This window comes from Piliocolobus tephrosceles, chromosome 16 (genome assembly GCF_002776525.5).
Source record: "Piliocolobus tephrosceles isolate RC106 chromosome 16, ASM277652v3, whole genome shotgun sequence".
NCBI lineage: Eukaryota > Metazoa > Chordata > Mammalia > Primates > Cercopithecidae > Piliocolobus > Piliocolobus tephrosceles.
Genome location: NC_045449.1, coordinates 29,544,936 through 29,617,024, shown reverse-complemented (window position 1 = coordinate 29,617,024; position 72,089 = coordinate 29,544,936). Strand labels below are relative to the sequence as shown.

The following is a 72,089-nucleotide window of genomic DNA, read 5'->3' as shown; positions in this document are numbered from 1 at the left end:
GGCCTCCAGGCCTATGATGGGAGGGGCTGCTGTGAAGGTCTCTGACATGGCCTGAAGACATTTTCCCCATGGTCTTGGGGATTAACATTAGGCTTCTCACTGCTTATGCAAATTTCTGCAGCTGGCTTGAATTTCTTCCCAGAAAATGGGTTTTTCTTTTCTATTGCATAATCAGGTTGCAAATTTTCCAAACTTTTATGCTCTGCTTCCCTTATAAAACTGAATGCTTTTAACAGAGCGCAATTCACCTCTTGAATGCTTTGCTGCTTAGAAATTTCTTCCACTAGATATCCTAAATCATCTTTCTCAAGTTCAAAGTTTTACAAATCTCTAGGGCAGGGGCAAAATGCCACCAGCCTCTTTGCTAAAACATAACAAGAGCCACCTTTACCCCAATTCCCAACAAGCTCCTCATGCCCATCTGAGACCACCTCAGCCTAGATCTTATTGTCCATATCACTGTCAGCATTTTGGTCAAAGTCATTCAACAAGTCTCTAGGAAGTTCCAAACTTTCCCACATTTTCCTGTCTTCCTCTGAGCCTTCCAAAGTGTTCCAACCTCTGCCTGTTACCCAACTCCAAAGTCACTTTCACATTTTCTGGTATCTTTTCAGTGATGCCCCTCTACTGGTAACAATTTACAATATTAGTCTGTTTTCATGCTGCTGATAAAGACATACCCAAGACTGGGAAGAAGAAGAGGTTTACTTGGACAGTTCCACATGGCTGGGGAAACCTCAGAATCATGGCGGGAGGTGAAAGGCACTTCTTACATGGTGAAGGCAAGAGAAAGTGAGGAAGAAGCAAATGAGGAAACCCCTGATGATCCCATCAGATCTCATGAGACTTATTCACTATCATGAGAACAGCATGGGAAACACCGGCCCCCATGATTAAACTACCTCTCCCTGGGTCCCTCCCACAACACACGGGAATTCTGGGAGATACAATTCAAGTTGAGATTTAGATGGGGACACAGCCAAATCATACCAATGACTGTACTAATTTACATTTCATCCAACAGTGTACAAGGGTTTTCTTTTTTCCTCATCCTCTCCAACACTTGTTATCTTTCACCTTTTTTGTAATAGTCAATCTAAAAGTATGAGGTAACATATTATTGTGGTTTTATTTACATTTCCCTGTTTAGTGATGTTGAGCATTTTTCTAAATATCTATTGGCCATTTGTGTGTATTTTGAGAAATGTGTATTCAAATTATTTGCCCAATTTTTAATCAAGTTATTTGTTTCTTTCTATTGAGTAGTTTGAATTCCTTGTATATTTTGGATATTAGCCTATTTTATGCTGTATAATTTGCAAATATGTTCTCCCAATCCGTGGACTGTATCTTCACTCTGTTAACGATTTCCTTTGCTGTGCAGTAGTTTTTTTGCTTCATGCAATACCATTTGTCTATTATTGTTTTCATTGCCTGTACATTCGGGATCTATCAAAGAAATCACTGCCCAGAACAAGCTCACGTTTCTTATGGTGAGAAGGAAAAGTCTATATTCTGAAAAGATGGCAGATGTTTTATTTAACCAAAAATTAACTCCCTTCAAGGACCCTTTTTTAGATTCTTCCTGAGGATCCTCGAAGGGGAGTTAATTTCTGGGAAATTAACTCAGGAAATGGAAGTTTCAAGGACTGTGATTCTTTAGGCATGAGTATAGTCTAGAGGAAGATGTGACAAATCACATAATTGGGCTTCAAGCAGTGATGGCCCAGGAAGGCCTAACTGGACTCCTAAGGACTCAGCAGAACTGAAGGCATTTGAGAGCACTCACTCCTTCTGTCAGACTCTTTCCAAAATTAAATCAAGGAGAAATATTGTTTTCCCCATGATGCTGATGAAGTCTGGCTACTGTGAGGAAGGTGGGACTTTACAAGGATGGTGTTAAAAGTAGAGATAAACAGGCAAAGGAAAGGAAAGAAAATGGCGCTATAAAAATATATTAACTAACCAGCCAAGGTAAGTGAAAGGGGAGAAAAATAAGAAAATTCAGTGTTGCAAAAGTGATAATTTGCAACTGACAATGTTTGCTCTGATTCTATTTTTCTACCTTGCCCCTGCCTCTGCCTCTCTTGGCCTCTCCAAGATGTTACACAATGCCCGCCACCACCACCCCCAACCCCATCCTTCATATCCACGCTCCATCACAGTGCGAATGTCAACACTGAGAAGCACCTTCCCTAGGGTTTCACATGGCAGCTTTTTGCTTACTGAGGCCTCCCTCACTTCTCAGTCTAATGTGAGAACTTGGTTCTCAGTCCAACCCCTCTTACCAGACAGACAAACCAGACAGACACATATTTGCAGATATCAAGAGCCTTTCTATTGTACTGCCTTGCTTTACAACCCTATTATCCCTTTACAGGCTCTGCCATTCTGTGTACTCCTGTTTGTTCACATATTTCAGAACTTTCCTGTCATGTCTGCCTCTGGACTCCCAGCACCTAGATCACACACAGGCTGGAGTAGGAGCTACTTCTCTCTTCTTAGATGGAAAGCCTTCCAATCAGTTATCACCCTTTAGAATATACAGTTGTGTCTCACCCTGGAGGCTGGAAAGAGTGGAAGATTTTGTACAACAATTGCTTCAGCTGCCCTTGGAGGAGTTTGAAATGTGACCTGCATCTTTGCCAATATCTGTTAGGATTTTTGACTTTTTAATAATAACCATTCTGATTCAGGTAAGATGATATCTCACTGTGGTTTTAATTTGCATTTCTCTGATAATTAGTGATGTTGAGATTTTTTATATGCTTGTTGGTCATTTGTATGTCTTCTTTAAAAAAAAGTCTATTCAAATCCTTTGCCCACTTTTGTTGTTGTTGTTGTTGAATAGTTTGAGTTTCTCATAAATGCTGGATGCCAGTACCCTGTTGAATGGTTGAATGGATAGTTTGCAAATATTTTCTCCCATTCCGCAGGTTGTCTGTTCACTCTGAATGATTTTTTTTTCCTGCGCAGAAGCTTTTTGGTTTCATTAAGTCCCATTTGTCTATTTTTGTTTTTGTTGCTTGTGCTTTTGAGGCCTTAGTCATAAATTCTTGGCCTAGATCAATGTCCACAGGGTTTTCTTCTAGAATTTTTATAGTTTCAGGTCTTATAATTGAGTCTTTAATCCATCTTGTATATTGTGAGAGATAGGAGTCCAGTTGCATTCTTCTGGTTGTGGCAATCCAATTTCCCTACCACCATTTATTTAAAAGGGTGTCCTTTCCCCAGTGTATGTTTTTGTCAACTTTGCCAAAGATCAATTGGCTGTACATGTGTGGCTTTATTTCTGAGTTCTCTGTTCCATTAATCCGATGTCTATTTTTATACCAGTACCATGGTGTTTTGCTTACCATAGTCTTGTAGTATAGTTTGAGGTCAGGTAATGTGTGCTTCCGAATTTGTTCTTTTTGCTTAGGATTGCTTTAGCCATTGGGGCTCTTTTTTGGTTCCATGTGAATTTTAAGATTTTTTTTTTTCCAAGTCCATGAAAAACAACATTGGTATTTTGATAGATATTGCATTAAATCTGTAGATGGCTTTGTGCAGTATGGTCGTGTTAATGATATTAATTCTTCAGATCCACGAGAATAAGATGTTTTTCTATTTGTTTGTGTCATCTACAACTTTTTTCATCAGTGTTTGGTAATTTTCCTTGTAAAGATCTTTTATCTCCTTGGTTAAATATATTCCTGGGCATTTTATTCTATTTTACTTATTTTTTGTAGCTATTGTAAATGGGATTGTTTTCTTGATTTTTGTTCTCTGCTTGATCATTATTAATGCATAGAAATGCTAATGACTTTTGTACATTGATTTTGTATTGTGAAACTTTACTGAATTCATTTATCAGATCTAGACGTTTTAGAAGAAGTCTTTGGCAATTTCTAGATATAAGGTTATATTGTCAGGGAAGAGAGATAACTTGACTTCCTCTTTTCCAACTTGGATACCTTTTATTTCTTTCTCTTGCCTGATCGCCCTATGAGTTCAGTACTATGTTGAATAGGAGTGGTGAGAATGGACATCCTTGTCTTGTTCCAGTTCTTAGAGGGAATGCTTGCAACTTTTTCCTGTTCAGTATGATGCTGGCTGTGGGTTTTTTGTATATTTACTATTTTAAGGTAGTTCTTGTTAAGTTTGTTGAGGATTTTTATCATGAAAGGATGCTGACTTTTATCAAATGCTTTTTCTGCATCTATTGAGATGATTCATGAAGGATTTTTGTATCACTGCCAGACAGATGTTTTTCATTCTGTTAAAATTTTTAGAAACCAAGTCATGTTTTCCCAGTTAACAAAGAAGCAAAGTTAAATACTAAACTGCAATGTATTGAGAATATGTAACATTACTTTTACCAATGAAACCAGAAAGAATCCTTCTCTAAGTTATTTAGGAAAATGAAATGGATAGCAAATAAGTACTAAGATTTATTTGTTATCATTGCAGTCAAATTGCTTACCTAACAAATTTGCTCGAAAGCAAATTTCCACAAATGCTGAGAATGTTGCCACAGTAAAGCACATTCTTAATCTTTTCTATGATCTTCATAGTCAAAACTACTTCAAGTAAGCCACAAATTCTTCATTTGTCTTGAAGCAAGTCTTTAAAGGCAATTCATGCTGTTTATTTATGAGTAAACTTATACCTCAGATCCAAACTGGCCACATAAGTATTTGCTAAACCCAAGCAAGACTGTCAGAAGGAACATTAGCATAGCTTCATGTTTTAGGTGGCTGTAAGCTGATAAGACTCAAGATAAATTATTTGCAAGCCTGAACCACTTAGGAGCTGTGTGTTTCTCTCAGATCCCAGAGTGAAAACCATAATCAAGACACATACACTTCCATGTTTCATTCATATTCACTAGCTTCACTAGCCTGCATAGGATGACCCTTCCACCCTGGATCATTCCATACTCTAGACCCAGGTCTACAGCCTCACTGCTTAAAAAAAATAAATGCTTTTTGAAAAACAAAGCACATTTCCATATTTATTTATTTATAGTAACAGCTGTATTGAGATACAATTTACATACTATTAAGCTCATTCTTTTAAAGTATACAATTCTGGGATTTTTAGTATTTTCATAGAGTCGTGCATCCATCTTCACTATCTAATTCCAGAACATGTTCATCACCCCAACAAGAAACCCCCATACCCAGAGCAGTCACTCCTCAATCTCCCCTTCCCTACCTTCAGTCCCCGGCAACCACTAATCTACCTTCCGTTGATTTGCCTTTTATGGATATTTTATATAAAGAAATACATACAATATGTGTCTGTACTCTTTCACTTACTCAGCATAATGTTTTCACAGTTCATCTGTTGTAGCATGTATCAGTACTTCATCCTTTTTGTGGGTGAATTTCATTGTGTACCACATTTTGCTCATCCATTCATCAGTTGATTGATGTTTGGACTGTTTCCACTTCAGACTATTACGAATAATGCTGCTATGAACTTTTGTGTACAAATTCTTCCAAGGACATGTGGTTTTGCTTTCCTTGCTGAGTCATATAACTTTTTGAAGCACTGCCAGACTGGTTATTTGTTTTGTTTTGTTTTCTTAGAGACAGGGTCTCTATCACCCAAGCTGGAGTGCAATGGTGCAATCATATCTCACTGCAGCCTCCAACTCCTCAAGATCTTCCTACCTCAGCCTCCTGAGTAGCTAGGACTTCAGGTGCACCGCCACATCCAGATAATTTTTTATTTTTATTTGTTATGGAGACAAGGTCTTTCTATGTTGCCTACGCTGGTCTTAAATTCCTGTCCTCAAGCAATCTTTCCACCTCAGCTTTCCAAAGTGTTGGGATCACAGGCATGAACCGCTGCACCTGGCTATCTTTTCACTTTATTAATGATGTCCCTTGAAGCACACATAATAATTTAATTTTAATGCAGTACAGTCATCTTTTTTCCCCTCTTGTGCTTTTCCTGTCACATCTAATAAATCATTGCCTCATCCAAGCTAACAAAGATTTGCTCCTATGTTTTATTCTAACAGCTTTCTAGTTTTAGCTCTTACAAGTAAGCCTATGAATCATTTTGAGTTATTTTCTTGTATACAATATGAGGTATAGGTCTAACTTGATTCTTTTGCATGTGGATATCCAGTTGTCTCAGCACTATTTGTTGATAAGACTAGTCTTTCTCCCATGGAATTAACTCGACACTCTTGTTAACAATCAGTGAATCATAAATGAATTTATTTCTGGACTTTCAATTCTATTCCATTGATTTATATGTCTACCTTCATGCAATACCACACCACCTTAAATTTTTGGATCAAGAAAATTGAATCGTCTAAATTTGTTCTCTTTCAAGATTACTTTGACTATCATGGATCCTTTGATTTCCATACAAATTTTAGGATCATGTTATCAATTTCTGCAAAAAGAGAAGCTGGAATTTTGATAGAGATTACATTGAATCTATAGATCCATTTGGAGAGTATTGCCATCATAACAAAATTAAGCCTTCCAATTCATGAACATGGAATATTTTTCCATTTGCTTAATTCCTTTAAATTATATCTCATAGTTTTCAATGGACAATTTTTTTTGAGGCAGGGTCTCACTCTCTTGCCCAGACTGGAGTGTAGTGATGTGATCATGGCTCACTGCAGCCTCAACCTCCAAGGCTCGAGTGATCCCCCAATCTTAGCCTCCCAAGTAGCTGGTACTACAGGCATGTACCACCATGCCTGGCTAGTTTTTTTGCATTTTCTGCAGAGATGGAATTTTGTAATATTGCCCAAGCTGATTTCAAACTCCTGGGCTCAAATGATCCACCCACCTTGGCCTCCCAAAGTTCTGGGAACACAGGGATGAGTCACCACGCTTGGCCGATGGACAAATCTTACATTATTCTTATTCTTAAGTATTTTATAATCTTTGATGCTTTCACAAATTGAATTGTTTTCTAAATTTTATTTTCAAATTTTGTATTGCTATTACACAGAAATACAACCGATTTTTGTAACTAGATCTTGCCTCTTGCACCTTACTTAACTCATTTATTCGTTGTAATAGTTTCCAACTGGATACCTTAGTTTTTTATCATATCATATGCCAATAGAGATACTTTTAGTAATTTCAGTGTCATCTCTTTTCTTGGTCAGTCTAGCTAAAAGATTGTCAATTTCCTTGATCTTTTCAAAGAAAAAACTTTCAGTTTCATTAATTCTCTCTATTCCTGTTCTCAGTTTCACTTATTTCTGCACTGATCTGTTATTTTCTTCCTTCTGCTTGCTCTAGGTTTAGTTTGCTCTTGTTTTCCTAGTTTCTTAAGGTGCATGGTTAGGTTATTGATTTGAGACCTTTCTTCTTTTTAAATATAGACATTTACAGCTACAAATTTCCCTATAAGCATTGCTTTAGCTGCATCTCATTAATGTTAGTACATTGTGTTTTAGTCTTTATTCATCTCAAAGAATTCTCTAATTTCTTTTGTGATTTCTTCTTTGATCCTTGGTTATTATAGTAGCTTACTTGGGCTGTCATCAAATACCACAGGCTGGCAGCCTTAAACAATAGACATTTATTTTCTCACAGTTAGGGAGGCAAGAAGTCCATGATCAAGATGCTGACAAATTTGGTTTCTGGTGAGGGCCGTCTTTCTAGCTAGTAGATGGCCACCTTCTCACTGTTTCCTCACATGGCCTTTCCTCTGTGCACTTTGGGGTTGGGGGTGGGGAATCTCTGATCTCTGATGTCTCTTCCTATTCTTACAAAAGCCCCAGTTTTATCAGATTAGGGGCCCACTCTTATGACCTTATTTAACCTTAATTACTTCCCTAAAACCTTCAACATGTGAATTTTGGGGGAACACAATTCAGTCCATAAGTTATTTGTCTCATTATATTCCCATATTCATTAACTCCCTCATTCTTTCATGTTGAATAAAGATTTCCATAGAATGGGTTGAAACAACTGTTGTACAAGATCTTCCACTCTCTCCAGCCTCAGAGTGAGAACACAGCTTTACATTCTATAGGGTGATAACTGATCAGAAGGCCTCTCATCTAAGAAGAAAGAGGCAGCTCCTGCCCTTGCCCGTGTGTGAAACTAGCAGGTCTAGGTTGTTGGGAGTCCAGAGGCAGACACGACAGGAAAGTCCTGGAATACGTGAACAAATACAAGTACAAGTACAAGGAATAACAGATTTTAAAAAATCATAAAGCAAGGCAGTACAACAGAAAGAACTCTCAGTATCTATGAGTGTGTCTGTCTAGTCTGACTGCTTGGTAAGAGGAGTTGGTAATTTAGACTGGGAAGTCAGGAGGTCCCACTGAGGAAAGAGCTGTCATGTGAAACCTGCGGGCAGGTACTTCTCAGTCTTGATAACCCCCACCGTGAGGAAGCAGGAATGCCTGAGTCTTTGGGGGAGGGTAGGTATGAAGGACAGAGAGGGGCAGTGCATCAGGCCTTGGAGGGGCCAAGAGAGGCAGAGGTAGGGGAGGGTAGACAAACAGAATCAAAGTAAACACTGTCAGTTACAAGTTGCCGTTTTTTGCAACACTGGATTGAATTTTCACGTTATTATTTTAGACTTCCTTTTTTTTCCTTTCATTGGCAGGATTAGTCGGTATGCTGCCAAAACACATTTTTCCCTTTGTATTATTGTGAAATTCTGCTGTTTATTACTACTTAATATTATCCTCTTTGAAGAACATTTTATGTCTCTCATTGCCTCAGTGTTCCTGGGAGAAATATTTTCCCCTTGACTTAACCTCAGAGAGAGCCAATAGGAGGAGCCAGCCACCCCCAAGTGTTTTGGGTTCTACTGAGTCCGTGGAAGTCCAGCTAGGCCTTTTTGGACTATCCCTGCTTAGAAACAAAATCTGTGATTCGTCACTCCTTCCTCTAAAATACAACAAGGCCTAAAGATTCACGAGCCAAAAAGACCTAGATTTTCTAAGAAAAGGAAACTAGAAAATGATTATTTGAATAAGTTATTTTTTCAGTTATATATATATAAAAGTAGCCCCATTATCTGCCTAGAATATAGACTTTTACTTTTCATTCAAGAACTGCACGCTTGAGTAGACATGTTGATCACACGTGAGAACCAGCTCTGGTAATTATGTAAGGGATTGAGAAATTTGCTTTATAATCTTAAATACAAGACATGGTCACAGAAAAATGCAAGATTTGCCTATTGTAGAATGACATTCAAAATCTCATAATTGGGCCAGGCATGGTGGCTCACACCTGTAATCCCAGCACTTTGGGAGGCCGAGACAGGCAGATCACAAGGTCAGGAGTTCGAGACCAGCCTGGCTAATAAGGTGAAACCTCATCTCTACTAAAAATACAAAAATTAGCCAGGTGTGGTGGCGGGTGCCTGTAGTCCCAGCTACTCGGGAGGCTGAAGCAGGAGAATCGCTTGAACCTGGGAGGTGGAAGTTGCAGGGAGCCGAGATCGCGCCACCACACTCCAGTCTGGGTGACAGAGTGAGATTTTATCTCAAAAAAAAATTCATATTTGTTTTGTATCCTAGAGCTGTATGTGCTGATGTCTTAGTACAATACTTCATATAAAGTTTAGAACTCTGGCTAGTAAATGTCAGAGTAAGTCCAGACAACTACACACACACACACACACACACACACACACACACACACACACACATATATATTGTTTTTGAGACAAAGTCTTGCTTTGTTGCCCAGGCTGGAGTGCAGTGCACAATCTTGGCTCACTGCAACTTCTGCCTCCCAGGTTGAAATGATTCTCCTGCCTCAGTCTCCCGAGTAGCTGGCACTACAGGCGCACGCCACCATGCCCAGCTAACTTTTGTATTTTTAGTCGAGACAGAGTTTCACTATATTGTCCAGACTGGTGTCGAACTCCTGACCTTGTGATCTGCCCACTTCCGCCTCCCAAAGTGCTGGAATTACAGGCGTGAACCACCATGCCCAGTCTTCTCCCTCAGTATTTTATAAAATGGATGAAAACTGTAAAGATATAGCCAAAAATTAGCCAGCAATGGTGAGATGCAGAGAAACAAGCAAACTTTTGTTTCTTTTCTTCATTACTTTTAATGGCAAAAACTGCAATTACTTCTGCAGCAACCTAATAAAAGGAATAGTCAAGAAAAGAAACAGAGAATTCTGACCTCATTATATGACTCTTGTCTCTATCCATGCCTCAGAAGCAGAACTGAAAAAGAAGACAACAAAATCTGTTGAATTTTTATGAAAGCATGAATTGAAAGAGAAGCAGCTAAAAGGATGAGCGGCAATTCACAATTGCAAAAATGAGGAACCAGCCCAAATGCCCATCAATCAACGAGCAGATAAAGAAACTGTGGTGTGTGTGTGTGTATATCTATGTATATATGTGTATGTATGTATATATGTGTACACATATGTGTATATATATGTGTATTATGTGCATATGTGTGTGTATATGTATATACATATGGAATATGACTCAACCATAAAAAAGAAATGAATTAATGGCATTTGCAGCAACCTGGATGAGATTGGAGACTATTATTCTAAGTGAAGTAACTCAGCAATGGAAAACCAAACATTGAATGCCCTCACTTATCAGAGGGAGCTAAGCTATGAGGATGCAAAGGCATAAGAGTGATACAATGGATTTTGGGGACTCGGGGAGGAAAGGGTGGGAAGCAGGTGAGGGATGAAGACTACAAATTGGGTTCAGTGTATACTGCTCAGGTGATGGGTGCACCAAAATCTCACAAATCACCACTAAAGAACGTACTCATGTAACCAAACACCACCTGTTTCCCAAAAACCCATAGAAATAGAAAATTTAAAAAAAAAAAAAAAAAGTGAGTGGGCAGTTCTAGGAAACAGCCAGGAAAATCCTGAAGTACTGGGGCCTCTGGTTTCTTCCAAAGGAGCTCTGCAGAGCTGTGCACATACCAGCTGCTGACTGGGAAGTTCTTTTTGGGTGAGGCTGGGCATTATTTCTAACAAGATTCCAGGTGATGCAGGAGCTGCTAGACCAAAGACTTCACTTTGAGTAGCAAGGGTCTAGAATATTTCCTTTCTACTAGAAATAGATGGATCCCAGATCTACTGACTCAAAATCTGTGTTGTAACAAGATCCCCCAGGTGCCTCATATGCACCTTTTAGAAGTGCTTGCTAGATGCTATCTTTCCTAGGTCCATATTATTAACCTGGTGTATCCCACAAGAGGCCTGGCAGGACACATGTTAAATTAAACTAAATTTGACCTGAGGGTGCCTCAATACCTGAGTCCATATGTAATAAACAAGCACCTAACTTACTATACAAACAAACTGAAAACCTAACTTAGAGTTTTATCATCTTTTTTGTAGCAACTAGCTGAGTCTCAGCCAATTACAGCAGCCAATCACAGGCTGCCAACTGATCAGATTATGTCCAAATAAGGCAAACGCCATGCTGTAACCAAACAAGCTGTTTCTATACCTCACTTCTGTTTTCTGTCTATAAATGCTGCCTGCCCACATTGAGGCTCAGAGCCCTCTGAATCTCTTCACAAGGCCTTCTTTTCTCAATTAAATTCTGTTAAATTTAATTTGTCTAGTCTTCCTTTAACAAACACAAGGTACATTCAAAGGCATAATTAGAGAAGAGTTCAAAAGGGACTATTTACAAAGGTGTGGACAGAGAAGAGGGAAGCCATAGGAGATAGTGTATAATTTGGGGCTATTGGTGAGGGGCAGGCAGCTCTGTTGAGGGGAAGAAGTTGTTACTGGAAACAGGAGATCAAAAGACCTGTCAAGAGGCTGCATCATAGGAGCTTTAGTTGTGGGTCATAGCCTGCATGCATTACTTGCAAGAGGAGAACCAGAAGAAAAAAAAAAATAGTCTCACATCGCTGTCCTCCCTCCCTCTCATCTTCAGCCATTGTCCCCATTGACCAAGCGGCCAGAATTCAGATGGCAAGGGAGCCCTACTGATATTGTCCAACAGCCTCTTGCAGCCCAGGGCAGGCTAGAGAAGGATGGAGAATAGATGCCAAAGGAATAAATGGAGGATGTCCGGCACACCAACTCCCCATTCCCCTCCTACTCCAATCTTATCATTCCTCTGGGTGAAGAGTTAATGTCCCCAACACAATGAAGTGTGTTAAGCTACCATGGTATCAATTCAGTCAAATGTTCATTTGAAACCAAAAATGTTAGCCATGGCCAATCTTCTTTATATAAGGCCACAGGGGACAGAGGAGAAAGAAATATCAATAATTAGCAATTTTAGATTAAACTACATTTGGCCTAAAGCTGCCTCCGTACATAGCAAACTGTAACCTAAGGTAGTATGTAAACAAACTGCAACCTAACTTAAGAGTATAGTCTTATAACAAATAGCCAAATCCTATCCAATCCCATCCACAGCAGCCAAACTTCAGCCAATCACAGGCTGCCAACTGATCGGATCTTGTCCACAGAAGGTAAATGCCAAGCTGCAACCAATCAAGCTGTTTCTGTATGTCACTTCCCTTTTCTTTCTGTAAATACTGCCTGCCCAGGTTGCTAGGGAGTGCTCTCTGGATGTCTCCTGGGTTCTGAATGCTGCCTAATTCATGAATTGTTCTTTGCTCAAGTAAACTCTGCTAAACTTAATTTGTGTAAAGTTTTTCTTTTGGTAAAATAAAACCTATCTGTAGTTGTACCTACTTCTGAAGCTAGTCACAAGGCCTCAGTTGATAGTTATAAGCGTCTTTCTCCCATAACCCTCTCTAAGTTCTGCCTGCCTGCCTCAGTTGGATAGGATTCTCTACAGGGTGGGGTTACTTAAACTTTCATTCCCCTGTGGGTTCAAGTTCATGGAGATGGCTATCATATCACCCAAAATACACAAACATGTATACCCACTTAGATGACTTCCCTTCATCATTGTCTTGCAGTGTTACCCCTGAGTGGAGCTGGAGAGTAAAAGCCATCCACTCTTGTTGAGACCTATGGACATGAAGCTTCATTTGCAAACCAGGCCCACACCTTTTTGTCCTCCTTTAGCTGGTCATGTGCCCCAAGAGGTTATTGCTGTAAGTGGAGAGAAAGGCAGTGAAGCAGTGGACGTTGATTGTATGCAAGTCTGAGCCATCTGCTGTTACAGCTTATTCATTTCTTGCAGACCTATGAGGCCCCAGTCTTACATATATGAGTTCCATTTTGTGATGAATTCTGCTGTGTATGATTTAGTGGAAGAGATGACCCCTATGGATTTGATAAGAGTTCAGGTCACACAGATACTTGGTACCCATGGTCAGATATTCAGTCTCAACAGGGTCCCATGGGAAGTGAGATACTGATTTCATATGGACAGTACTTGTTGGCAGAAGAGGGCATAGCCTTCCTCCAAAACCCTAGGGATTCTGTTATTGGGGATTTTGGTAGATCTCTGACTTCTGCAGAGTCTTCTATTATCATTAGGTCTGCTGGGTCATTGTGTGCAAATAGTTGGATATGTACACCACAACTTGGACCTGTTAGAGAGAACTTTCCTTCTCTGGCAGTCTTACTGCTTGCCAGAAAATGGATTAACCTGTCCAAAATTCAGATAAACCAAGGAAGCATGGGGCTTCATAGGTTATTCTTTCTTTTAGAGATGCTGTTTCAACATGCCCCAAGGTACCAAACTCCAGAAACACCACTGATGTGACAGGCTCTGAAACCTGTGAAGTTTGTCACCTACCCTCTGGCATGCATGTATCCAAGGCACACTTGATATACTTATTCATCAGGTCCAATTAGCATAATGTCATCCCTATGGGATAATAAACTAATCAAGAATTATCCTGATTACATCATGACAGAGTGCATTTGAGTTGATGTAGTCATGAAGCAAGATGGCAAACTATCCTCTTGACCCACCACTTAGATCAAACTGCTTCTCATTTCCTTGTCTTGTGGAAATTATGTGGAGGAGCAGAGAAGCCAGCAATAGCTGCAAACCAGGTGGCCAGGGACTATATTAACTTGCTCCAGTGAAGACACCACAACCCAGAAGAACAGGCGATATTGGTATCACAGCCTGTTTGTGAAAATCACTGGCATTCTCCATGTCCATCTACTTTTTCACCAAAGAGATGGGTTAAGTGAGGATGTGATAGGAATCACTACTTCCCCATCTATTAGGTTGTTGACGGTAGGATTAATCTCTGAAACTCCCCCCAGGAATGTGTGATTTCTGTTTTTTTTTTTGAAACAGAGTCTAGCTCTGTTACCCAGGCTGGAGTACAGTGGTGCCATCTCGGCTTACTGCAACCTCTGCCTCCCAGGTTTAAGCAATAGACTACAGGCATGCACCACCACACACGGCTAATTTTTTGTGTGTTTTTAGTAGAGATGAGGTTATGGCCATATTGCCCAGGCTAGTCTCAAACTCCTGAGCTCAGGCAATCTGCCCACCTCGGCCTCTCAAAATGTTAGGGTTACGTGAGACACCATGACTGGCCAAGATTGCTATTTTGATGTGGGTGAAGAGTACAATTCTGGGGACTTCTATTTGGCCCTTCCTAACATAATAACTCTCACTTTTTGGATCTGGAAACTGATGTGGGAATTCTGGCAGTTTCGAATTCCTATGTCTACTATACATTGTCCAGACTAGAGAAATAGCCAAAGGACCAGTGATTATCTGGCTCCTTGGGCCCCCGCTCTGCCTGCTAGACCAATGTGGCACTTCAGTCTCTGCCAGAATCAGAGCCAGAATCATTCAGAGCCAGAATCTAGGAATCCCTGGATAGTTCCATTTCCCCAGTACAGAGTCACCCTATTAAATGTCTGCAGGTCCCTCTGATGAAGGACTGGGGGAAGAGTCATAGAATGTGTCTGCAGCCATGTAACAGGATTTTTCTCAAAGGTCTCTTTCCCAAAAAGTTGTAGAATTTTGGATTAGTTTATATTTGGAGACTGGATAAGGGGTTTTGATTCCCTGCCATGACAACTAGAGATAGGGTTATGCCCAGTATATCTGGGATTTTTCTGCCTATGTAAGTCAAGCCACATTTTAGTAGACTGCCCATCTATTTGATTTGTAAGGAGGATGCCATGATCATCACTATGGATCCCTCCTGGTCAAAACGTTCAGATTACCACCCCTATCCTATGGTTTATTGGAATAATTATGTCCATCTTGTCTTGGCTGTTCAATAATGACTGCAACCTGGCTTCTACCACTGCGGGATTCCACTACTTCCATTTAGGTAAGGGAAGCCAGTTCCAGTGTTGCATACCCCACTGTCATTTCTGGCCTACAGAGAACAGTCACCAAAGAGCTCCACAAGGTTACCAGTGCCCATAGCTAGTGAAGCACCCTGGCACAAGATATTTAAGGGGGCATTCACTTTCAGCCTCATGCATTCAGGATCAGTACCTGAGGGTGAGTGCCCAGTTAAATGTTGTATCCTGGGTGTCTGCTTGCCTCCCCCCTCACTCCAGCACTGCTAGTACCTTCCTCTCCGATGCATTTCTTAATTCCTTGGTGATAAGTGCATGCCCTGGGCTTGCTCAGGGATTCTGGCTAAGGGGTAGTGTCGAAGCATGTTGCACACAGTAGCTCCATTTCAATATTCTCATATCCCTGAGTCTTTGAGCTCCTTCTAGAACAATGCCTCTCAAACTGTAATGTATAATGTGCATATGAAGCACATGGAAGTATTGCTAAAATTCTGATTCAGAAGGTCTAGAATGGGGCCTGAGATTCTACATTTTAAATAGCTCCCAGTGATGCTGCTACAGCACTTCCACAGGACACATTTTGAGCAGCAAGTTTCTACCAAATGCCGTGTAAGTCAGGGCATCTCAAACTCATTAACTGTAGACCAACATTGAGTCAAGGCATCAGTGAGCCAAAATCAATTGGCCAAATCTAGCAGAATATCAACTAATCTCAAGCCAACACATTCAGTCCCCACTGAGTGTCAATGCTTTCAGCCAGATCAAGCCTTTATTTCATTCTTCTTCATTTAACATCTTTAGTATGCGTTCCCGTACTTGCTGCCCAGGTTCTGCCAATACACACTAATGAGATCTGGAACAGTTTTATGTACAAGCTCCCTCTTCAAGGAACAGGCCTTTATTTCTGCATTAGGATTATGTTGAGATCTAATTCTTATTATGGACTGGGGAGCAGTCATTCAGTCAATAGAAGGGTTTGTTTGTTTGTTTGTTTGTTTGTTTTGCCAAGGAAGGATAGTCCCCTTAGGCACAGTGTAGCTGCCTGTCTGAAAGGTATTTGGGGCTCCAAAGTTCTCAGTATCTGCCCAAATATCCTTATGCCATGTCTCAAGGTCCCACTGCTTCCATATCAGTGCTTTTCCCATAGTGTAAGAGATGTGATGTGGTTGCAGATTTAATTGGCATTGAACTCATCATCCATTACAAACAGGTCCTTGGCTTGGTGCTCAGTCATATCTACCCTGCATCTATAGAGGACGAGGGACTTGTCCAAAACTGTCATCAAGGCGTTCCAGTTTTCTATGGATACTCTCAGCTGGATAGTTTTGCTTTCAATCTCAATTTTTCCATTGTCTAAACTTCCTAGAGCTATCGAAAATGCCAATTTACAATCTTTATAATTACTATTGTCACCATGGAAACTAAATCCCTTTAGAAACTAAATTCATAGACTGGAATTCCCAGTGCCCTGTCCTCTATCTTCACTTCATCTTATGCCACCACTAGTGATAGTGTGATCTGATGTGTGTGTGTGTGTATGTGTGTGTATGTGTAAAACTGTTAACAAATAGCCTGAAAGATACCCACCAAAGTCATGATAGTTACTGCCTCTGGAGGAAGGGAAGATACATTGGATGTGAAAGAGAAGAAAGAACTCAAATTTAATTGCAATATTGCATTTCTTTTATTTTTTTAAAAAATGCTTGAAGCAAATATAAAAATGTTAACACCCCCTGTATATATAAACACTTTTTGTATTTTCTGCACTTTTAAAATTCAACCCCTCCCCACTCTCCACACATCATTATTCATTATGATCATGAGGGGTTTATCCCAGGATATTGATTGATAGAAAACTAAAAGAGTAATTTATAAAATCATTACATGAACAAGTAAAACCACACACAGCAAAATTTACATCAAAATTGTTATGTGGTACAGAATCCAAAAGTCGTAAGAAGCAAAATCTATCTTTTTTCACTCTGGCACCCATCTGCTCTTTCCTGGAGTCAAACACTGTACTACTTTTTTAGGTATACTTCCAAAATACTTACTGCATTTACAAGCACATACCTATATTGATTCTACAAGAATAAGACATTTTCAGCATGTTGCTTTGTTCAACACCACAGTACATCTTAAAGACAGCCCCACATCAATACATATAGAGATCTCCCTTTTCTACGGCTTCATAGTATTATCATGTGCTGATATGCCAAAAACGAATCCCTTAAACCCTTTTGGGTAGACACTTACTATTTTGCAGTCTTCTGCTCTTAGGAATAAAGTGAAATTCAATAACCTGTATAGGAGCATTTCACACATGTTTGAATATATATGTAGAATAAATTCCCAAAAGAGAAATTGCTAGAGAAAGAGATAGAAGGATTTACAATTTTGATAACTACTGCCAGATTTTTCTCAGTAGAAGTTGTACCAATTTACAGCAATGCATGGAAGTGCTTTTCCCCTGCCAAACAGTGTGTTACCAACCTGAATAGTTTTGTCAATTGATACTTCTGCTATCATGAGTAATGATTCCATATGTTTAGAAGCTATTTTAAATTCCTTTTCTGTATTCTACCACCTGTCAAATCCTTTGCTCATTTTTTCTTTGAGAACTTAGAATTTTTATCTTTGATTTGTAGAAGCTATTTTTTGAAAATAAGAAATTAACTATTTGGCTGTGATATTTGTTGCTATTCTTTTCCCAGTGTGTTGTTTCTTGATCTTTTATGCTGTTTTTGGTACAGAGATAATTTTGTTTAAAATAGTCAATATTTTCCTTCCTGGTTTCTGATTGAGGGCCATACTTAGAACTTCCCCAGGCTGAGATTATTATTTTTTTAAGTCCTACTTTTTCTTCATGCACTTCCATGATTCCATATTTTTACTTTTAAACACTTGGTCCTCCTGGAATTTATTTTGGTATTTAGTCTGAGGTATGGCCCAAGCTTAAATTTGTTTTAGCTAGGTACCAGAGTTGTTAATCATATATTGAATAATCCATCTTTCCCCAATTAACTTGAATGCCACCTTTAACATATGCTGTTAATACATTTCAACATGTATTTTAAGTTTACTTTTGGTCATTCCATCTTGTTCCATTGACCCTCCACACATCAGCACCACATTGTTTTAATTATTGTAGCTTTATAAGATGTTTTAACATTTGGTCATGCTAACTCACTCAGGTTTCTTCTTTTCTAGATTTTTCTTGGATATCCTTGCCTTGCAGTTTCCAATATATATATATTTTTTCTTTTGAGACAGGGTCTCACTCTAGCTGCCCAGACTGGAGTGCAGTGATGTGATTTTGGCTCACTACAGCCTTGACCTCCCAAGGCTTGGGTGATTCTCCCACCTCAGCCTCCCAAGTAGCTAGGACTACAGGTGCGCACCACCACACCCAGCTAATTTTTTGCATTTTTAATAGATACAGGATTTCACCATGTTGTTCAGGCTGGTCTTGAACTCCTGGACTCAGGCAATTCACCTGCCTCGACCTCTCAAAGTGCAGGGATTACAGGCGTGAGCCACCATGCTTGGCCTTCATTACATTTTAAAATCATTTCAATGCTATTGGGGAAAAGCTGTTGGCATTTTTATTGGGATTACACTGAATATATAGATAAACTTAGTGAAAATGGATATATTTATAACTTTTAATCTTCTTATCCAAAAAGTGGTCTGCTTTTTATCTGTTTAAGTTCTTTTTTGTGCTCTTCAGTTTCATTGTATAGTTTTATTCTTGCAGAACTTATACTTTCTTCTTGCAGTTATTCTTAATTGTTTTATCTTTTTGTTGGAATTATAATATGGCTTTTTCTTTCATCATATTTTCTAATTACATGTAGTCTCACATAATAGGCAATTAGAAAATAATATGTATAGACTTAACATATATTTCACTAATTTATTTGTTCTCCTTTCCTTCTTAAAACCACTACTTTCTCCTCAATTCATTTTTTTTCTTGTTAGAGTACATTGTTCACATACTCTTGCTAATAGCCCATCCCTATATGAATAGTTTTTCTGACTTGGAACAAACAGGAAGTTTTTTAAAAATCACTTATAGCCCATCCCTATATGAAGATGAATAATGTAAGTACATTATTTGTACTTGTTCCAAATCAGAAAATCTATTTATTTTGCCCTTGACTCTGAATGAGAGTTTGGGTAGAGAAGTCTAGGTTCGATGTTGTCTTTCCACAGCAGTTTGAATATGCTGCCTGTATTCTGCTTACATCTACTCTTGTTACTGAAATAATTATTGTCAAATTCACTCTTCTTTTGTAGATTTTCTAAACTTTTCCTTTTAGGATTAAAAAAGAATCTTTGATGTTCTGAATCTTGACTGTAATGTGTTATGCTTGATCTATATATTCTGCCACTATTCTGGAAACTCTTTTAGTCAAAAGAGGTATGGTGGTGGTGATTTTACCCCCCAAGGGACATTTGGCAATATCTGGAGACATTTTTAGTTGTCACAACAGACAACCAACCCTGGGGTAGGGGAGGGAGGGTGGTGGATTTGCTACTGGCATCTAGGGAGTAGGGCCAAGGATGCTGCTAAACATCCTATAGTGCGTAGAGAAGCCTCTCACAATAAAGGGTTGTCCAGCCCAAAAAGCCAACAGTGCCAATGCTGACAAACCCTGAGGTATGAGTATTTTAGTTCTAGTCCTTGGTCTGGCCAACTGGGGGCAAAATGAATTTGGCCTCAGCCTCATGGCAACACTTTCTGACTGGAAGATTCTTTCCTGGCTTTGTGACAACGGTTGTCTTGGCCTGTGGCGGTGCCAGCCTCAGTGTATTACTGTGGTTTACCTAGCTCTTCCCTACCTGTACGAATGCCTCATAGGTGTTAGTTCATGGAGAGGTGCTTTTCTTGTTTGTGAGGATGGCTATGCTTATGGCAATGCTTTAAAATATCTTCCCCATTATTACTATGAGTTTGTTTTAGTAGAGGGCAATTTCAGCATGTGACCTTCAAGGTTTTTACACAAAGGTGCAAAGTCAATAAAATTAATTCTAGCAATACTGAAAGAGAAAAGGAAGCAACAAATCACTCATAAACTCATCAACTAGAAATCAAGATTAATAATATTCCAGAAAGCTTTAAAAATATATCACAGAAAATATAAGAACAGCTAGATAGAATTATGTTAAATCAAATAATGTGAACATACTATTTTACATACTATTTTGAAATTATTTTTACATTTATTTCACTTGAATGAAAGAAAAAGCAACTAATAAAATTGAAGGAAGAGCTGAACTGCAGAATATTTTTATTTAACTCAAGAACTTTTAGTTACAGGAAGATTTATCTAATATTAAAATGACTAAATTGCAAAAAGCATAAAATGTTTGGACCCATTTTTAAAGTTGTTTTGAAATACATATTAGCACTCAAACTTCCCCACTCCCTAACTTTTGTTAATTGCTATAATGGATATTTGTTGTTTTGATGTATCCAACATCCTTTCATCCTACTGATATTCTTTGGGGGAACATCTTTCCACTTTACATCATGTTTTGTGGAAATTTTTCAACCAAGGAACTTGCCCTTTGCGGGCTAAGAGTTGAGTACAGTATGCAAACTAGATAATGCAACTCTCTCACTGTAATTTAACCTTCTTAAATCAAGTAAAGAAAATGACTGTGGCCGAGTCACCCCTGCCACGTAGGTCCTTGTAACTTCCCAGGCACCTCTCCCCTCTAAGGCCTATTTGGTCAGCTTGTCCTTTTATTCTATCAGGTCCTCCCTAATGATTCCAATAAATTACTTTTGTTTGTTTGTTTAAATGATCCAAACCCTGGTTTTATGGATTGAAACAGAAGAATCTATCTGATATGTTTGTAACATTCTTTTCTGTAATTATAATTCCTACATATCTTAATTATATACATGTGAATGGATTTAAACTTAACTTTGGCCCAATTGCAATAATCTTTTATTTTCACATATTGCTTGCTTATCTAGATTTCCTTACTAAGTAATTTTTCTTCAAGAATGATTCATGGGTCCTATATTTCTAGAACTATTTTATGTTCAAAAATACACATGTGTTGCCTTTGTACTAGAATAATATTTTGATAGGTTTAATATTTTTAGGTCAAAATTTATTTCCCTAAGAACTATACACATGTTGTTTCACTGCCTTCTTAGATGCTTCTGGTTAAGATAGAGGAACAGGGACCATATTTATCCTCCCTCCTGAAACAACTGCAAAATCAGACAAAATATATGAAACAACAGTTCTCAAGATATTGGAAATCAGTCAGTGAAGGATACTGATCCCTGATCCCTGTCCTAATGCAGCATGTGGGAAACAGATGAGGTCACCTCTGTGACTGCCCCAGCTTACTGTTTGTAGAGAGTTTCTAGGCTGCAGTTCAGAGAAGGATAACTTGGGTACAGTGGGACAGGCTTTCAACTCTTGTGTTACTGAATTTATGAACTTCTCAAGTTCTTCTACGGCATGAGACATCCATGGGGAGGTTTTGTTTGTTTTTTCAGACAGGGTCTCACTTTGTAGCCCAGGCTGGATTACAATGGTGCGATCTTGGCTCACTGTAACCTCTGCTTCCTTGGTTCAAGCAATTCTCTTGCCTCAGTCTTCCGAGTAGCTGGTATTATAGGGGTGCACCACCACACCCAGCTAATTTTTGCCTTTTTAGTAAAGACAGGATTTCACCATGTTGGCCAGGCTGGTCTTGAACTCCTGACCTCAGGTTATCCACCTGCCTTGGCCTCCTAAAGTGCTGGGATTACAGGTGTGATCCACTGTGCCCAACCTGTGGTGAGCTGTCTTTTGTACCCTGAGTTATAATCCTTTCAGGATGGGTTCTTCATCTGGTTCATGCCATGTTTCTTTGCTACATTTTTCCCCATTGTCTTTCTGCCTAATGATCAGACCACTTATCTTTCTAATGCTTACTCAGGGCAGCTGGGTAGAGTCTTTCTTTTTACCCTAAGATAGTATAGAAGGGCTCTTTGGCAACTTTCTTAGATGAAGTAGACTTGTTTGGCTTCTTCTCCAGTGTGTAGCTGGAGGCCTAGGTGGTGTCTTCCATCTACTTTTCTGTAGCCTGATCTGATCTGGTGTGAGATGAGGGTCTCGCTGTTAACCTGGTTTCTACTCTTTATTGTTGCCTAGGAAATTCCATTAAATCCACTGACTTCCCTGAAGGAGGCAAAGCATCCAGGAATAAGACACAGCTCCCTTCACTGAATTCACGTGAAGTCCTGGAAAACCCCTCCTGTATCCACGAAGACTGCTTGGGGACAATCAGGAGTTTTTGTGCTCAAGGGTCTCCCTGATGTTTCCCTGAGCTGCCTGCTCAATACCTCCACCACCACCCTTCAAATTGCCATATTAACAAGAATTCTGGTTTTCTTTTCTTTATGTGACATCTATTCATGACTACACTGGGCAGGTGAGATAGTAGCTATGCCTTTATATAAAACTTTTAAATTCTATTTTTTATTTTATTTATTTATTTTTTAGAGACAGGGTCTTGTTCTGTCACCCAGACTGGTGCACTGGTATGATCACAGCTCACTGTAACCTCAGACTCCTGGGCTCAAATAATCCTTCCTCAGCCTTCTGAGTAGCCAGGACTCCAGGTGCACACTACCATTCCCAGCTAATTTTATTTATTTATTTGTTTGTTTGTTTTTGTAGAGACAGAGTCTTGCTATGTTGCTCAAACTGGTCTTGAACTCCTGAGCTCAAACAGTCCTCCCACTTCAGCCTCCTAAAGTCCTGGGATTACAAGCATGAACCACCATGCCCAACCTATTCCAGTTTTTAAATTTTCACACATATCTATTAGATGTTTATAGTGTAAGTTTGAACTCCATTCTTTGCTTCTCTGTTGCTGGTAAATTTTTGGCTATATTTTTACCAATTTTGCACATTCGTTTACATATTGGTAAAGGAACAGTCTGTGATCTGGATTTATTCAGATCTTTATTCAGAATTACCAACTGCTTTATTAGTCATTTTATCTTAAATGTGTCTCTACTTACTAGTGATTTGCAGTATATTCCAAGTTAGTTGTAAAAATATTTCACAATAGACTAATTTCATGCTTTCCTGTGAAACTGTCTTAAATTTAAAAAGTAAAGTTTTTAATATTGTAAGTAGCTGCCAGAAATAAACCAACGCTAGCTTCAAGTTCCTACTTCTTACAATGAGAATTTTAAATTTCTTTACTCTTGGGGAATAGCAGGGCCTTGCTGCTTTTAATAGTGAATTAACTCTGAATTTTTTAGTTTCTGTCTCTCAGAAAAGATGAATTTGTTTGGCTTTAAATATTGAGAGAGTTTCTAGAGACCCACGGGAAATGAGAAATACGCACTTTTGTAGCAATGACTTTTGAAAGACTAGCTAAAATCCTGAAGACTCAGCAGAAGAAAGATATTAAACTGACTTTGTCGTTTTGTTGATTATTAAATTAAATGGAAAAACAAAATGCAAACTTTGAGTCCAATACATTCATCCCCCTAGGCCCTCTGTCATCTTCAAATCAATCAGTAAAACACATCGTGTCTCCCTGGGGGACTGTGGCAGTCTTACCTTCATGTAGTAACCTAAGATGCTCCATAAGAATAAAAAATTAGAGCTAAGGAACAGATTCCAAATAACCAAAAGGCACACAAAAAGCGTTTTAAAATATAGTGATCAAAAACACTAATGCCGTTAAAAGAAAAAGCAGAAAATAATAAAGTAATATAATGTGGTCTTGCAAAAAACAGCCTGTGATCTTACATTTCAAAACATGTCTCTCCTGTTCCTGGCACATACAAGGCCAGATGAGCTACCCGCTCCATCCTTCACATTCTCCCTGCACAACCCATTCAAACTTTTCTGCACACGGCCATGTTAAAAAGTAATGAAAATATCTGAGTCTGCCTGGCACACTCAGAGATTCTCATGACAAGTTCTTCCCTTACTGAACACTTCCCTGACCACCCAAAATAACCACCCCCTCCCTCCATCTACCTACACACACACACACACACCCCTCTGAGTCTCACGGTCCTCTAATTACTGATATCCCTTATTACTATGGGAAATTCCTTGTCTATCTATGTACTTGTCAGTGGTATGTCTCTGCCCTAAAGGAGAAATCTTACATCGATTCGTCCTCAATCCCCAGCACCTAGAAAAGTACGTGACTTAATAAGTGAGTGTGTGCCTACATGTTTGGATCAAATGGTTTCACAGTTAATTAGAGATGAGAATCACTTAATTGTTTCTTAGGCTTGGGTTTTCCTGTCACACAGAAGCCTTCAGAATATACAGATGTCTTTTTGCCCTAGAAGCCAAACAGAGCAGAAGATTGTAGACCCCAGCTTGTTGGGTTACTCCTGGATTGATTCCAAATACGATATTTCTTTCCAGGCCAGAAAATCGACAGACACTGTCCAACACAATGTGATTGGTCAGAACATCCAATGCGTCACCGACCTGTAGTAACAGATCACATTCCTCATTGAGCTGAGATATTTTTCTCTTCCTCATTGCTGTTAGAAGCCTGTCTTTACATTTTTCCACTTCACTTGCTTTGGTGAAAAGCACAGCAATATCCCTCGGAGCATAACCATTCTGCAAGAGGAAACGGCATTTATCCGCTACATAGACCAGTATCTCCTCCAAGTTCAAGTCTTCAATAATCTCTAAGTTGCCTGGGACACCTTGAGCCCATTTAGGTTCATAACGCATCACCAGGGACCCAGGGGGGAGGTTAGGTGGAGGATTTTGTCTGGCTTCCTGCATTATTTGTTGTAGGTAATTGGCTATTGGATCTGCACTGCGGACCACTCTGGTGATCTCTTCTCTTGGATACTGGTCTGAGGGAGGTGGGAGGCCACTGCAACTCAAGTGATTGGTCTGAAAGTAGTCCAGAAAGATCCAGAGAACTCCTGGGCCATCTCTTGCTGTCTGAGTGATGAACTTTGCTTTCCCATACCAGTCTCCATCTTCAGTGCGGAAATTCTGAGCGTCATCAATGACAATGTGCTGGACGTGTTCAAAGTTGTTTTTCATGAAGGTTTTCCGGGTCACTGGCTGGCAGATGTTTTTCTTGCTGAAACAGTAAGAAACACAGTCAGGTTTTTCCCCAATGAAACAAACAAAGCCAATTCTACTCTTAAACTCCTCTGGGCATGGTAAATACAATATGAATTTTAGCAAGTAAACTGAAAGCCACACCAGCCACAGTCGCTCAAGAAAAGAAAGTGAACAGTGAACACAGACAGGCAGCATACCTCACCAACTTCTTCAGGGGGTAATTTTCACAGATGTAGAGAATGTTAGTCGGTTCACAGTGAAACACATTCTTGATCTTCTCCATGATCTTAAGAGCCAAGATGGTCTTCCCTGATCCAAGTAAGCCATGAACAAACAACTCTTTGGTCTTGCGAAGATTCTTTGAAAGCAACTCATACTGTTTATTTGTCAGTAGGTTCAAAACCTCAGAGCCCAGCTCTTCACTTAAGAAGGATTTGAACCCAAGCAAGACTATCACAAGGGACTGTAACAGGGCTTCCATGTGCTGGGGGGTCATGAAGTTATAGGATTCAGGGTAAATTTGTAAATATGAACCGTAAATGCTCTGTGCTTTTCGATCAGAATTCAGCACATAGACCAAGGGGGTAATGCATAACCTCCCAGTGTAGCCGCCTTTGTTTACCAGCTTCTGCTTCAAAGAATAAGCAACCAGCATAGAATAGCCCTTGCACCCTGCATCCCACTTGCTGAAGATGGTATAGAGAATAGGGGTGTTGTTCTGGGAAATTAGAAGAGCATCACAGATGACTCCCTGCTTCTCTTGCAGACCTAAGTCCACAGCCCAGCTTTGAGAAAAAATCAATATTCCTTGAGAGAAAGGGCGCATTTCTGTATTTATTAAGTCTCTGAGTCCTTTATGTTGTGAGAAGAGTTCCTTGTAGAGGCTTTCTGGAGTATACACCACTCTGTCTGAAAATACTAGACAGGGAAAGAATGGGAAGAAATTAGAAAAGCCTCAGACAGGCTATAATCATCATTATATGTAGAAGGTTCAGTCAACACTGGCACTCTACCATGTATCTACAATAGGTTATACATTAGTAATAAAAAGATAAACAATTCTCGTTTTGATGGAGCACTAATTAGCTGGTATCAACAGACAATAATAATTATGGTACAAAGTGGTCGATACAACCAGAGGGAAGGACAGAAAGTATTATGTGAATACCAAGGAAAGGTACAATTTAGGAAAGAAGAAAATATGAAAGTCTTTATGAAGAAGGAAATACCTGAGCTGATTCTTTTTTCTCTTTTTTCTTTTCCTTTTTTTTTTTTTTGAGATGGAGTCTTACTCTGTCACATAGGCTAGAGTACAGTGGCATGATCTCAGCTCACTGCAACCTCTGTCTCCTGAGTTCAAGTGATTCTCCTGCCTCAGCCTCTGGAGTAGCTGGGACCAAAGGTGTGTGCCACCACGCCCGGTAAATTTTTCTATTTTTTGTAGAGATGGGGTTTCACCATGTTGGCCAGGCTGGTCTCAAACTCCTGGGCTCAGGTGATCTGCCCGCCTGGGCCCCCAAAGTGCTGGGATTACAGGCGTGAGCCACCACACCCAGCCCTGAGCTGATTATTAAAGGATGACTTTGAGTTAGTGAGTTGAAGAGGAGAATAGAGAGATGGTCAAAAGAGGGCACATGAATCACACTCAGGGACAAGAAACAGCAAGGAAGCCCGGCGCAGTGGCTCATGCCTGTGATCCCAGCACTCTGGGAGGCCGAGGCAGTTGGATCACTTAAGCCCAGAAGTTCAAGACCAGCCTGGCCAACATGGTGAGACCCCATCTGTACAAAAAATACAAAAATTAGCCAGGCATGGTGGTGCGTGCCTGTAATCCCAGCTGCTCGGGGGGCTGAGGCACGAGAATCGCTTGAACCCAGGAGGCGGAGGTTGCGGTGAGCTGAGGTCACACCACTGCACTCCAGCCTGCACAACAGAGTGAGACCTTGTTTCTATAAAAAAAAAAAAAAAAAAAAAAAAAAAGCAAGGTCCATTCAGGTCACTCACTCCAAGCAGTTTGTGTTGCTGACATCCGAAGTGTGAAGCAAAGAGGTGGAAACGAGGATGGGGAGGAAGGCATTAGAGTGCCATCTTAACACCTGGCAAGATTACATACTATATGGTTTCATTTACGGATGCCAGATGTTAGGGATTTGGGGAGTGTTTGACTAAAAAGGGACAGCATGGAGACTCTTTTTTGGCGGGGGGGAGGGACGCGGTCTTGCTCTGTCACCTAAACTGGGGTACAATGGTATGATCATGGCTCACTGCAGCCTCTACTTCCTGAGCTCAGGTGATTCTCCCACCTCAGTTTTCCAGGCAGCTGGGACTACAAGTGCACGCCACCACATCCAGCTAATTTTTGTATTTCTTTGTAGAGACAGAGTTTCACCATGTTGCCTAGGCTGGTCGTAAACTCCTGGGCTCAAGTGATCCTCCCACCTCCGTCTCCTAAAGTGCCGGGATTACAGGTGTGAGCCACCTCACCTGGCCATCTTCCTTTTTCTTTCTGATAGGATAAAATGATTCTAAGCTTCTTCCAGAAGACAAATGCCATGATAATATCATGTTGGTGAAAGTGTATTTGGATATATGTTTTGGATTACAATCTGGCAATATCCATCTAAATTTACAAGCAATTATACTATTTGGATTTTTTTTTTCTTTTCTTTTTTGAGACAGAGTCTCGCTCTGTTGCCCAGGCTGGAGTGCAGTGGCACAATCTCGGCTCACTGCAACCTCCGCCTACCAAGTTCAAGAGATTCTCTTTCCTCAACCTCCTGAGGAGCTGGGACCACAGGCGCATACCACCACGCCCAGCTAATTTTTTGTATTTTTAGTACAGAAAAGGTTTCACCGTGTTAGCCAGGATGGTCTTGATCTCCTGACCTTGTGATCCACCTGCCTCAGCCTCCCAAAGTGCTGGGATTACAGGCCTGAGCCACTGCGCCCGGCCACCACTTGGAATTTATCCTTAAAGAATATCTCAGGTATATTATGGTAAAATGTATACTGTAGCAATGTTTAAAAATGAAGAAATTAAACATCATATAAAAGTCCATCAAAAACATGACTGGGCTGGGCACTGTGGCACATACCTGTAATCCCAGCACTTTGGGAGGCTGAGGTGGATATATTACCTGATGTCAGAAGTTTAAGACCAGCCTGGCCAACATGGTGAAATCCCGTCTCTACTAAAAATGGAAAAAAAAAAAAAAAATAGCTGGGTGTGGTGGCATGCACCTCTAATTCCAGCTACCTGGGAGGCTGAGGCAGAAGAACCGCTTGAACCCGGGAGGTGGAGGTTGCAGTGAGTCAAGGTTTCACCATTGCACTCCAGCCTGGGCAACAAGAATGAAACTTTATCTCAAAAAAAAAAAAAAAAAAAAAAAAGACTGGTGGCTGGGCGTGGTGGCTCATGCCTGTAATCCCAGCACTTTGGGAAGCTCAGGTGGAAGGACTGATTGAGTCCAGGAGTTTGAAACCAACTGGGCAACACAGGGAGACTCCATCTCTACAAAAGTTAAAAAATTAGCCGGGCATAGTAGAGTGCTGCTACTTTGTAGAGACGGGGTCTTGCTATGTTGCCCAGGCTGGTCTCAAACTCCTGGACTTAAGCAATTCCACACCTCACCCTCCCAAAGTGCTGGGATTATAGGTATGAACCACTGTGCCCAGTCTTTTCACTTTCTTTAAGGTGTATTTTGAGAAACAGCTCTTAATTTTAATGTAGTAAAATTTATCAATCTTTTTGTTTAAGTTTGATCCTTTTGTGTCTGGTTTAGGAAATCCTTTTCTACCCCAATGATATAATTATTCATATATATTTTCTACTAACAGTTTTAAAGGTTTGGCTTTCATATTTAAGTCCTTAAACCTCTGGAATTGATTCCGTATATAATATAAAGTAGGAGTCAATTTTTTATATGAATGAACAATCAACATATTCCAAAGCAACCAGAGATGGCCAATTACCTGGGAAGTAGTGTTTCTGCTGCTCTTTCAGACATTCCAAATTCTTATGAATGCACACGGTCTTGCTACGGGGTGTGGCAGATGACAAACTCAACGCAAGGACCATCTCAGGACACCTGGAAAGATCTTAAGAAGCAAGAACCAAGGATTCAATATGCAAAAAGACAGATCCCAACTTACAGCTGAACTGTGCTGCGAGGTCTTTCACCTAGTCTTACTACTCAAGCCATGGCCCATAGATACTTGCCTTTACATCTCAGGTCAGCTCAGGAAAGCCTACTGAGGTTTTTGAAGGCAAAAACCTAGCACGAAGCAACACTTTTTAATTTTATTATGTCAAAACGAAACTATATTTCTATTATTTGTTTATTTATATTTCGAGACAGTCTCACTCTGTTGCCCAGGCTGGAGTGCAGTGGCATGCTCTCAGCTCACTGCAACCTCCGTCTCTCAGGTTCAAGCGATCTGCCTGAGTAGCTGGGATTACAAGCGTGTGTCACCACATCCAGCTAATTTTTTGTATTTTTGGCAGAAACGGAGTTTCACCATGTTGGCCAGGCTGGTCTCGAACTCCTGACCTCAGGTGATCTGACCCCCTCGGACTCCCAAAGTGCTGGGATTATAGGCATGAGCCACCATACCCGGCCTGTTTTTATATTTTCAGAATGCTATTTTTTAAAGAAAAATGATGAGAAGATGCAAAGGCCAATGGATATAGATATCCGAGCAGATTCTGAAGTGGACTTTGTTTTTTCTGGACTTTTGAAGAAGTTATTATTGGTTTTCTCTTGTCTAATTTTATCTCAGGCTTTCCTTTTCCAGAGTAGATGCATGTCACCAACCATCCTCTGGCTTATCACGTACTGGCTCCCCAAAGGAAAAAATGGGAAAACAGAGTGAAAGCCATGATTTGGTCATGTTTTGGTCCAAAAAAGGGAAGTGGGCAGTGAGAAAGGGTGAATATTTAAGAGGGCAAAGTCAGAGGAAAGTGGCAGTAAATTAAAGGGGACACATTTGTACATGTGAAAAAAAGAAATTTCCTGAATAATAGAAATAGAAATTTTTCGTAATAGAAAAATAAGAGGCTTGAATATGTACATAAGAAAGGATGTGAAAATTGAAATAACTAGGTCACACAGTCCCCTGCACCAGCCTTTAATGGGGCTACTAGCCAGGGCATCTATTGAATGAAGACTAATTAAGATGGCAGAAAAAAGGAAGGGCAATAATCCACGAACTGCATCTACAGGGATTAATAAGTCACACAATTGCAACTCAGAGAGTAAATCTCTTTCCCCAGATTCCAAGGAATACCACGTCTCTCTTTCCTCTCTGATCTGCCCTGCCTTGCTGCTAGCAAACATTACAACCATTTTGGATATTGCTCCCTAACCTGGGTCTGCTTCCATCATCCAAGCAGTCCACTCTCTTGTGGGCAATTGTCTCACACGGTTGTCCTTCACCTGCCAGGAACTAGGCGCTTTGGCAAACACCACACAGCAGAATTGCTCCACCTTGATTGCACAGACATATCCACGAAGGGCCCCCTTATCATGCACTTCAAGGAAGTTAAGGACATACTGTATCTCAGGCCTCTGTGTGCAGAAATGATGGACAGGTAGCTTCTTAATACAGCCATCAATAGAAGCCCTCAAGCTAGTAAGGTCTATTTTCTCTTTTTCACATCCGATCACTTGACAAGTCCCATCATGCACACCAAAAAATACATATCCTCCTTCAGTATTTGCAAACGCAGAAACACACTTCGGAAGTCTGTCTTTAACACAGTGTGACACGTCTGTTGAGAACATTACAAATTCAACATGTTTGGACTCAGAAAAGTTGAGTTTTTCCAGATACTGAAGCCGCTTTCTATCAAATAAAGCAGCAGCTAAGGCCTTTGTGTTACCTTCATATTGTACACTACTCTGAGCTGCCTGTGGACTTAATGAATTGGAAACATTAATATTCATAAGAGTCTGAGTCCTCCATTTGAGGAATGCCAGAGCTTCCTGAGAATCCATGATATCAGTGGATGTTCTCTGTCTGTGGTACAAATTGGAGCATAAGGTAGCAAGTGGCACACCAGCCTCTGTGTTCCATGATTTCACAAAAATCAAAAAGTGGTTTTCTTGCTGCATCTCATCTAAATGGCTTCTGAAAATTGGAGGCACATCCAATCCTACTCCATGACTTTCATAATTGTAGCCTTTGTTCTCAATCTCAGCCTTGATTATGCCTCCACCAGAATTCAGCAGAGCACATACTGCTTGCAGGATGATTTCATTCTGTTTCTCCCGCAGGCGAGGGTCCATCTCCTGCCTCCGCCGAGTCCCAAGGATGACTTTTCCTGCATCTACAACACACTCCGGAAAGTTTGTATTCGAATCAATCCTAAGACTCATCTTCTCAGCACTTGGCCTATTCCTATTCTGAAATGTTCTCCTGAAAAATAGAAAGATAGAACCATTAGAACAGGACAAGAATAGTAGAGGCAGGAAAATCAACAGATTAAGGCCATCCTGCTGAGGTTGGTCCATTCATTTATTCGTGATATGATTTGACTGTGTTCCCACCCAAATCTCATCTTGAATTGTAGCTCCCATAATTCCCATGTGTTGCAGGAGGAACCCGGTGGGAGATAATTGAGCCATGGTGGGCAGTTCCCCCATTTTGTTCTCGTGGTAGTGAATAAGTCTCACGAGATCTGATGGTTTCATAAAGGGTTTGCCCTTTCACTTGGCTTTCATTTCTTTCTTGCCTGCCTCCACGTAAGACATGGCTTTCACCTTCCGTCGTGATTGTCAGGCCTCCCCAGCCATGTGGAACTGTGAGTTCATTAAAGCTCTTTTTCTTTATAAATTAGTCTCAGGTATGTCTTTAACAGCAGTGTGAAAATGGATGAATGCAATTCCCACATAGCTGGAGGTCAGATTTATACATGAATTAAACTTGTAAGGCGAGTTGAGGAACTGAGTCTGCTGGAAGCACACCGCCCCCACAGAAATGACCAACAGGTTATCTTTATGCTGTGTATTTAGTAACTTTCTGCCAAGTTCTCAAAGTGGCAGACTCTCACAGGTCAGCTGCAGAAAACAGAAAATTTTACGTTGATATTTGTGGACTGGAACTGGGAAGCAATGAGAAAGCTTTTGTGATCAGAAGTATCTCTGGGGTGTGCTAATATTTATTGTTTTTCTTGATGCTTTGTCTTTCTCCTCTCCCTGAGACCTTGGCAATTTTCAGATTATTTTATAGCCTAATATCAGGAGGGGACACATCTGATTGAGTTAGCAATCTGTCTTGTTGCTATGGAACAGATACATAGCAATGATGTTAGCTTCCCCTAATCCATACAGTTTCCATCTTGTCAAAAAAAAAAAAATCATATATATACATCCTAGCTGTGTTTCTGTGAGCAGGGGCATTTTCAGTGAGAAGGGGCATAGGTAAGACTGAGCCCAACATCTCAGCACCAGGAGGATGCAGTTATTCAGCTTGCTCCAGAGTAACTCTACAAGACATCAAGCACTGCTGCCAAAAAAAAAAAAAAAAAAAAGTGTTTACTCCAGTGAGAACAAAGGATCTGAGATCCAGTAGATAATAAATCATGAGTACACAATGTAAACATTGGCAAAAGAGCTCAAGTTTTTGTTGGGGTGTTACCAGGAAAAGCCACCTGCCCCAGCTGCCAAGAATTGCCACTGGAATGGCAGGTCCTTGGTGAAATTAACTGTATCCAAGACCTAGTCTTAGACTTCAGGACCACAAAATTAATCTTTTTAGAACCCCAAAGTTCCCTTCTGAGGGAAGGTGATTTCGTACCCCAAACTCAAAATAGAAATAGCTGAGCCACAGTGATTACTTGATTACTGTTCGGTGGGAAATGTAACTATCGGGGAGCTCAGGCGTTTATTTCGAAGCTTCTCATTCCTTCCTGTAGATGCAGAGCAGTGGTCCCCAGGATCAGTTTCATGGAAGACAATTTTTTCATGGACGGGGGTTGGGGGTTGGTGAGGGGATGGTTTCAGGATGGCACTGTTCTACCTCAGATCATCAGGCATTAGATTATCATAAGGAGCACGCAGCCTAGATCCCTCACATGCACAGTTCACAATAGGGTTCATGCTCCTGAGAACCTAATGCCACCGCTGATATGACAGGAGGCAAAGCTCAGACGATAATGCTCACTCACACTCACCTCCTGCTGTTCAGCCCGGTTCCTAACAGGACACAGACAGGTACTGGTCCACGGCTGGGGGGTTGGGGACCCCTGGTGTAAAGTATGTGAAGCCAGATTTCAGAAGGTTGCTTGATAAGCATTAAATCAGATCAAAAGAGGCTTTTTATGACCTGATTGACCTCAGTATCCACAATTTCATGCAGCTGTGCCACAAGGCAATCAGTAAAAGGAAGGTGGCATCTTGTAATAGTAAATCGCTTGGGCTGTGGAATAAGGAAAACCTGAGTTCAAACTCCCAGTATTTGCCAGCTTTATGTCTTTGGGAAAATTGTTTTAACCTATTTTCATATACTCTGAAACAGGTTTAAAGGAACCAACATGGTAGTGTTTTGTGAGATTAAAACAGAAAAAAAAACCAGATATCCTGGAGAGATGAACAAGAATTTTCAAAGCATTGCTGTTCAAAATAGCAAAAAATTGGAAATAAATGTTGATAAAGTCATTCTCAGTATGGAAAATGACATTCGCTTTCACTATAACAGGCCCTGTTTTGTTTTGTTTTGTTTTTTTGAGGCGGAGTCTAGTCTCAAAAGACTAGACTTTTGAGACAACAAGTCTAGTCTTGTTGTCTGGGCTGGAGTGCAGTGGCGTGATCTTGGCTCACTGCAAACTCCGCTTCCTGGGTTCAAGCGATTCTCCTGCCTCAGCCTCCCGAGGATCTGGGACTACAGGTGCCTGCCACCATGCTCGGCTAATTTTTGTATTTTTAGCAGAGATGGGTTTCACCATGTTTGCCAGGCTGGTCTTAAATTCCTAACCTCCAGTGATCCGCCTGCCTTGGCCTCCCAAAGTGCTGGGATTACAGGCGTGAGCCACTGCGCCTGGCCTATATGCACTATTTTGAATGAACTCTAAGAATACAGTGTCGTAAAAAATACACAAACCACAGAACACATCTATTATGATTCCATTTATATGAAGTTCAAAAACAGGTAAAACTAAATAGTATATTATTTAGGGAGACATATATAGGTAGTAATATCATAAAGAAAAGTAAGGAAATAATAGATATGACATTCAAAATAGTGGCTACCTCTGGTTGGGGAGGAAGAGGATGGAATTAGGGAGACAGAAATAGGGGAGAAATATACAGGAAGCTTCTTCGCTTCTAGAAATGTATTTCTTAATTGGGGTGAATACATGTGTGTTCATTTTAATATTATTTTTATGCAATAAAGTTATATTCTCTGTTGTACATGTGGTATACTTTACAATAAAATTATCCCAAAATGAAATGAGTTTTTATTTTTTCCCCAGGCTTTGTTATACAAGTACAAACTTTCTGCTCAGGCAGACAATGGTCCCCTGCAGGACTCCATCCATTGTTCCATGTATGCCTTTTCATCTCTAGTTAAAGCCCTGGGGCTCTACCTCCTAACTCTGAGAGACACACAGATTAGATCAGATTCTGCTAAAACACCCACGCATACACACACGTGCGCAGGCATACACACACACACACACACCATAGAAGTCGTTTTCTAAAAGTAGATTCAGTGTTTTCTACATTGTTTTTATTCCAACTTACATATTTCCCAGCAATAAGTGTAATATGTGCTCAATGTGTTCAAAAAAACAACAAAAAAAAAACCTAAAGGCAGAACTGAAGAAAAATAACACTTATAAATTCACCATTTAAAGATTTAGCATTTCTAATGCATTTCCTTCAGCACTTTTCTCTAAATATTTTTGTGTTGTTGGTTTGCAGAGCGATTAACAATAAGATTTGTCTTTTTTTTAACATAATTAATCCATTTTCTAATTAGAAGAATAACACGAGATTCCAACATAAGAATCCCAAGAAAGATGTTTGTACCTCCTTCACCCCTCATAGACTATTGAAAACAACAGTGAGTGTTTTAAAATCCAGACATTTATTTATCTATTTTTATTTTTTTGAGACAGAGCCTTGCTCTATTGCCCAGGCTGGAGTGCAGTGGCGCGATTTCGGCTCACTGCAGCCTCTGCCTCCTGCGTTCAAGTGATTCTCCTTCCTCAGCCTTCGGAGTAGCTGGGACTACAGGCGCAAGCCACCATGCCCAGCTAATTTTTGTATTTTTAGTAGAGATAGGGTTTTGCCATGTTAGCCAGGCTGTCTCGAACTCCTGATTTCAGGTGATCCACCCGCTTCAGCTTCCCAAATAGCTGGGATTACAGGCGTGAGCCACCACGCCCGGCCGAAATCCAGAACTTTAAACCTCGATATATATGCAGAAGGAATGCCAAGTGCAGTGAAAACTTGAGCAGGAAAGTTGATGACACCAAAATAGAACGCCTGCAGTGACAGATGCTGGGCATTGCTGGCAAAATTTGAAATTCTCTGAAGTAGGAAGAAAACCAGTGACTCATGCATGATTACAGAACCCTCTGTCATAAGAGTTGGCACCGTGAACTGAGATTTCGGATTTCACACTATCCGGACAGTGTCCTTGCCCCGCCCCCTGCATTTCTTCCCACAAAAAACTGGATGCAGGAAACAAGAGATTCAACAAGGAAAGGAAGTTTAAAAATTCCCTGGCTGGGAAACCCCGTCTCTACTAAAAAATACAAAAAACTAGCCGGGCGAGGTGATGGGCGCCTGTAATCCCAGTTACTCGGGAGGCTGAGGCAGGAGAATGGCGTAAACCCGGGAGGCGGAGTTTGCAGTGAGCTGAGATCCGGCCATTGCACTCCAGCCCGGGTGACAGAGTGAGACTCCGTCTCAAAAAAAAAAAAAAATTCCGTGGCTGTTTGTGAAGGGAGGTCCGGGAATGACAGCTGTACAGCAGGCCTACAGATCACCAGGCAAAACTGCACAACAGAGCAGCAGCAGGCTTCGATGGACAGCGCCTAAGACCATGCAATTGACAGGTCACTTAATCAGTCAGTAAACTGAAAGGGTGGAGAGTAGGGGATGAATTGGTCATAGGCACTTAGGAAGACAGGCAAATACAAAAGTAGTATAGTAAATAAAAGATAACCATAAAGCATTATTTGGCACCGTTGTAAATAAAGTCCTGGTCATGATAATATAAGCTCTGAATATTGTTCTGATAAAAAATGATGATATAAGATATAGTTGTATTGGCAGGATGTGGAGAAGGAAGGCATAGGATAAGAAGTGTTGGCCAGGTGCAGTGGCTCATGCTTGTAATCCCAGCACTTTGGGAAGACAAAATGGGTGGATCACCTGAGGTTAGGAGTTCGAGACCAGCATGGCCAACATGGTAACATCTCATCTCTATTAAAAACACAAAAATTAGCCAGGTATGGTGGCACGCGGCTGTAGTACCAGCTACTCAGGAGGCTGAGGCATGAGAATCACTTGAGCCCAGGAGCTGGAGACTGCAGTGAGCTGAGATCATGCCACTGCACTCCAGCCTGGGTGACAGAGTGAGACTCCATCTCAAAAAAAAAAAAAAAAAAAAAATAGTGTTAGCTATACTCAGGCCAAGCACAGTGGCTCACACCTGTAATTCCCCCATTTTGGGAGGCCAAGGTGGGAGGATTGCTTGAGGCCAGGAGCCTGGGCAACATAATGAGATAATGGGTCCCCATCTCTTCAAAAACCAAAACACCAAGCATGGTGGTATGCACCTGTAGTCCTACCTACTTGGGAAGCTGAGGTGGGAGGATCTCCTGAGCCCAGTGGATTGAGGCTGCAGTGAGCCAAGATCATACCACTGCACTCCAGCCTGGGTGATAGAGTGAGACCCTGTCTCCAAAGATTAGAGAAAGAGAGAAAGAGAGAGAGAGAGAGAGAGAGAAATATACAGTCATCTTCCAGAAACAAACAATATCTTCTGTGGTCTGAATGTTTGTAACTCCCTAAAGTTCATTGTTCAAATCCTAACCCCAAAGGTGATGGTATTAGGAGGTGGGGCCATTGGAAGCTGATTAGGTCACGAGGATGTACCCTCATAAGTGAGATTAGTGCCCTTATGAAAGAGGTCCAAGGGAGCATATATGCCCCCTCTACCATTCAAGGACCCAGTGAGAAGGCACCATCTACGAGGGCCCTCTCCAGATACTGAATCTCTCAGCACCTTGGACTTCCCAGCCGCCAGAACTGTGAGCAGTAAATTTTTGTAGTTTATAAGCCGCCCAGTCCGTGGTATTTTGTTACAGCAGCCCAAATGGACTAAGACAATATCTAAAATAAGAGGGGGTAGGAGGGAGAACGGAGAAAGTAAGCATGCTGTTTAGAAATACAGAAACAAATGCCAGAAGAAAAAGCCAGAGACACAAGAGGTTCCTGGCAAGCAGGAGAAGTGGGAGAGGGCGAGACCATTCCTCACTGTGTCTAAGGAACTGTGATTTTCCAAACTACATTCATGAGACTTCCACTTCCAGTCAGAATAGAGTACTAGGGACTAGGTTACTCTCCTGTCTGAAACAACTAAAATATTTTTGAAGAAAATTTGATGAACACTAGAAAAAAAAATCAAGATCTAAGATGTTCCACAAACCTTAAGTGCAAGAAATGTGAAAAAAAAAAAAAAAAATACTGAGGAACATCATAATTAAGTTGTTCAAAACCAGTGATACAGAAAAAAATCTTCAAAGCATCCAGAGGAAAAAGGCACACTATATAAAGAGAAACAAAAGGTGACATTAGAATTTTTCCAGTGTTGTGTTGTTGACAGGTGACACATAACCTGAAAATAGCCTCAGCTGTCCTTTCTGGTTTTTGTTTTTTTAGAGACAGGGTTTCACTCTGTCACCCAGGCTGGAGTGCAGTCATGGCTCACTGCAGCCTTGAACTCCTAGGCTCAAGCTATCCTCCTGCCTTAGCCTCCCAAGTAGCTAGGACTACAGGAATGTGCCACAATTCACAGCTAATTTTTTAAATTTTTTGTACAGATAGGGTCTTACAATGTTGCCTAGGCTGGTCTCAAACTCATGACCTCAAGCAAATCTCCTGTCTCAGCCTCTTAAAGTGCTGGGATTACAGTTATAAGCCACCATGCCCCACTGCTCAGCTGTCTTTTTAATTTTCTCACGGATGTTGATTTAAGACAGTGACCAATTTGTCTATATCATAATGAGTAATTTCACGTAGAAATTTAGCTAATATCCATTTTAAATAATTTGGTGCCAGCAAGTGGCCATTTTGAGAGCACCAAAGATTATCAGAGTAAAGATTCAACCAGATTTTTTCATGGGCGGATCACCTGAGGGCAGGAGTTTGAGACCACCCTGGCTAACATGGTGAAACCCTGTTTCTACTAAAAATAAATTACAAAATTAGCAGGGTGTGGTGATGTGTGCCTGTAATCCCAGCTACTCGGGAGGCTGAGGCAGGAGAATCACTTGAACCTGGGAGGTGGAGGTTGCAGTGAGCCAAGATCATGCCACTGCACTCCAGCGTGGGTGACAGAGTGAGACTTTGTCTCAAAAAAGAAAAAAAAAAAAGGAATGTCTGTGCTGCATGAGAAACCATGAGGTCAGGTGAGGAGCGAGCCTAGAGCTAGTTTGGCAGAAGCATCATCAAGTTTTCCAGTGACAGCTAATGACCTAAAACAAGAGAAATAAGCCTTTTAAACTGGTCAAGAGTGAGGCTACAGTAAATAATGGGGTTTTAATGGTTTCCATGAAGTTAAAGGCCCAAGGGCTTGTCTAGATCGCTCTTGCACAAATAGAAAAAAATGGCTGTCTACAGTTGGGGTGCTTTGGGAAGGAAGCTGTTGAAGAACTGATTTCAGGTTCCAGGAGGTCTTTATGTTTGGACTTTCAAAGGAGAGAATCCCTCACTGAAGACAGTCAATCCTTAAAGAAGTGCTCCAATTTCAGAAAACTTTGGCACCTATTGTCTTCAATATCCAGTTAAACCTAGAAATCCTCTCATCTGTCATTTTGTGAGGGATTTACAATAACTTTGGATAATCTTTAGTCTATCAGGAGAGAATATTTATCCCTCCTTAGACAAGTTTACCTCAAATAATGAATTGTGTTTTGGTAAAATTGTAACTTAGCCTTAAAAATTTTATGTCCCTTCTCTACTAAAGCTGAGAGCAAGTAAATGGAATCCTTTTAAGAGGCTTCCTTGTTCTCTGAACAAAGTAGGAGATCATTTTTATATTGTATCAGAACTGAATCACAAGGGAAAACTTGTATCTTTTAACTCTTGATTGAGCATGTGGACAAAAACAGGGGCTTCAGTGAATCTCTGGAGCATGACTGTCCAGTTATATCATTGTCCTTCCCAAGGCAAAGGCAGGAAAGTATTGACTGTCTTTGTCTAAAGGTGCACTGAAAAAGGCAGAGAAAATTTCTACTACAGTAAAGCAAGTGACTTCTAGGTAGAATTGATGACAGATGGTGTGTGAGTTAGGCACTACTAGGAAAAAAGAAATGACAATTTTGTTGACGGTTCTGAAGTCTTAAATCAGTATATCCATCTACTTGGTTTCTTTGCTGGCAGGACAGGAGTGTTACTAGGGGATATAAGAGGACCTTTGCATATAAGGCCTTCAACTGTAGGTTCGAGTCCTTCCTTTGCTTCTCACTTCAACGGATATTGGGGAAGTTTGAGTAATCGTTTTGACAGGATCTGTCTGAATTTAGTAAGTTCTGCTTATTATTTTGCTGCTCCAATTATTTGTCCTATGTGAGTGGAATTTTTAGCCCCTTACACTGTCAGGTTTGGTGTCAAGATATTTATTTGGAGCAGGCATCAAATATAATAGAGAAAGCAAAGGTGTATTCAGAGCAGGTGCAACTTGATTATGAATAGAGAAGTCTCTGAAACATCAGCACATATTACAGTTCCATTTGCAAATTAAGTCTCTATTAAATTTGGCATGGTATCAAAGAGCAGGAAGGAATGTTTTTCAGTCAAGGACTAAGGGCTACAGTTGAGGGCTGGGAGATGGAATAAATATGTGGCTTATATGTGGGTTATTTGAAATACCTACCACCTGTGTGGTATGTTTACTCAGAGGAAGAGATTGAGCAAAAGGGACAGGGTTTAACGTAGAAAGAGTAGCACCATGTTTACCAGAAATCCAGAAATTGATGAGTTTGACCACCTGTATTTATAGTTAAATCATCTTGAGTGTTTAGGGAAAGGCAGACTATTGGGTAGTTTCTCCTTCTTCTGAGCACCCTCGTTGATCTGAACTGATGGATTTTTATTTGTCTTGATTCTGTTTACAATATCTGTAAGTGTCCTTGTCAATAGGTGGTTGATTGGGAAGTGAGCCACAAGTTTATTTCGAGTCCTGTCTCATTTTAGTTCTAAAGCTCTTTCAAAATGCTCCGCCAGGTGTTACAATTCAGAAAAAGGGGTTGTTTTCCATTCTAATTTCTGTTTTAGAATTAAGTCTCCAATTTCATGATTAACTCCACTGACGAAATGAGATGAAAGGGCTGCTTTTTACCACCTTCTTTAACTGATGTGTTGGAAGGTATTTCGTAGTCTATCCTGAAAAGGTCCGATGGTTTTAGTTTTTTGTTTGCATGGTCCAGTGGATTTTTATTAGAAATGTTTTGGGTATGGCTTTTAGGAGACTTTCCCTTACTTTTTGGGTCCTTTTCCTTAAACCCTCAGATTTACTGTGGAAAGAGGGATACTGTGGGTCCCTTTCTGAGTCTGTCCAATTAGCTTTTGCCCTCCAGGATTTAGCACCTTAGCTTCTGACCAACATGTGTACACGTTGATAGAGGTTAGGTAACCCTACGTCATATGTACCTAGAAGAATTCTAAATTATTTTATGAATTTTTGCTGGTTTTGTCTGGGTTTAGGGAAACCTTTAAGTATGACTTTTAATTCAGCTCGGATCCAAGGTTTAAATTCTACAGATGCCCGCACACCTGGCTTAAAGAGAGGGATGGATATTCAGAGGCAACTGGAATTTTGGAGTTTTATGAGAGTTATTGGGCAAAGGGAGGGGGTCTGAAAAAGGGGAAGAGAAGTGAGCAGTTGACTGAAGTACAGGAGAGAGATTATTGAAAGTAAAGGCAAAAATCGCAATTACTCTTGCACCAGAATAGAAGGATAAGGGGGAAGAGAGAGAGCTGGATACAGGGAGACACCTGGAAGACAAGAAAAAGAAGCATTTACTAGGGAAATTAGTCTAGTTCTTTGTTGCTTAAGTTTGTCAAATTTCCCATTGGCTTTGGGCAAAGAATCTTTCAATGAAGAAATTTTTGATCAGAATTTCATTTGGAGGCCTCTGCCTACCAACAAAAAACTGCAGCCCCATTGATCCTGAGAAATCTTACTCCTACTTTTCTAAGGTGCATGTCAAATGAACAATTTTGTTCAAGTCAAATGTTTCCCAAAGTAGCCAGTAAAGGCCCAAATCATCCTTGGAGTCATGCCATTAGGAAGGTAGGAAAGTAGGTGCATGAGTTAGTATTGTACAAAGAAGAAGCAGTTTCTCCTAGATGAGGAGGGTATGCAGACAGAAGACCCCATGAGAGCTGCTGGCCATCAGTAGGAGTATAATTCTTGTGCATTTTGCGTCTCAGGTCCCCAACCTTACAGTTGGCCACCTCCTAACACAGACCAGACAATCTTTGCCTCCGAGTAGGCAGAAAACCAGAGAGAGCACTCCCTGTGGACCAAAGTGAAGCTCTCAGGACAAAAACGCAAGACGGAAGGAGAACCTGAGCTGGTTTTATTGGTGACTCCACAATAAAATTTGTTCACATGGTCATGGGTTCAGGGAGAACCACAAACTCACTGGACTGTGAAGTGAGCTTGAACAGGCTTATAGGACCTATGCCTGTGTCTGACCCTGTCATTCTCCTTCTTCAGACAAACCACTTTTAAACAACACAACACAAACACACACAAAAGAGAGCCAAAAAAGGTGAAAGAGAATGGCCTGATTCCACCTAGGGTGCCAAATAAATGGGAACCAATAACAAAACCCAGGTATCAAATGAGAATAAGTAGCTGAGGAACTCAACACAAAGAGACATTCAGAGCCAGTGCTGACTTATCACATCAGTGCAAACTCAACAAGCCACTCGCTGCAAGGTGCAAGATGCCTCTGTAGCAGCCATCCTGTTTGAAAATGGGAGTCCACACAGTGGGCAGTGCAGATGGTATCTTGGTGGAACCTCCAAAGAAACTAAAGACATTAATGAAGTCTGCCTGGATGAGAACAAGCAGAGGCTGTTTATTCAGAGCTCACTATAACGAGGGAATCAGTCGTCAGCATCACTCACATTCGTCAGAGCCTCAAAGACAGGCAGGGGAAAGAAAGACTGATAGTGACAAAAAGGGAATGCTCAGGTATGGTATGATTCAAGGGTGTTGTCATAGGGAAGCTGGAAGCAGGCTAACCAGAAATGAACATCCTGTATGATTAGTTTGGGGAACATATTTGGCTTTCTCTGACTGGTCCTAAGTTGGAATCTGGAGTAAAAATTAAGGAAGTTGTCAGTTATTGACCAGGTCCTGACCACTACCAGTCAACTGCTGCAGAAGCTGTGGTTTGGCTTCCCAGGCTGGTTACTGCAGCAGTGTGGGTCAGAGTTCTATTTTTGTATATGTCCTGGCCAGAGTTTATGTGTATATTTAGCTTCTCAACTATAAAATTTCTAGAGAAAAATATAAGAGAAAATATTTTTGCCTTGGGTTAGGCAAACAATTCTTAAAGATGACATTAGATGAACAAAATATATATATATATTTTTTGAGATGGAGTCTCCCTCTGCTGCCCAGGCTGGAGTGCAGTGGCGCTATTTCGGTCACTGGAACCTCTGCCTCTTGGGTTCAAGCGATTCTCCTGTCTCAGCCTCTAGAGTAGCTGGGATTATAGGTGCCCGCCACCACGCCTGGGTAAATTTTGTAATTTTAGTAGAGATGGTATTTCACCATGTTGACCAGGCTGGTCTCAAACTCCTGACCTCAACTGATCTCCCTGCCTCAGCCTCCCAGTGCTGGGTTTATAGGCATGAGCCACTGCACCCGCCCTAGATACACAATAAATTTTTTCTAAATGATATATTGGACTTTAAGAACTTCTCTTTCTGAAAGACACTATTAAGAGAATGAAAATATAAGCCCCAGCCCGTCAGAGGAGGGGACAATAGGAGGAGCGAGAGCATCAGGATGGTGCTAATGGACGCTGGGCTTAATATCTAGACGATGGGATGATCTGTGCAGCAAACCACCATGGTAACACATTTACCTACGTAACAAACCTGCACGTCCGGCACAAGGACCCCTGAACTTAAAATAAAAGTTTAAGAAAAAAAGAAAATATAAGCCCCTGACTGGAAGAAGATATTTGCAAATTACATAACTGATGAAGAACTTGTACATAGATTACATATAGAACACTCAAAAAGTAATGATAAAAAAAATCCGAATTTAAAAATGAATAAAAGACTTGAATAGACAATTTACCAAAGAAGATATATGGATACAAATCAGCACATTGAATTACGCTCAACATCATTAGTCATTAGGGAAATGCCTATTAAAACTTCAGTTTTACACATCTATTCATCTACTAGAACGGCTAAAATGACTAACCATACTAGTTGCTGGTGAAGATGTAAAGGAATAGGCATCCTCATAAACTCCTGGTAGGGATATAAAGGGGTATGACCATTTTGGAAAATAATTTGGCAGTTTCTTAAGAAGTTCTGCATACGCTTGCCATATGACCCAGCCATTCCACACCAAAGTGTTTACCCAAGAGGAAAAAAAATAGGCATATGTCCATACAAAGACTTGTACATGAATGTTCATAACATTTTTATTTGTGAAAGCTATAAACTGGAAACAATCCAAATGCCCATCAACAGATGAATGAAGAAGCCAATAATGATTATCCATATAATTGAAGACCACTCAACCATAATAAAAAGGAAAGAACTAGTGGTACCCACAACAACATAGATGGATCTGAAAACAGTGATGCTGAGTGACAGAAGCCAGACATAAAAGAGTGTATATCATATGATTCAATTTGCCATGACAATAATACTGGAAATGATTTCTATTTTCTCATAGTATAGAGTAGTCCTCCCTTATCTTTGGTTTGGCTTTCCATGCTTTAGTTACCACAATAAGCTCTGGTCCAAAAATATTAAATTAAAAATTCCAGAAATAAATGATTCAGAAGTTTCAAGTTTCATTCTGAGTAGCCTAATGAAATCTCATGCCATCCACTCCCTCTCACCCTGGGACGTGAATCATTCCTTTGTCTGGTGTACTCACCCTGTATATGCTACTAGCCCTTAGTCACTTGGTAGCCTTCTTACTTATCAGATCGACTCTAATACTGCTTATATTCAAGTAACCCTTATTTTATTTAATGGCCTCAAATCTCCAGAGTAGTGATGCTGGCAATTCAGACATGCCAAAGAAAAGCCTTTCTTTAAGTGCTTTCTTTAAGCGAAACAGTGAAAGTATAGGAAAAAAACATAGTAGATACACGGTTTGGTGCTACCCATGGTTTCAGGCATCAACGTAGGGTCTTGGGACATATCCCATGGTTAAAGTGGGACTGCTGTAAACAACTGTGAATTTTTACAATCAGGCCAGGAGTCAATCACAGCATTTTCCTCTTCTTCCTCTTACATGGAAATAATAAAACTGCTTATTTTCTTAAAAGAGTTTAAGTCTTGTGACATTTTTATGGTTGGGGGGGTTCAAGCAATTCTCCTGCTTCTGGCTCCGAGTAGCTGGAATTACAGGCATGTGCCATCACACCTAGCTAATTTTGTTATTTTTTGTAGAGATGGGGTTTCACCCTGTTGGCTAGGCTGGTCTCGAACTCCTGACCTCAAGTGAACTGCCCACCTCACGTGATACGCCCACCTTGGCCTCCCAAAGTGCTGGGATTACAGGCATAAGCCACTGTGCCCCGCCTCTTGTGACATTTAAATGAAAGTTTCTGACACAGGATGTTATCACACTGAATTGCTTGTCTGTTATCCTGCCACAGGAACTCTCACCTCCCATCAGACAGACAGATTAGGAATCGGTTTCTTTTTCCCCCACAAAGGCAGGCACATACTCCGCCCCCTTCTCACAAGGCAAGACCAAACTCAAGTCACTGCTCTCACCTCCTAGAGGCTTGGCTCTAAACCACCGCCCTCCCATCTGCTATTGGTAGGGGAAGGGGAGAAACTATTGAAAAGTTCCCCCCATCCTCCCTCAAGCATCCCCTCCTGCCTGCATTAGTGCCAAAGGATCCCCTTCTGGTACAACCGAGACCCTCGAGATTTCAGCACCCCAACATTTTTAGTGACGAAACCATGAAAATTCTGATGAGGCCCTTGCTTGTTTGCACATGTTAGCTACCCGCTTTTTGCCCAATATTCCTTTTTCTAGCAATATAATTATAAACTGCCGATGCACCGTTTCTTTGTCAAGCAGGGGAATATTGCCTCAGAGTCCTAAAAAATTTTGCAGAAGGAATGAGGCATTGCGACCAGCTGCTGACGCCCGGAAGTCCGATGGTTCAAGGTGTAATCTGAGACTAAGAAATAGACTTTTCCCCTAGGTTCCCTGAAAGTCCCCCTCCCTTCCTTCCTAGTTGCATAAAAACTCCCCGCTACTTATTTTTGTTAGGGTGGATTTGAGAGATCTTGCCCTCTTGCCTTCTCGCTTTGGCCAAATAGAATAAATCTTCCTCTGTCTCCAAGCACCTGTGTGTCAGTGTTTGGCATCAACAGCACATCTGGTTCCTGAGCCTGAGCCTGAATTTGGGCTTCTACAACTCTGGCTCCCGGGACACATGCAAGAGGGAAACGGAATCACACCTTAGTCTCAGCCACTGCGGACAGAACCCACAGGGGCTCTAGTTAGTCACTGTATGGGGGATACAGGGCTTCGTGGGCTGCCCTAGTAGCCTGCCCCTGTTGTTACAGTTTCAAGACTGACGTTCCAAGCCAGGAGCTTATAGGCAAGCCTCTGGAACAAAGCCTTTTGTAATAGACTGGACATTGGCCCTATTTGTCCCCAGGCCACAACCCATTTATCTTCATCCTCGGGAGGATGTCCTTTGTGCTCCCGAACCGTGGGGAAATGTTGTCAGGCTTGGTTTGGCAAGATTTAGGCTGTGCTGGGTCGGCGCCTCTCCCTCCTCCCCAGCTCGCCCCGCGTTCCGAGCCTCCCCAGCTCCCGAGTCCTCCGCCGCTAGCTGTCGTTGGAGGTGCTCCTGAGTCAACAAACTAAATCTCCCCAGCGGGAAAGTCGCTCTCCCGGCAGCGCCCAGACCTGGGGAGCTGCAGTCGCCGCACCTTGCCTTCACCACAGTCCCATAGGAGAACCCGCGCAGACTGGAGGAGGTTTGGGGAAGGCCTGGGCAAAGAAGCGCGGGGGATTCATTACCCGCCGGGGTTCTCCTCTGCAGCGCGTCTCCCTCCACGAGCAGGAAACGGAGCCTCCCAAGTGCAGAGCAGAGAAGTTGATCCCGCGGGGTCCCGGGCTTATATCAGCTGAGCTACCTGACACCTCCCAGGGCGGGGCATCGTGCAGGAGACAGACAGAGGGACAGCCCAATCGCATCATTACGTGGAGCGGGAAGCCCACTCCTGAAAAGACAACAGCCTTGGTAAACTTTGGGTGGACTGGGGAGAACTGAGGAGGGGAAGCGCTTTGTTGCTTCTCTGTGTTTTCTATTTTATTTTATTTTTAGATTTTCAGTTCTTATTTCACCCAGAGAAGGAGACCTGGGTATCTACCCCCACCTCCTTCAGAACCTCCCCGGCCCCCCTCGGAGTCTTCCTGGGACGCCACAGGCTCGGAGAGCGCTACGCAGGTTTCTCCGTCAGCGCCTCTAAATCTTTCGATTTCTACTCGAATTACACAGTCAGCTGCTCCAGCTCTGTGCTGGAAGGAGAGCAAGGGGGTATGGCGAGACTCGTTGGTAGATGGGGCACTGGGAGGAAGGGAAAGCAGAAAATTAAGCCTCTGTTTTCGCCTCCCTCCTTCCCCTACTAATTCCAGATTGTTGCTTCCTCCTTCTTACTTTTGCTGGCGCCAAGGGCTCTGACCAGAACCTGCCAGGCGTAGGTGTGGCCACGGGGGCGAAACCCGGCAGGCTCTGGAAAGAGCGTTTTGCTGACAGGAAAGAGAAACTTGTATTCATCACCTACCGCAGACTTCATCACGCCCGAGTCTTAGACGGGGCTGTCAGATTTCAGTGTGTTTCTCTTAATTGTAGTACCAAATTTGTACTGGACGCTGGCGAAGGACCTGGCTCCGCCACGTGCAGCCCTCCCAAACTGCCCGTGCTTGCGGCGCGCGCTGCTGCCCTGTGTGGCCTGTGCTGGGAACCCGAGGGCCGAAGTGGGCCCCGCCGCAGCACGGGGGGGACGAGGGAACCAGGAGCTGGCTGCCTGGGGGCGGATTTGAACCCGTGCTCCCGGCCGATATAAGTAGCACTTGGGGACTCCTATTCAGCCCAATCCTGATTCCAACTGCCCTCTCTAGGTACCTACCCTTTACCCTTTTTCCGTTTTACAATTCTGGTGAGTAGATGCTTCTCTATCCCTTCTCTTCCAACTCCAGCGCCCAGAGCCAGGAGGACTCCTGGAGCCCGCCCAGCAAGCCCCTCTCTCTCCCATCTTCTGCTCAAGAGCTCGAGGTCTCAGTAGACCGAGCTGAGGAAAGGCCGCCTGTGGAGCCTGAGCCAGGCGCAGACTGGGTGGTCACAGTCTGGTCCCGGGCGCTGGAAGTTTTACTCACTTCTCAAGAACCAGCAAGAGATCAGGCCTGACCCTTTTGCAAGTGACAGAATCCAAAGCTTTGAGTTCATGGGAAAGTGGCTGGAAAGAAAGTCACTGCAGGGCCACACAGGTCTCTGGCGAGGCTACCCAAGAACATTTAAATCCCTGCCCAGAGAAGAAGAGGCTCCAGTTGTCTTGCACCTTCCTGGGAATTGGCAGTCCCTCAGAGCAGGGGTTCTGCAGCCACCGGCAGCGCCAGGAGACAAGGATGGTGGCCAGTTAGCAGAAAATCAAGGCAGATGGAACAGTCTGGAAAACACCACCTACGGTCACCTCTGGAGCCTGGGATTATGGGATAACTTTTCGATTTTTAAATGTATTGTCAAATAGCTAAAGTACACGGAAAGTACAAAATAATAGTAAATTGAACACCCGTGTATTCACCACACAGCTTAAGCAATAACATCAGCAATATTTGTGTACCCAGCTGGTCTCATTCCCTCTTTCCACTTGTCTCCTACTCACCTGATAACCAGTACAATTTTATGAATTTGAAGTTACTAATTCCCATGCAACTGTTTATACTTTTAGTACATGCGTATATGTCCCTCATCAACACATGACACTGTTTCAACACATTTATATGCGTTTAAACTGCATGTAAATGACATCATGTTGGCCAGATGCAGTTACTTATGACTGTAATTCCAGCACTTTGGGAGGCAGAGAGGGAAGACGGCTTGAGGCCCAGAGTTTGAGACCAGCCTGGGCAACATAGCAAGACTCTATCTCTACAAAACAAAAAAAAAAATTGTTTGTTTGAGACAGAGTCTCGCTCTGTCACTCAGGCTGGAGTGCAGTGGCGCCATCTCGGTTTGCCACAACGTTGGCCTCCAGGGTTCAAGTGATTCTCCTGCCTCAGCCTCCCAAGTAGCTGGGACTACAGGTGTGCGCCACCACGCCCAGTTAATTTTTGTATTTTTAGTTAGAGACGCGATTTCACCATATTGGCCATGTTGGCCTACAAACTCTTGACCTCATGATCTGCCTGCCTCAGCTTCCCAAAGTGCTGGGATTACAGGTGTGAGCCACTGCGCCCAGCCAAAAAAGTTGTTTTAAATTAGCTGGGTATGGTGGCGCCTGCCTATGAAGTCCCAGCTACTCAGGAGGCTGAAGCGGGAAGATGGCTTGAGCCCAGGAGCTGAAGGATGCTGTGAGCTCTGATTGTGCCACTGCACAGGCAATAGAGTGAGACTCTGTCTCTTAAAAAAAAAAAAAAGTATCATATTGTATGTGTTCTGTAGTACTTACTCCCACATTTTAACATTTTGCTTTAAAGATTTGTTCGTGTATTTAGATCATTGCTTTTCACGGCTGTATGAGCTGAATCATTACTGCTCTTCTTTCCATCCATACCCATTGGTCTCCAAAGTATCGAGGCCTCCCCAAAAGTTCCTGCAGGAGACCTCAGTTCCACTGGCTTTCAGGTCATAATTGTTCCAGCACTACTTTTCCATTTCTGGTTCCAGCCCTCCTCGCCCACATTCTCAAGCTTCTAGAGGGTCATGAGAGAGGAAAGATGCCAAATGCCTTTGAAAAAATGTCGCCTTTCCAGTGGTTTGCATGTTTGTTTGTGTGGCGTGGGAGGGAAGTGAGGGCAGATGTGACTTATTCTGAGTGTTAATTCAAGTTTAAAAGCAAAATCTTTAGGTTTGCCTCGTCCAGTAACAAACGCCAAGAGCTATAACTGCTCATTCTCTCTTCTCTCTGTCTCTCTCTCTCTCTCACACACACACACACACACACACACACACTTGCTTAATGCAATATTTACACTGTTTTTGCTTCAACAAACTAAATAGGAGAAGAGAGGTGGTAGATTAAAGGGGCATGCTATCTTATTAAGGGCAGTCAGTCTCTCACAGAAAGAATCATTGTATTAGCGTAGGGAGAATCGCTGCCTACCTACGTCAGCTGTGTGTAGACTGGAGGCTGCATGCCATGGTCTACAGATTCCTCACTACAGAAAACTTGCTTCGACATTCTCCATGAGAGTCACAGCGAGATTGATTATGGGGTCAATGCTCAATGGCACTGTGGCTGGCCAAGTTTTTTTGCAGAAACTTTTACTAGGGGACTGAGGATTATAGCAGCAAGCCATCTTAGCATAGAGCCTTATCTGTGTTTCCACAGACTATCTTTCAAACCCAAGCAACTTGTTCATAATATTCACTTTTCAGGCAAAAACATATTTTCCACTTTTTTTCTTTTCTTGATAAAAAAGTTTAAAGAGTAAAATTTGCATAAACACGTGTGTGATGTTTCTTAGGAATAATGTTTGCCATTTGACAAAGTGTGGTGAAATTTTGTCAGAACAAGTTTACTTGAAGGAGGGAGGAGACATCTTTTATCAATGTTTATATGAATCACACGCATCAGAGAGAGTGGGAGGGAGAATCTTGGTTCTCTGGCACTCCCAGTACCCATATTGAGATCCAAGAGTGTTCGGATGATTTTCCTGTCTCAGTAAGTAACTAAGCTTTTCCTGAAGGAGCTCAGTTAAGTCCAAGCTTAATTTCAGTCAAGTCCAATGTTTAATTTGCTTTTTCAGCTACAGGAAATGAAAGTGTGACTCAATTTTCTCTATATATCCCCTCAGATCTTTAGCACACTGAGAGTAATTACAGAGTCTCAAAGCATATCCCCACAAGATGCTTTATTTATTATTACAAAGGAAAAAACACTAATTTTCCAGAGAATCCTGGACTATATCACCTTAACCAAGTTATCAAGGTTAACATCATTAGTAACAGGAAAAATTAAATTGCCTGCCACTAAAAAGAACAATTTTTATTTCTTATGTATTCCTGACCCAATAAAACAAAACAAAACAGCGCAATGAGAATGTAACTATAAGGCAACATTAGAGGGTTCAATGGTGCCCACCTGTAGTCCCAGCTACAGGGGAGTTTGAGGCAGGAGGATTGCTTGAGGCCAGGAGTTCAAGACCAGCCTGGGTAATATAACAAAACCCTGTCCCAAAGGAAAAAGAAAAGAAAACATTAAACAAACCCAAACCCAAATTGAAAGACTGTTCTAGATTGAAGAACACTAAAAAGACAAGACAAAGTCACCATGTAATCCTAGGCGGGAGCTTGGACTAGAAAAAAATTTCTTTTTGCTATAAAGGACACTCTGGCAATTGTGAGAATGCACTTCAAAGACCTCAACTTGGAGCCTAATTCACAAAGGACCCCAGCTGCCTCACTCTTCCATTGCACGTTTGTGTGAAGGCCATGTTTCCATGGGCTGCTGCCAGCTGATGACTGAGTATAGCAAGGACAGGAGGGCAGGCCTTCTCCTGGGAGACAAAGGATGCCTATAATGGCCAACTTTTGCTTGACTTTGAGTGAATATCTGGCATACTTCCACCCAATCATTTTCCCCCTCTCCTCCACACAGGATCAGACTTGCATCATGGTCTGGCAGCTCTCTCATCTTTCGTTGACTCCCAACTCTCAGCAAGATGGAAATGCCCAAATTCCCCTGACATATGGTAGAGGAAGAAATAAAGAGTTTGAGGGAAATGAGCATGAAGGAATGGCTATATTAGGTAAAACCAGAAGTAATCCTGCTAGAGGATTTTGTTCTGTGACATGTCCCAGATTACACACCACTCACCAAGACCACCAGAAAGCACTGGTGAGAGGGGCACCTGCATCAAAGAAGTCCAGTGATGGCTGTCCACTGCATGCCAAAGAGGATGGTAGGTGAGGCATCCTCAAAGCTGGGCCCATTAACACCCATGGGAATGCATGATTGGGGCCCTCAAATAATAGAAGCTAGGAGGTCACAATTACCACAGTGACTGGCATGGTTAGTCAGACAGCCACCGGGACTAGAGTCACAGGGAGTTGTGGAGATGGTTAATGGAGAATGATGTCCTTAGAGGCAAAATAGGCAGGCGGCCAATAAAAATGTTACTTAACATCCATAACCCACAAAGAGCAAGAATAAAGGAGCAGGAAGCTGTGGGTGATTGCCCCCAATGAAAAGCCACAACTTCTTGTTTAGTTCTCAAACCCAAGTCAATTTGCAGATCTGAAACCCACTGACTGAAGTGGTGGATTCCCAGGAGGAAGAATCTTACAATGCCATGTCAAGTATACACCATGACAATTCCTCTAGCTCTTCCCCAAAGGTACCTATGGGCATTTATTCATGTGACCATATGCTGGGGAAAGGAGATAACCAGACATTTCAAGGGCTGTTTCAAGATAACCAGACATGTCAAGGAGTCCCTATAAAATGGACTCCTACTTACCAAAGCCAGTGTAGCCACTGCTGCCTCTGAATGTCCAACTTGTCAGGAACAGAGACCAACACTGAACTCCCAAAGTGGCACTAGTCTTCTGTTGAAATGTTGAAACCAGACATTTCAAGGACATTTCAAGAAATAGCACTTGCGTGTTAGTGGACCCTGATAGAGACTGAACACTTATTCTCGAGTCCCCAGCTAAACATGCGTCTGAAACTGTTCATAATAAGCTGGATTCTGTTGGACCTAACAAGTCCCCAAGCTGGATGAGCCCAGCAGCAGAACATGCTAATGTGGAAATCCAGGATGGAGCTTGAGCAGGAGCAAAGGACACAAGTAAGCTGCATGAGCAGGTAGTCCACATTCTCCTATACTTCCCTATGTTACCCACCACACTTGCACTAGTTTGCACCTATTTCTCTACAGGAGCTGGAGAGGTGCCCATACAACTCAGTAATGCTGATACCCAGAAACCTGAAATATCATCACAGTCCCTGTTACAATGGGACCAGGTAATAAATGGAGTCCTGTCTGAAATCTGACTCACAGTGGTTCATTTGGTCTGTGGATGATTTCCCAAGCAGCCAAGTGCACAGTTGGAATACTCCCAACATTAGGCCCTGGTATGTAAAGTACAACTATTATAGTGGGAAAGGTCAAAAGGAAACCTCTGAAGCTGCCCCCAACTCAGCCAAGATGATAAATCAAAATTGGTTTCATATTGTAAGAGATTCATGCCACCATTAAAGAACTAAAGGATGCAGGGAAGGTAGTTTCCATTATATTTTCATTTAATTTGTTAGCCTAGCCCCTGAAGAAATTGGCAAGATCCTGAAGAATGACTGTAGACTACCACAGGCTTAACCGAGGAGTAGCCCTTATTCCGGCTGCTATTTGGTATCCTCTAGATCAACGTTAGTAAGCCTTCAGGTGAAAAGTGTGTGAGCACTGATTTGGCAAATGCATTCTCTTCTATTTCGGTTAGAAAGAAGATCAGAAACAGTTCACATTAATGTGGAACAGACCAAAATATTCAGCTACATTTTGCTCCAGGGTTATTTTAACTCATGCTCTCAATCATAATACAGTACAAAGAAATCTGCACCATCTGGACAGCCCAGAGAACACCACATGGACCCATTATGTTGACATCATGCTTCAGAACAGATGAACAAGTTGGTGGCTCTGGGGGCCATGGTAAGACATATGCATTCCAGAGAACTGGAGATAAACCATGCTAAGATTTCAGGAACCAGCCACTCCAGTGAAGTTTTAAGGGATTCAGTGGTAAGAGCTGTGCTAGGTGTCCCCTCTATAGTGAAGGACAAATTGCTGTGTCTTGCATCCCCTACCACAAAAAAGGAATCATAGCAACTGGTAGGCCTATTTAACTTCTACAGGCAACATATTCCATACCAAAAATCCTACACTGGACCATAAATCAGGTGACATGGAGAGCTGCAAGCTTCAAGGGGCCTAGAGCAGGAAGTACTGCAGCAGTACTGCAATACATGGTGCAATCGTGTTGCAACTTGGGCCCTACAATCTAACAGCCTATGTCATTCTATCTGTCAATAGTTGGGCAATGCAGTATAGGGATCATGGCAAGCTCCTTTGGGAGAATCCCAAGGCAGGCACCTGGGATTCCTGAACAAGACCATGACACCTGCAGTAGAGAATTATATGTCATTTGAGAAATAGCACTTGCGTGTTAGTGGACCCTGATAGAGACTGAACACTTATTCTCGAGTCCCCAGCTAAACATGCGTCTGAAACTGTTCATAATAAGCTGGATTCTGTTGGACCTAACAAGTCCCCAAGCTGGATGAGCCCAGCAGCAGAACATGCTAATGTGGAAATCCAGGATGGAGCTTGAGCAGGAGCAAAGGACAAAAGTAAGCTGCATGAGCAGGTAGTCCACATTCTCCTATACTTCCCTATGTTACCCACCACACTTGCACTAGTTTGCACCTATTTCTCTACAGGAGCTGGAGAGGTGCCCATACAACTCAGTGAAAGAGAAAAAAAAACTCAAGCATGGCTTATAGATGAGTTAGCTTAGTATGTGCGTGCAGACCGGAAATGAACTGTGACTGTGTTATAGCCACATGCCGTAGGGAGTAGTCCTGAAAGACAGTGAAGAGGGAAGATTTTCCCAGTAAGCAAAGCTCCGAATCATGCACCTGATTATTCACTTTGTGTGAAAGGAGAAGTGGCCTGAAGTAAGAATAAATAAGCTGAGTGTAGGGGTGTGCACCTGTAGTCTCAGCTTCTTGGGAGACTGAGGCAGGAGGATCACCTGAGCCTGGGAGTTTGAAGCTACAGTGAACTATGATGGCACCGCTGCACTCCACCCTAGGTAACACAGCAAGACACAGTCTCTTTCTTAAAAAGAATAAGAATAAGAAGGAGAAAGAGAAGAAATATATATCCTTGGGTCACACAAAAGAAACTGTCATCAGAGGGAACAGGCAACCTACAGAATGGGAGAAATTTTTGCAATCTATCCATCTGACAAAAGGCTAATATCCAGAATCTACAAAGAACTTAAACAAATTTACAAGATGAAAACAAACAATCCCATCAAAAAGTGGGCAAAGGATATGAACAGACATTTCTCAAAAGAAGACAACGAATATGCAGCCAACGAACATATGAAAAAATGCTCATCATCAGTGGTCATTAGAGAAATACAAAATCAAAACCACAATGAGATACCATCTCACGCCAGTTAGAATGGCGATCATTAAAAAGTCAGGAAACAACAGATGCTGGAGAGGATGTGGAGAAATAGTAACACTTTTACACTGTTGGTGGGAGTATAAATTAGTTCAACCATTATGGAAGAGAGTGTGGCGATTCCTCAAGGATCTAGAACTATAAATAAATACTATTTGACCCAGTGATCCCATTACTGGGTATATACCCAAAGGATTATAAATCATTTGACCATAAAGACACATGCACACATATATTTATTGCAGTACAATTCACAATAGTAAAGACTTGGAACCAACCCAAATGTCTATCAATGATAGACTGGATTAAGAAAATGTGTCATATATACACCATGGATTACTATGCAGCCATAAAAAAGGATGATTTCATGTCCTTTGCAGGAACATAGATGAAGCTGGAAACCATCATTCTCAGTAAACTATCACAAGGACAGAAAACCAAACACCACATGTTCTCGCTCATAAGTGGGAGTTGAAGAATGAGAACACATGGACACAGGGAGGGGAGCATCACACACTGGGGCCTGTCAGGGAGTAGGAGGCTAGGGGAGGGATAGCATTAGGAGAAATACTTAATGTAGATGACGGGTTGATGGGTGCAGCAAACCATCATGGCATATGTATACCTATGTAACAAAACTGCATGTTCTGCACATGTACCCCAGAACTTAAAGTATAATAATAATAATAATAATAATAATAATAATAATAATAAAACACTACATCCCTAAGAGTCACAAATAGAAAAAAAAGAAATACATATGTTTGGGAAGTGGCCAATGCTCTGGCTGCCTGGTCAGAGCCTTTAAAGAAAACAACTGGAAAATCAGAGCCAAGGAGGTCTGGGTAGACTCTAGAAGCATACAGATGGACATATGGGAATGGTTATAACGTATGAACATTTTGTATCACATGTTAATACTCAACAGAGAGCATCTATGCAAGAGGCACTGAGCAGTCAAGTAGACAAAATGATTCAGCCAATTAACATCAGCCAGCCTTTGTCATCAGTCCCTCCAGAACTGGCACAATAGGCACATGAACAGAGTGGCCATGGTGGCAGAGGTAGCTACATATGGGCCCTATAAAATGGACTCCTACTTACCAAAGCCAGTGTAGCCACTGCTGCCTCTGAATGTCCAACTTGTCAGGAACAGAGACCAACACTGAACTCCCAAAGTGGCACTAGTCTTCAAAGAGACCAACCAGCCACATAGTGGCAAGTTAACTGCATCAGCCCCCTTCCACACCGGAAGGGCCAGCAGTCTGAACTCACAGGGACAGATACCTATTCCAGAAATGGACTTGCCTTTCCCTCCCACAGAGCCTCAGCTGGCACCAGTCTCTTGGAGTTTGTGGAATATCTAATCCACAGGCATGGAATCCCACATATCACAGCATCTAACCAGGAGACTGTCTTCATAGCAAAGGAGGTGGGCCTGTGATCATGAGATCACTGTCTGTGTCACATACCACACCACCCAAGGCAGACAGCCTCATAGAATCTTGGAACCACCTTCTAAGAGTACAATTGAATGGCAGCTCAAAGAACACACTCTAAAAAGATGGGGTGCCATCCTTTGGGAGACAGTATATTTATTAAATCATAGACTCCTCGATGGTGCCATATCCCCACGAGGAAGGATACAAGGTCCAGGAGCCAAAGGGGAGAAACAGGAGTGGCCCCACTTACCATCACTTCCAGGGACCCACTGGGGTATTTTGTGCTTCTTGTCCATGTAGGCCCTGAACCCCAAAAGGGATGCACACTTGCCAGGGGACACAGCGAGCGTCCGAGGGAGCTATAAGTTCTAGCTGCTGAAGGGGCACTTTGATCTCCTTATGTGTAAGAAGTTACCAGACTGGCAGGGATCGTGGATCTTGCGCAGCAGAAGAGGGCAAGGTTGTTTTCACACAACAGGGACAGGAAGGAATATGTGTGAATCCCAAATGATCTACTTGATTGCCTTATACTCTGATGCCCTACTGTAAGGGTAAACAGACACATGCAGTAACCCCAAACCGATAAAGGTATAATTGCCAAAGGTTCAAACCACTTAGGAATGAGGTTTCTGGCCATATCCCTGGGTAAGCAAGCCACCAAGACCTGCAGAGGTGAGAGCTGAGGGTGAGAGGTGTTTAGAGTGGATAGTGGAGGAGTGGAAGGATGAGAACCAGTTGCAGCCCTGAGATCCATTATAGTGACAGGGCCTGCAGTTCATCCCACTAACCTCTCACTTCTGATTTCCCCTTGGGAGGAATGGCCTACAGGGGCCATGCAGAGGCTGCATGGAGGAATTGGTCAGTACACACAGAAGTGGATGGCAGTGGGCCAGGCACAGTGGCTCACACCTGTAATCCCAGCACTTTGGGAGGCCGAGGTGGTTGGATCACCTGAGCCCAGGAGTTCGAGACCAGTCAGGACAACATGACAAAACCCCGTGTCTACTAAAAATACAAAAATTAGCTGGGCATGATGGCATGTGCCTGTAATCCCAGTTACTTGGGAGGCTGAGACAGGAGAATCGCTTGAGGTGGAGGTTGCAGTGAGCCAAGATAGTGTCACTACATTCCAGCCTGGGTGACAGAGTGAGACTTTGTCTCAAATAAATAAATAAGTAAATGAATAAGAAGTGGACTGCAGTGGTGTGAGCATGCACCTGAAAGACCTCCCATTACGGAGAGCTTACACAGCCAAGAACCCCAGCTGCTGCTCTTTGAAACCCATCCTGCTTTTGTGCCGAGGCCATACTTCCCCCAGGCTGCTCCAGCCAGTGACCAAGCACAGCACAGACACTAAGACAGGCCCATTCTGGGAGACGTGGGACTCCTCTGATGGCCAACTTTGACTTGGGGACTCCCTGATGGCCTTGCCAAGCCTTTTTGATAAAGCACTTTGGTGTAGGAAGCTTCTACCTGACCTTCCTTCCTCTCTCCTTCACTCAGGGTCAGACTTATAATGTGATCTGACAGTTCCCCCAGCATTTCCTGGCTCTTGCTCCTTTCCTCTCACAGGTGTTTCTCCTGAGAAAATTCTTGCATGTTTAATCCCAATTTGAGGGATTATTGGGACAATTATTGGGACTACCGTTGGAACAGTTGACAAACTGTCACTGGGGGTGTGTAGATTAAATGGCAGTATTGTATAAATCCATGTTAATTTCCTGGTAGTGATGACAGCACTGTGATTATATAGGAGTGTGTCCTTGGTGTTTAGGAATTACACAGTGAAATGTTTAGGATAATGGGGCAACTTACTTTCAAACGGTTCCCCCAAAATCCTAGATAGATAGATAGATAGATAGATAGATAGATAGATAGATAGATAGGCAGGCAGAGTGAGAAAGAAAGTGAGAATGATCAAACAAATGTATATAATGTTTTGTGGGGAGAGTGAATAGGAGTTTTTTGTAGTATTCTTAGGACTTTTCCATAAATTTGAAATTATCAAAAATAAAAAATGTTTAAAACACTCTGAAGACATACATTCAGCCAACAATCATGAAAAAATCCTCTACATCACTGATTGTTAGAGAAATGCAAATCAAAACCACAGTGAGATGTCATCTAACACCAGTCAGAATGGCGATTATTAAAAAGTCAAAAAATAACAGATGCTGGTGAGGTTGTGGAGAAGAAAGAACACTTATACACTGTTGGTAAATTCAGCCATTGTGGAAGACAGTGTGGTGATTCCTCAAAGACCTAAAAACAGAAATATCATTCAACCCAGCAATCCTATTACTGGGTATATACCCAAAGGAATGTAGATCATTCTATTATAAAAACACACACACGTATGTTCATTGCAGTACCTCTCACAATAGCGAAGACATGGAATCAACCTAAATGCTCATCAGTAACAGACTGGATAAATAAAATGTGGTACATATCATGGAATACTATGCAGCCATAACAGTGAATGAGATCATGTCCTCTGCAGGGACATGGATGGAGCGGGAGGACATTATCCTTAGGAAACTAACACAGGAATAGAAAACCAAATACCACATGTTCTTACTCACAAGTGGGAGCTAAATGATGAGAACACATGGACACATAGAGGGGAACAACAACACTGGGGCCTTTTGGAGGGTGGAAGCGTGGGAGGAAGGAGAGGATTAGGAAAAATAACTAATGGGTACTAGGCTTAATACCTGGGTGATGAAATAATCTGTACGACAAACCCCCACGACACAAGTTTACTTGTGTAGCAAACCTGCACTTACACCCACGAACTTAAAAGGTTTTAAAAAAAAATCTTAAGGCTCAGAATCTTGACTAAAAGTCTTAGTGCAAAAGGGCTTGCATAACTAATATGGTTTGAGTCTGTGTCCCCACAAAAACCTCATGTCGAATTGTAATCCCCGGTGTCAGAAAACGGACGTGGTGGGAGGTGACTAGATCAAGGGGGTGGATTTCTCCCATGCTGTTCTCATTATAATGGGTGAGTTGTCCTGAGTTCTGGTTGTTTAAAAGTTTGTAGCACCTCCCCCTTCCCTCTCTTCATCCTGCTCCAGTCATGTAGGATGTTCTGGCTTACCTTACACCTTCTGCCATGATTGTAAGTTTCCTGAGGTCTCCCCAGCCGTGCTTCCTGTGCGGTCTGTGGTACTATGAGCCAATTAAACCACTTTTCTTTATAAATTACCTAGTCTCAGGTAGTTCTTTATAGCAATGTGAGAACAGACTAATATAATAGCCTTCTTCTTTATCTTGAAACTCATCAAGGACACCAAGGCCATTCCACCCAAATTAAAAGTTTCCCTTTTATCCTCCAAAGTGATTTATAGCAGGAAGATAGAAGGCTGTTTACACTTTTATTGATTGCTTAGTTTTGTTCATATAGTTATGCATTTTAACATTCTTGCGGAATTAGTTTGCTAGGGCCGCCATAACAAAATACGAAGACTGGGTGGCTTAAACAACATGAATTCACTTTCTCACAGTTCTAGAGGCTGGAAGTCCAAGATCAAGGTGTCAGCAGATACTGTTTCTTCTGAGGCCTCTCTTTTTGGCTTGCAGTTGCTGCTTTCTCACTGTGCCCTCACATGGTCTCCACTCTGTATACATGTGCCTCCCTGGTATTTCTTCCTCTTCTTAGGAGAACACTGATTGTATTGAATTAGGGCCCCACTCTTATGACCTTAGTTAGCTTTAATTACCTCTTTAAAGATTCCATCTCTAAATGTAGTCACATTTTGAGGTAGTGAGGGTCAGGGATTCAACATACAAATTTTGGAGAAACACAACTCATCCCATAACATGGAGTGTACCTTTCTCCCTTTAGTTAAAGGTTACTTATGTCACCACCACCACCACACATACACCAGAAGGCAACTTTTTCTAAAAGAAAACCACTCTAAGATTCAGTCCTCTGAAGAACAATGTAAATCTAAACTCTTTTGAAAATCTGGTTAATGTTAAACCTATAATTTTATTTTCATTTTCTTCCAACCTGAATGACTTTTCTTAAAGGGTTCATACATTTAAAGTTTTGCCTAGATTTTTGGCCGGGCATGGTGGCTCATACTGGTAATCCCAGCACTTTGGGAGGATGAGGCGGGCAGATCATTTGAGCTAAGGATTTTGAGACCAACTATGGCACCAGACATGGCAAAATCTCACATCCACCAAAAATATAAAAATTAGCTGGCCTTGGTGGGGCACTTGTAGTCTCAGCTACTCAGGAGGCTGAAATGGGAGGATCGCTTGAGCCTGGGAGGTCGAGACTGCAGTGAGCCATGATTGTGCCACTGCACTCCAGCCTGGGTAACAGAGTAAGACCCCATCGCAAAAAATAAGAAGAAGAAAATTAAATTTTGGCTAGATTTCCTTCCTTTTTTTTCTGGGAGGGTTTAAGCTTTCTTATGTTAGATTATTATGCACTTAATAGCCTCTTGAAGCTACTGAAAATAGGAGATCTATACAATTTAAGGAACTATATGGACTTTACTTTCTAATTACATCTGAAGGTGTATTATCTTATCTAATGTGAAAGGTGCTTCTTTCCATTGTCACTCCTTATATGTTCATATGAATCCTCCAGGAACACATACTCTAGACATATATTGTTTCCATCAGAAAGGTTGAAGCCTGTTTTGGGGCCAGTTTAAGAATCTTCACATTCTAATTTCTATTGTACTTTAACAGGACTCAAACCTTACAAAGAAAGAAACTTCGCTTATCTCTTACCACAATAAAAAGCTAACTTGATCCACTCTCAAGCTTAGAAAGCTTTATTTCAGGAGACAGAATTGCAATAGTTCTACCTATAATTTAAGTGAGAGCAGGGGCTGGATGCAGTGGCTCATACCTGTAATCCCAGTACTTTGGAGGCTGAGGTGGGCAGATTGCTTGAGGCCAAGAGTTCAAGACCAGCCTGGGCAACATGGCAAAACCCTGTCTCCGCAAAAAATTAGCCAGGCGTGATAGTGTGCACATGTGCTCCCAGCTACTTGGGAGGCCGAGGTGATAGAATCACTTGAACCTGGGAGGCGGAGGTTGCAGTGAGCCGAGATTGTGCCACTGCACTCTAGCTTGGGTGACAGAGTGAGACCCTGTTTCGAAAAAAAAAAAAAAAAATTAAGTAAGAGCAGCCTCCACCTATCCTATGGACCCAGGACAAAGTGACATCTGTCAAAAGCCATAAGACAACAGACAAAAACAAAACAAAAATCAGTGTTTTAATTTTCCAGTGATCCTGATTTTAAGCAAAACTAATCCTTTAGCAACAGAGTTCAAAGTTGGCCAGCACTAGACAGCAGTGACGGGCAACCCTCTTACCTCCCCACCCCAACACTGTTATTTTTACTTATTCAGATTTAAGCTCCAATTGGAGTTACCGCCTGTATTCATTTCCAAAGCCTACTACAACAACATACTATAAATTCGGTGGCTTAAAACAACAGAAATTTATTTTCTCTGTTCTGGAAGCTAGAAGTCTGAAATCAGGTTGTCAGTAGGGCCTTTCTCCCTGAGACTCTCAGTAGAATTTTCTCTTATGTCTGCCTGGTGGTGGTCATCAATCTTCCATGTTCCTTGGCTTGCAGTTGTGTCACTCCAATCTCTGTCTCCATCACTATGTGGCCTTCTCCCTGTGTGTCTCTCTTCACACCATCTCCCTTCTTATAAGGACATCAGTCATATTGGATTAAGAGCTCACTCTACTCCAGTGTGACCTCATCTTAACTAATGACGTCTACAATGACCCTATTTCTAAGTAAGGTCACATTCTGGGGTACTAAGTGTTAGGATTCAACATATCTTTTGGGAGAGCACAGTTTAAAAACATAATATCATCCTTCCCAGTTTTCTTGAGTAATTTATTTCATGGTCTATCATTTGTAGGTTTTATTATTTCCATGCATATTAACAAATGGGAAAGATCAACTGTCGTCTTCTGGCTTAATAAATGCAAGGCCGGGCACAGTGGCTCACGCCTGAAATCCCAGCACTTTGGGAGGCCGAGATGGGTGGATAACTTGAGGTCAAGAGTTCAAGACCAGCCTGACCAACATGGTGAAACCCCATCTCTACTAAAAAATACAAAAATTAGCCAGCTGTGGTGGTGGGCACCTATAATCCCAACTACTTGGGAGGCTGAGGCAGGGAGAATTGCTTGAACCCAGGAGGCAGAAGTTGCAGTCAGCTGAGATCACACTACTGCACTCCAGCCTGGGCAACAGAGCAAGACTCCATCTCAATAAAAGAAAGAAAGAAAAAGAAATGCACAAATATTTATACCTTTATTTTAAAAAGAAGGCTATGTCAATTTAAATATTATTACATGAGCAAGAAATCATTACATAAGTAACCAAGCAAAATTAGACTTTTTTTTTGGAAGTTACTTTCCCAAAATACAATAACTCATAAATCTGAGTGTCTTATCAAACTAATTTGATAGGAGCTAATGGCAAATGCAGTTTGATGACATGGAAAAGCATCTCATTCTCTGCAGGTGCAAGAAAAAGGAAACTGTCGGTTGTTTCTTGCTTGCTTGTCTTGCTGAGTTTTCTTTCACCAGCAGTAGGAGAGTTTAGAGTTTCCAGCCTAAATACTAGAATTTCAATAATTAGCACTCAAAGAGGAAAAAGAGTAGTCTTTCAAATAAAGGCCCGCTCAAAACTTCAAATAACTTCAAAGTTTCAAAAAATAGTATAAGAAAGAAGCAGAATAGGCTTGTGTTAAAATATATTATAAAACATATGATATTTGCTACTTACATTTGTCATACAAATGTTTTATGGTTAATGTCAATTTTATCAATTTTTTACTAATTTTGTATTCACTGATAAACAAGTACTTCCACTAGCAACAGTAAGAATCAAGGTTTTCAATTAGAAAAATAATCACATGGCTCACCAAGTAATAAGTAAAAATGAATTATAATTATGAGTTGAGAAAAGGGTTAAAATTCAATGTATGTTTTGTAAAGCAATGGAGAAAATAAATCCATAACTTTCAGTATGAATTTGTCAGTAAAACAAAAATTAAAATATTAAGCCTTCTAGGGCTCCTTTGAGGAGTATATGTGATGGTATATACGAAATACCTGGCATACAGTATGTGCTCAGTAAACATTAACTTCATTCCACCCCCTCCTTTGTTCAGTGTAATTGAACCTCAAACAGTTCCCTGAAAAGTTCCCATTAATTGGGGATGAAGAAATCCATCCAGGAATTAAGTGCTTATTTCATCCCCTACATGTGGAAAAGACAAGGCTCACAGCACCCTGATTAGTATGGAACTCCACGCTGCCCAAGAATGAGTGCCCCTTAGACCTTGAGCTAACCAGCTGGTGGCAAGGCCGTTGCTTCACACCCTCACAGGGTACTCAGTAGTTCCACTGGTAACAAAATTTCCCCAAGTGTCATGGGGGCGCAAGATGCTTAACTGACATGAGACTAAATCTGGTCTTTATGGTTTGAATTTCATTTTAATAATTATTTGTTTTGAAGAATACAAATGTAAAGATCATTTCTATCTTCATATGAGTCTCAAATTATAATCTTGATTCTATAATAAATCTTCTTTAGCTTTCAACTGGCATATTCAACCGGAAATGGGAGATACCCATTTCCTCTATAATTTCAAATTGACTTTCATATATAAAAACCCACGAGTTCATAATGATACTTGTTTTTAAAAACTTCATGGTTCACCTTTGTAAGTTCACGCCGGGACATCAGCTCATTGTTTTGAAAACTGATGAAGGGAAGCAATCAAGCATTTGTATTCCTTTCCTGTATGCATTCTATTTCGGGGCCACCAAAGAGATGATGAGGAAAGTCCTTCACAGAAATATTCCTGGTAATAAATTGAGATGGAATGATGGCGTTAGAAAAATTGTCATTTTGCAAGACCTAATGAAATCATAGATCTAGGTAACAATCATCAACCGATGCTGAAACTACCAGGATGGTGGTTTTCAACCTCACCTGCCCCCAAGAGCTGTTACAAGCCTCAGTGTGCAGGCTGCACTCCAGACCAAGTGAATCAGAATGTCTGGGCTGGTTGTAAAGCTCCTCAGGTGATTTCAGTGTGCAGCCAAGATTGAGGATCACTCACTAGATGAAATGGGCATGGGGAAGTTTATAACAGATGGATCAGACTGAAAACACTACAACCTCCTCACCAATTCTAATGTTGGTATCAGTGGGACAGCCAGACGCTGTGTACATTAGCACAATGTCTAATACACAGCACTCCCTAGGAGGTGTTCTAGCAAAAGCCTTCTCCCTTACCCCTTACCCCTTTACACACATAATTGAACCTACATGTAGTCAGTCTTTCGGGTCTAATTTTCCAGTTTAGATGAAACACAGGCATAGGAGAAGTTAAATGGCACCATGAAGAGGTAATCAGCTGACTCGTGAATGTGAGAGATTCAACAGGATAAGTGAATTGGATTTTTCCACAAATAACTGAGGAGGAAAGGCAGACGGCTAATGTTATAAATTAAAAGAGACTTAAATTACCTATCAACTAAATGCAATGTGTGAGTCTTGTTTGGCAGCTGATTTTTAAAAAATGAATTCACCTTGAAGAAGGAGTCTGATTTAACAAACAAAATGTTTTTTAAAAAGAAAGGGAGAAAGAAAAAAGAAAAAACTATGACAATCAGGAAGTTGTGATTTGGTATTAGATTACAATAAAAATGATTATTTTGTGAAGTGTGTGGCTGGACGTGGTGGCTCATACTTGTAATCTCAATGCTTTCAAAGGCCAAAGAGGGAGGGATCACTTGAGGCCAAGAGTTCAGGACCAGCCTGGGCAACATAGTAAGACCCCATCTCTAAAAAAATAATGTTTTTAAAAATTAGTGGGGGAGCCAGGTTTGGTGACTTGGCTCATGCCTATAATCCCAGCACTGTGGGAGGCTGAGGCAGGAGGATTGCTTAAGCCCAGGAGTTCGAGATCAACTGGGGAAACATAAGGATACCCCATTTCTACAAAAAAACAAAATACAAATATTAGCTAGGCATGGTGGTGCACACCTGTGGTCCCAACTACTTGGGAGGCTGAGGCAGGAGGATTACTTCAGCCTGGGAGTTTGAGGTTATAGCAAGCTATGATTGTGCCACTGCCCTCCAGACTGAGCAACACAGTGAGACCCCATCTCTACAAAAAATTTTTAAAAAATACTAGCTGGGCATGGTGGCACTTGCCTGTAGTCCTAGCTACCCTGGAGGCTAATGCAGGAAGATGGCTTGAGTCCAGGAGTTCAAGGTTGTAGTAAGCCATGATGTTGCCACTGCACTGCAGCCTGGGTGGAGAGACAGAATAAGACCCTGTCTCTGAAAGAAAATTCTTTTGGTTAAATCTGATAATGGCATGCATGGTAGTTATACATTTTTAAAAGTCCTTATCTATTAGGGATATATGCTAAAACATTTATAAGTAAAGTCATACGTTGTCTAGGATTTGCTTTAAAATACCCTAGGGAGTCGCACCATTACACTCCAGCCTGGGCGTGCTGGAGTGCAACGAGTGAAACTCTGTCTCAAAAAAAAAAAAAAAAAAAAACCCTAGGAAAAGAAGTTAGGTGGAAGTTAGATTATTAGAAACATGTTGGTAATTGTTGAAGCTAAGCTATGAGTATATGGCGGTTCAATATATTGTTATCTCAACTTTCGTGTCCATCTGAAAATTTACATAACAAAAAGTTATATGTGTGTGTGTGTGTGTGTGTGTGAGAACTACGTGAGGAGCGGTGAGGAACAGTGAATAGCCTTATGTAGCTGATGCAAAATATATAGGAGGTAGGGGAATTTCATGCCCTCAAATTTGCTAACTACTATGTGAAATACAAATGACATCAAAGAAGCACTTTCTGCTCTCAAGGAATATTTTCCTTGAGGAACATGTACCATTGTACAATCAAAGAAAAAAAACTAAATAATGACGTGAATCACATAAGACACCAACATCAAGGGCTACAGTTGGAACTGCTCACTGTTGGGGAGATGCAGTGATTTTGGCTTAAGATAGTGAGTGAGGTATAGTAGAGAGATAGACCTAGATTTAAACCCTGACTCTGCTGTTTCCTGGTTTTGTGACTGCCTGCAAGTCATTTGACCATCTTGAGCCCCAGCCAGTCTCAAAGCCAATGTTACATGTGTTAGATTTTTGTTACATAAGCACTCCAGTTCCAGGTGTGCATTTTTATTTCAGTTATTGTTTTATAACAAATCACCCCAAAACTTAGTGGATTCAACCAAAGCCATTTTACTTCCTCATACTTCTGTGGGTTGGGCAGGGCTCAGTTGAACAGTTCTTCTGCTGGCTCTGCTTGGTATCTCATGCAGTTGCAGTCAGTGGGTAGCTGGGGCTGGAACCTCCAAGACAATGCTTCAATGCTTCACCTATATTGCTAGCACCTTGGAGGTAAGGCCAGGAGCTGGACTGGGCTGGGACATGGTTTGTCTGGGATTTTCTCTCTCTCCATGTGGCCTCTGCAGGTGGGGATCCATACTTCCTTTTTTTTGAGACAGAGTTTCACTCTTGTCACCCAGGCTAGCATGCAGTGGCTCAATCTTGGCTCACTGCAACCTGCAACTTCTGCCTCCCAGGTTCAAGTGGTTCTCCTGCCTCAGTCTCCTGAGTAACTGGGATTACAGGAGTGCACCACCATGCCTGGCTAATTTATTTTATTTATTTATTTAGTAGTAGAGACAGGGTTTCACCATGTTGGCCAGGCTGGTCTAGAACTCCTGACCTCAGGTGATCCACCCTGCTTGGCCTCCCAAAGTGCTGGAATTATAGGAGTGAGGTACCACGCTCAGCCCCATACTTGTTATTTGGCAGCTCAAGATTCTCAAGAGCAAGCAGTAGAAGTTGCCAGACTTTTTCAGGCTGAGGACCAGACCTGACACAGCATCACCTCCACCTTATTCTACTGGTTAAAGCCACTCATGGGGCCAGCCCAGATTTAAGAGGAGGAAACTATGCAAAAGCATGGATACCAGAATGCATGGCTCTTGGGGGCTGCTAATGTAACAGACTACTATACAATACAGATTTTATTTTTGCAAGTTTTCAAAAAAGCATTTAAAAGCCTAGCTATACATGAGACCACTTAGCAGTACTTATGAATACACACTTGAGTCAGATGACTTAGAGTCCCAGCTCAGCCACTTTAGTAGCTCTGTGACATGACCAAGCTAATCTCCCTGAGCCACATGCGTGGCTCATCTATAGATGTGTCCTTCATAGGGTGATGGTGGAGTTTAAGAGAGATAATGGGTCTAAGAAACTTGCACAAAGTAGGTGTTCTGCAGGTGATAACTGTTGCTATATTGTTAAAATTGCCATTGTTGTTGCTATTATTATTAATTACTGAGACATCTTGCCCTCAATGTAGAGATAAGCGGCTAATGTAACACATTTCCCATAAACTAAGGAGGCATGAGGCAGCTAATGTAACACACTTCCCATAAACTAAGGAGGCATGTTATTTTTCTTCAATTTCAGTTCACCATTTTACATCTTCATTTTGTTATTTTTTTTTTTTTTTTTTTTTTTTTTTTTTGGAGACAGAGTCTCGCTCTGTCACCCAGGCTGGAGTGCGGTGGCCGGATCTCAGCTCACTGCAAGCTCTGCCTCCCGTGTTCACGCCATTCTCCTGCCTCAGCCTCCCGAGTAGCTGGGACTACAGGCGCCCGCCACCTCGCCCAGCTAGTTTTTTGTATTTTTTAGTAGAGATGGGGTTTCACCCTGTTAGCCAGGATGGTCTCGATCTGCTGACCTCGTGATCTGCCCATCTCGGCCTCCCAAAGTGCTGGGATTACAGGCTTGAGCCACTGCGCCCAGCCTCATTTTGTCATTTTTTATCAGTATGTTGTATTAACAGGTTTTTTTTTTTTTTTTTTTTTTTTTTTTTCAGATGGAGTCTCGCTCTGTCGCCCGGGCTGGAGTGCAGTGGCCGGATCTCAGCTCACTGCAAGCTCTGCCTCCCGGGTTTACGCCATTCTCCTGCCTCAGCCTCCCAAGTAGCTGGGACTACAGGCACCCGCCACCTCCCCCGGCTAGTTTTTTGTATTTTTTAGTAGAGACGGGGTTTCACTGTGTTAGCCAGGATGGTCTCGATCTCCTGACCTTGTGATCCGCCCATCTCGGCCTCCCAAAGTGCTGGGATTACAGGCTTGAGCCACCACGCCTGGCCGTATTAACAGGTTTTAAAGTCATTCTCAAATTTAAATTCGTTGTAGGTTCACATTAGCCAAGCAATTGAGAAAACAAATTCTTAGATCAAATATGGATTTAAAAACTCCTACCTTCCACAAAGTCATGAAAACACATATTTTAAAGGAGATGGTGATATATCTTAGTTAATTTACACACACATACACATACATCGCAGTTTTTATTGTTGTTGTTATTAAGACAAGATCTTGTTCCGTCATCCAGGCTGGAGTACAGTCGCGTGATCTTGTCTCACTGCAGCCTTGACCTCCTGGGCTCAAGCAATCCTCTCACCTCAGTCTTTCAAGTAGCTGGGACTACGGGCACACACCACAGCTCACAGGTAATTTTTTTGTATTTTTTGTAGAGACAGGGTCTTGCCATATTGCCCAGTCTGGTCTCGAACTACTGGGCTCAGGCAATCTGCTCCCCTCAGCCTCCCAAAGCTCTGGGATTACAGGCACGAACCACCCTGCCTGGTCACTGCAGTTCTCATGTAGAAAAATATGTTTTATCATCACTGTGTCTTTCCATGTAAGTTCAAAGATGTTCCAAATTGGGACTACAACATCAGTACTATGACTTTTTTAGTGAGAAAAAAATACCTGTCACTGTTGTCATGGAGTGTTGTGAAGTAAACACTTCCTAGACTTTTGGGCAACTTAGGATTGAGTATAAACTTGAAGACTTTTTGGCATTTTGTGAGCTCATCTTCACATTAAAACTTTAAAAACAGTTGCTTTCGAGTTAAATTCAGCTGTGGTAAAAACTTAGTTAGTTTTAATGGTCTTTGACACTAGAGGTTTTAGTGGAAAATTAGTTCAGAATATTATTAATCAACATGAACAATGTATATTACAGTTTCTTCCTTCCTCCTTCCTCCTTCTCCTTCTCCTTCTCCTTCTTCTTCTTTTTTGAGAAAGACTCTCCCACTGTCACCCAGGCTGGAGTGTAGTGGCATGATCTTGACTCAATGCAGCCTCCACCTCCAGGGTTCAAGTGATTCTCCCACTTCAACCTGCCAAGTAACTGGGACTATAGGCACATGCCACCACACAGGGCTAATTTTTGTATTTTTTGGTAGAGACAGGGTTTCACCATGTTGGCGAGGCTGGTCTCAAACTCCTGGCTTCAAGTGATCCTCTTGCCTCCGCCTCCCAAAGTGCTGGGATGACGAGCGTGAGCCACCACATCGCCTACAGTTTCCTTTTTGAAGCCTTGAGTTGTTTATCATTTTTATTCTTCTTAAATGTACTTTCTTACAAATCACCACAGTTGCTTTTGACATGATGGCTAGATAGCCTTTGAGGCTGAGCAGTTGTCTACCACGTAATCCTTGAGGCAGGGGCAAGAATACATGTTAAAGCAGGAAGTGTCTTCAGCCAACATGTAATTTACAGGGTTATCTAGGAACTCCTTAAAATGGGATTTGTAGGTACTTAAAAGCTTAGTGTGGTGAAAGAGCATAGTCTCTGGGGTTGGACTGACTTGGGCCCTATGAAGCCTTGGGTAAATTATTTGACTTCTTTGAACCTCACTTTCTTCGATTATAAGCAATACAGACCCATCTCTCAGAGTCATTGTAAAGATTGAATGAGTTAGCAGTGAATACATTGGAACACGTCAAGGATTCATGCTCTAGTGCCTCGTATACTTTGAATTCTGAATTAAACTTTAACCAGCCTGGACAACATGATGAGACTCCATCTCTACAAAAACTATTTTAAAAAATTAGTCAGGCATGGTGGTGCATGCCTGCAGTCCCAGCTACTTGGGAGGCCAAGGTGGGAGGATCACTTGAGCCCAGGAATTGAGGCTGCAGTGAGCTGCGTTCACGCCACTGCACTCCAGGCTGGGGATGGAGCAAGACTTTGTCTCAAAGTAAAAAAAAAAAAGAAAGAATTAAACTTTAAGAAATGATTTTTAGTAAGATGAAAATAGAAACTCAGCTAAAATGTATAATATGAACATTTGTAGAAATTACCGTAGAAGACAATTCCACTTGTGCAACGTCAAGTATGAAGAAATTCACTCAGCAGTGAAATATGCATTTTAAAAATGAGTTTCATAAAGTCAAAACAAATGAATTTAATTAGATGTGGCTGGATTAAAGATGACTGAGGCTTTAATTAATGAACTACTTTCCAAGATAGTATGGCATTTGAAACAGCAATGGTTGGGAGCTATGAACAAAAGGAACCAAGTTTATGAGATACGAGAAGCTGGTCTGGAAATAGCCTTTCGCTTACCTGGCCCTCTTGCTGTTTTTTGTTCACATACTTCCTTCTATTCTGAGGTTCTGAAACAAAAATAAATCATAGGCCCTGCAACAACTGAAGAAACTTTCCAATGCTCTCTAGAAAGGAAACTGACTGGACCTAAGCAAGTACTTCCTGCATGTGCCACACCTATTAAAAATTAAGAAATGACCTTGGTGATATTGTGCTCAGAGGAGTTTTAGAGCAGTGAAATTATTCCGTATGATGCTACAATGATGGTACATGTCAAAATCTGTAAACTGTACAACATTTGTCATTTTGACATTTGTCAAAATCTATAAACTGTACAACACCCAGACTGAGCCTGAATGTAAACTATGCACTTTGGGTGACTATGAGGTGTCAATATAGGTCCATCTATAGTAATTAATGTATCGCCTGACACATGATATCAATAGTGGGAAAGTTGTGCTTGTGTGGAGACAGTGGGTACATGGAAACCCTCTGTACGTTCTGTTCAAATTTGCTGTGAATTTAAAACTGCTTTAAAAATGAAGTGTGTTAATTTAAAAATCAACAAATAAACAAATAAATGAAAGTGAGGAACCTACCTCCAGGAGAGGAAATTGACTTTACCTAACCAATGTGCTTCCTTTGTGAGCTGCACCTGTTAAAGATCAAGAAACCACCTCAGTGGTACAGTGCTTAACTAGAGTGTCCTGACATTTGTTGGTGGGGTTGCAAAAGATGCCATAATGTCATAATGTCACCATTTATTATGGTGTCTGTAAGGTCTATATGAATCACTCAGATGTTGTTAAAAAATGCAAGTATAGGCTGGGCACGGTGGCTCACGCCTGTAATCTCAGCACTTTGGGAGGCTGAGGTGGGTGGATCACCTGAGGTCGGAAGTTCAAGACCAGCCTGACCAACATGAAGAAACCCCGTCTCTACTAAAAATACAAAAATTAGCTGGGCATGATGGCACATGCCTGTAATCCCAGCTACTGGGGAGGCTGAGGCAGGAGAATCACTTAAACTCGG

The 72,089-nt window shown here is 41.7% G+C and overlaps 1 protein-coding gene and 1 long non-coding RNA gene across 3 annotated transcripts; one reads left to right on the top strand and one right to left on the bottom strand.

Annotated features, from left to right (window-relative positions):
* Positions 1–16,815: 16,815 nt before the first annotated feature.
* Positions 16,816–46,892, bottom strand: SLFN5 (schlafen family member 5). 2 transcript variants are annotated; one of them, XM_023192845.2, is made up of 5 exons: positions 46,745–46,892; positions 30,609–31,660; positions 29,216–29,341; positions 25,441–26,161; positions 16,816–25,259 (listed from the first exon to the last, which is right to left on the bottom strand). In XM_023192845.2, the coding sequence occupies exons 2-5, from the start codon at positions 31,618–31,620 to the stop codon at positions 24,449–24,451; spliced, it is 2,670 nt and encodes an 889-aa protein (XP_023048613.1). In that variant the 5' UTR covers positions 31,621–31,660; positions 46,745–46,892; the 3' UTR covers positions 16,816–24,448. The 2 variants fall into 2 exon arrangements, with proteins under 2 accessions (XP_023048613.1, XP_023048614.1); XM_023192846.2 differs by having other exon boundaries at positions 46,654–46,827.
* On the top strand, positions 46,542–48,566 carry LOC111526859. Its single transcript, XR_002726510.2, has 2 exons — positions 46,542–46,967; positions 47,927–48,566. It is a non-coding gene; the product is annotated as an uncharacterized LOC111526859 (long non-coding RNA).
* Positions 48,567–72,089: the final 23,523 nt, after the last annotated feature.

What these genes read in the sequence shown, in the direction of transcription:
- SLFN5 (XM_023192845.2), bottom strand. Translation starts at nt 31,620, where the DNA reads ATGAGTCTTAGGATTGATTCGAATACAAACTTTCCGGAGTGTGTTGTA. An exon ending in GATGATGGAAGCAGACCCAG is followed by an intron (nt 29,342 to 30,608) that starts GTTAGGGAGCAA and finishes TTGCTTCTTAAG; the next exon opens with ATCTTTCCAGGTGTCCTGAG. An exon ending in CCCCTGAAGAAGTTGGTGAG is followed by an intron (nt 25,260 to 25,440) that starts GTATGCTGCCTG and finishes TTACTGTTTCAG; the next exon opens with CAAGAAAAACATCTGCCAGC.